Source organism: Artemia franciscana, chromosome 14, assembly GCF_032884065.1.
Source record: "Artemia franciscana chromosome 14, ASM3288406v1, whole genome shotgun sequence".
Lineage (NCBI taxonomy): Eukaryota > Metazoa > Arthropoda > Branchiopoda > Anostraca > Artemiidae > Artemia > Artemia franciscana.
Genome location: NC_088876.1, coordinates 28,981,701 through 29,053,789, shown reverse-complemented (window position 1 = coordinate 29,053,789; position 72,089 = coordinate 28,981,701). Strand labels below are relative to the sequence as shown.

At 34.0% G+C, this 72,089-nt stretch overlaps 3 protein-coding genes across 6 annotated transcripts in view; all 3 read left to right on the top strand.

Moving 5' to 3' along the window:
- Positions 1–9,477, top strand: part of LOC136035543 (electron transfer flavoprotein subunit alpha, mitochondrial-like) — a 30,178-nt gene extending 20,701 nt beyond the window's left edge. The window contains exons 5-7 of the mRNA XM_065717396.1: positions 2,860–3,075; positions 4,343–4,494; positions 9,193–9,477. Coding sequence (XP_065573468.1) covers positions 2,860–3,075; positions 4,343–4,494; positions 9,193–9,378 — 554 coding nt within the window. The 3' untranslated portion in view covers positions 9,379–9,477. The remainder of the gene's footprint in view (positions 1–2,859; positions 3,076–4,342; positions 4,495–9,192) is intronic.
- Positions 9,478–13,969: 4,492 nt separating this feature from the next.
- Positions 13,970–57,467, top strand: LOC136035539 (serine/threonine-protein phosphatase 6 regulatory ankyrin repeat subunit C-like). 4 transcript variants are annotated; one of them, XR_010619464.1, is made up of 4 exons: positions 13,970–14,083; positions 15,770–15,988; positions 48,911–49,030; positions 54,706–57,467. XR_010619464.1 is itself a non-coding variant. In XM_065717390.1 (3 exons), exon 3 carries the CDS (start codon positions 29,536–29,538, stop codon positions 32,179–32,181), a length of 2,646 nt encoding a protein of 881 aa, XP_065573462.1. In that variant the 5' UTR covers positions 13,970–14,083; positions 15,770–15,988; positions 29,417–29,535; the 3' UTR covers positions 32,182–32,789. The 4 variants fall into 4 exon arrangements, 1 of the variants encoding a protein (XP_065573462.1); XR_010619465.1 differs by lacking the exons at positions 48,911–49,030; positions 54,706–57,467 and adding an exon at positions 23,598–23,692; XR_010619466.1 differs by lacking the exons at positions 48,911–49,030; positions 54,706–57,467 and adding an exon at positions 20,401–20,420.
- A 427-nt stretch (positions 57,468–57,894) lies between these two features.
- On the top strand, positions 57,895–65,843 carry LOC136035541 (electron transfer flavoprotein subunit alpha, mitochondrial-like; the record flags this gene model as incomplete). Its single annotated transcript, XM_065717392.1, is given in 3 exon segments — positions 57,895–57,958; positions 63,005–63,156; positions 65,559–65,843. Coding segments are annotated over 3 exon segments (402 nt in total), but the record flags the coding sequence as incomplete, so codon positions are not given.
- Positions 65,844–72,089: the final 6,246 nt, after the last annotated feature.

Genomic DNA, 72,089 nt, shown 5'->3' with positions numbered 1-72,089 from the left:
ACCCTCGTTAATACCTCGCTCTTTACACTAAATCGTAAGTTTTGTCCCAATTCTTTAAGAATGACCCCTGAATCAAAAAGGCCGTAGAATAAATAGTTGAAATCACTAAAAATATTTTAGCATCAAGAGCGAGGTATCTATCTCCTCCTAAATACCTCGCTCTTTATGCTAAAGTATTTTTAGAACCCCTCATATGCGTAATAATCTCTGTTCGTTTTAAATTTCAATGCTATTCCTTACTTTCATTTGAAAAAACGTTTTCATGTTTATTTTTTCATTGTTTTTTTTTATAGTAATGCTAGAAAATCCTGCGCCCTTTTCATTGAATTTTTCTTCCCCCGTGACATATTCCTCAAAGGAAAGATCCTCCCACAAAGCCCTCTCCCATCAACCCCACCCCCCAAACCAAAAAATCCCCATGAAAACGTCTGTACACTTCCCAATAACCATTACTATATGTAAACACTGGTCAAAGTTTGTAACTTGCAGCCCCTCCCTCAGGGATTGTGGGGGAGTAAGTCATTCCCAAAGAAATAGTTATTATGGTTTTCGACTATGTTGAACAAAATGGCTATCTTAAAATTTTAATATGTTGACTTTTGGAAAAAAATGAGCATGGGAGGGGGCCTATTTGCCCTCCAATTTTTTGGTCACTTAAAAAGGGCACTAGAACTTTTCATTTCCGTTAGAATGAGCCCTCTCGCGACATCCTAGGACCACTTGGTCGATAAGATGACCCCTGGGAAAAAAAAAAATAAATAAATAAATAAACACGCACCCGTGATTTGTCTTCTGGCAAAAAATACAAAATTCCACATTTTTTAGATAGGAGCTTGAAATTTTTGCTATAGAGTTCTCTGATATACCGAATGCGATAGTGTGATTTTCGTTAAGATTCTGTGACTTTTAATGGATGTTTCCCCCTTTTTTCCAAAATAGGGCAAATTTTCTCAGGCTCGTAACTTTTGATGACAAAGACTAAATTAATTGAAACTTAATATTTAGAATCAGCGTAAAAATTCGAATCTTTTGATGTATCTTTTAGCATCAAAATTCCGTTTTTTAGAGTTTCGTTTACTATTGAGCCGGGTCGCCCCTTACTACAGTTCCTTACCACGAAGTGTTTGAAAAGAAAATAATTCGGTATTTCGGGGCTTCTGACATTATTACTCCTTTGCGGAAGTTAGGCTCAAAATTGAAAAAGGATTATATTTTTTCTCTGGGCCCCTTCCACCTCTTAGTTCGTTTATTTTCCCGTTAGTTTTCACCTGTTTTCGCTTTATAGTTGTGTTATCTCTTAGCAGTTCTTTCGTTAGTTGAGTTATGGTTGTGGTATACATGTTTTATCGCTCGTATAGTTGTGTTATTTTCAAATTATACTCCATAATAGAGAGGCTCCGAACACCTAGCATTGTATATTAAGCTCTTAATTTGACATTTTTTTCTAACGTGACCAGATTCGTCCTGCGCCCTTTTCATTGAATTTTTTTCCCCCATGGCATATTTCTCCAAGGAAAGATCCTCCCACATAGCCCCCTCCCTCAACCCTACCCCCAAAACCAAAAAAATCCCCCTGAAAACGTCTGTACACTTTCCAATAACCATTATTATATGTAAACACTGGTTGAAGCTTGTAACTTGCAACCCCTCCCCCAGGGGCTGTGGGGGAGCAAGTCATCCCCAAAAACATAGTTATTATGATTTTCGACTATGCTAAACAAAATGGCTATCTCAAAATTTTGATCCGTTGACTTTTGGAAAAAAATGAGCGTGGGAGGGGGCCTAGATGCCCTCCAATTTTTTTGGTCACTTAAAAAGGGCACTAGAACTTTTCATTTCCTTTAGAATGAGCCCTCTTGCGACATTCTAGGACCACTTGGTCGATACAGTGACCCCTGGGAAAAAAAAAACAAACAAACAAATAAACACGCACCCGTGATTTGTCTTCGGGCAAAAAATGCAAAATTTCACATTTTTGTAGATAGGAGCTTGAAACTTCTACAGTAGGGTTCTCTGATACGATGAATCTGATGGTGTCATTTTCGTTAAGATCCTACGACTTTTAGGGGGTGTTTCCCCCTATTTTCCTAAATAAGGCAAATTTTCTCAGGCTCGTAACTTTTGATAGCTAAGACTAAACTTGATGAAACTTATATATTTAAAATCAGCATTAAAATGCGATTCTTTTGATGTAGCTATTGATATCAAAATTAAATTTTTTAGAGTTTTGGTTACTATTGAGCCGGATCGCTCCTTACTACAGTTCGTTACCACGAACTGTTTGATGAAGAACTCAAGTGTTGTTGCTGTAACAGACAAGTACCGATAATGCTAATAATGAGATGAAAACACAAAAAAACATAATGTGCTATATGACTTAGCTCCCTTCGACCATGGTTAGAAATGTCCAGGGTGGCAGGGTCCTTTTCAGATTGAAGAACAATGCTCACTGCTTTCTGCAAGAAGCCGCTCAGTTTTCCGGTTTCTTACGTTGCCTGGAACAAAAGCCTTAATATTCGATTCAGGAGCCTTAAGCTTATTTCAACTCGTTATGAATATATTGTGTTGATTTACCTATTTTGTTTTTGCTTATGTTGTTTTTTGTGCAATAGGTTCAGTCTCCTTGATTAGGGTTTTGCACAATGTCCGTATCGTACAGAGTTTTTTGAGACTTAGACATTTTAAGGGCTCTATAAGGATAAGGCGGCTGAAAATCACCATTTCATATATATATATATATATATATATATATATATATATATATATATATATATATATATATATATATATATATATATATATATATATATATATATATATATATATATATATATATATATATATATAAACCTTTTTCAGGTAACGCTGTAATGACCTTAAAATCACTGGACAATCCTAAGATACTGACAGTTCGGGCAACTACTTTTCCAGCTGCTACACTCGATGGTGGAGACGCCCAGACTGAAGCATTGCAAAAGCCTGAGATCCCTACAGATATTTCAGAATTCCTTGGACAAGAGCTCACTAAGTCTGATAGGCCGGAGCTTGGCGGTGCAAAAGTTGTGGTCAGTGGAGGTATGTAATGTAGCCATCCTATAAAATATATTACTATTTATTATAAATATATTTCATATATTTATTAATGAAACAAGTAATGAGATTGAGAAAAAATTTATTAATGGTAATAATGAGAAAAGGAATTATTAGACTTCGAGATTAGAGATATTAATAGAGATATTGGATATTAATTTGTATATATTTATTATAAATATATTTTTATATATTTATTAATGAAATTGAAACAAAATTTATTAACGAAAATAATCAAGCAAGGAATCAGTATACTTCGAGATTTATAGATCGTTGAGGTAAAACTAGTGGTGCATTAATAATAAAATACTTATTTTAAGATGCCATTTTAACTGGTAAACTGGCTCGTAGCCAACAAAACTGGTTTCAAAACTACATTCTACATTCTACATTTCTTCATTATATTAACGCCATTGTATAAATGTCATTTCCTGAGGGTTGGTTCTTCTCCACATTTCTATGAATATAGTGAAAGTGTTGTAATTAAAATTTTGGAAATTTTTTTACTTCTATTTGATGTTTAATGTACGCCCTATCTTAACTCAATAGTGACTGGATTACTTTGAAGTATTATAAAATTCAACAACTAAATTATGATTTCATTGCCCTTGAGTTTTTTTTCATAGACGATGAGAGTCCAGTAAAAAAAAAAAATCTTGCCTGAAACTGCTTATAATTTTGTTTGACACCTTTGGGGAACGCTGATGTCTAAGGTTGGTTTCTTTGAATCGTCTCCTTAATGAAACAAATCGATCGATATAAAGAATTGAAATGCTCTGATTTATTAAGGTTTTAGATTTTCTCTTTTCTATGTTTCTTTCTATCTTATGATAGTAATATATTCTCTAAGGCCAGCCTGACTTTCATACATAATGATGATAGAAGGTAATAAGCTTACCTAAGCTATGGATGTCAGGTGATTGATTTTTCTTCTAACGATAATTTCGACAGGACTTGTGCCTGTCATCATCAGGTTAATTCCTGTCGGAGCACAGGTCCTGTCGAAATTATCGTTAGAAGAAAAATCAATCACCTGACATCCATAGCTTAGGTTAGCTTATTACCTTCTATCATCATTATCCTATGATAGTGAATTTAATTGTGATAAGTAAGTGTTATTTACTTGATTCACTCCACGTCAACCGTTTGGTTTTTGGTGAATTATATTGTTTTTGTATGTAAATTGTTGTTAAGGTTAAATAAATATATCATGTCATATTCTGTTTGTTTCATATTCATTATTCTGCTTAAGGTCGTGGATTGAAAAATGGGGAAAATTTTAAGATGCTCTACGACCTTGCTGATACTATGAACGCTGCCGTCGGGGCATCACGGGCTGCTGTCGATGCAGGCTTTGTTACAAATGATCTGCAAATTGGCCAGACAGGAAAAATTATCGCTCCCGTAAGTTTTTTGTCAATAATAATGATTTAACTAAATTACTAGCTAAAATAAATAATTTTAAATAAATAATTAAACTGTTCTATATTACTCTTTAAATCCTCCATTTGAGTACAGCTTTGTAAACAGTTTCGGTAATTTTGTCAGAATTGAAAATGTAAGATAGAACCTTTAGGCGTGATTGCGACTATAGGTAATTACGAAAGTAAAACAGTTTCAAAATAGGGATGAGACCTTTTTATTGACAGTGAACAGATATAAAATTTAACTGGATATTTCGAACACATATACAGTGTTCATCATCAGCAGTAAAACTGTTTTACTGCTGATGATGAACACTGTATATGTGTTCGAAATATCCTGTAAAATTTTATATCTGTTCACTGTTAATAAAAAGGTATCATCCCTATTTTGAACTGTTTTACTTTCGTCATGGAAAGGCAGTGTGGTCTTCGAAGTTATTGACTATAGGTAATATTGCATTAACTATTGCAATGTGGATATTGCAAATGAAAAAATTATCGCTCCCGAAACTGTTTTATTAATGACTAAATATCTAAAATAATGTAACATTTATTAATATTTCGCTGCTGTCAGGCCTAAAGATCGTAATTGACATGCTAACACTTACGAAATAATAAAAAAATACTGTTCTATATTACCATTGGATGCTACATTTGAGAAGAGCTTCGTAAACAGTTTCGGTAATTTTCTGAGTATGGGGGACTTCTAGGCGTGATAGCGAGTATGGGTATTACTGCATTAGCTATTGTAATGTGGATATTGCAGAAGGAAAAATTTTCGTTCCCGTAATTGTTTTAAGTTAGTTAGGTAGGTTAAGGTAGGAAATGAGATTAGAAGCTGTTTTACATTGAGTCAGGAGTTAAGTAGGGCGGTGTCCTATCCCTATTGTATGGGTCATTTGTATGTACTTTGTCTTAAGGAGCACAGAAAAAGCAATGGGAGGACACGGAATCAAATACGGAGGAAAAACTTTCCTGGACTTAGATTATGCTAATGATTTGAGCATCCTAGATGAAAGTATGAGCTAAATGAATGAACTTATAGAGGTTTTGCGAGTTTAGGGTGCTAGAATAGGTCTGAAAATTAATGTTAAGAAGACTAAGTCGCTAAGGCTAAAAATAAGTGAAGATGAAAAGAAAGAACTTAATGAAAAAAGGCAAACTACCGGAACGTTTCTCTTTTTCGGGGTATATCGACCTATCAATTTTTTTCCATAATGAAGGGGATGATTTTTTTCGTATCTGGAGGTAAAGCATAAAACGAGGGAAAGGGTAAAAACTGGCTCTCACACAACCTGACAACGGCGGAATCTGGGTGGGGTTGTCTTTTGGGAAAATATTTTCCGTGGGAGGGATTGTTACCGCATTTTTCTGAAAAACGGTACAGTATTGTTCAAATTGTGTTCCAAGTCTTTAGGAATGACCCCTGAATCACAAAGGCCGTTTAATTAGAATAAATATCTCTTTTGAAGTTACTAAAAATACTTTAGCGTAAAGAGCAAGGTATTGAGGAGGGGACGAACTCCTCCTAAATTCAGCGTAACTATCCTGCATGGAAGCGTTACTAACCTTGTTTATTTTTTGTTTTTGTTTTTTTTTTTTGAAGAAGAAGAAGAAGAAGAGGCTATGGAACCTCACCTTCTTTGAAATTATTGGCAGGGCTTTTTTGAATGGGGTTGATTTTATCTGATTCTTTTGATCGGGGTTGATTGGAAGATGCAGGGTTGCCAAACAGAACAAGGATGTACAAGATGAGGGCGGACGAAGAAAGTTCAAATCCTAAAAGAATGAGAGGTGAAGCTAAATTTATTTAAGAGGTTAAGGAGGGAGATAGACGCATTAGCTCTTGGATGATATTTATTATATTTGTATCCTATTTTAAATATAAAGAAATTTTGACGCCAAGCAACTTACAGGAGGACAAAGAAATTTTTTGAAGGGTTAGGATCAAAGAAATGGGGCGAGAATTTAAGGATAATTTAAGGAAAGAAGACCAGAATTTTGAAGAGTGTTCATAACCATTAACAATGGTTGTTAATGGTTAATTAATGGTTGTTAATGGTTGTTAATGGTGTTAATGGTAGCATGTGAAACAATGCTTATAAGTTTAAAGCAGTAACGGTTTTAGACTTCATAAAACGGGGGAGGGCAAGGTATGCAAAAATCACAATTGCGAGAATTTTTAATCAATTAAGTACCTTAATAGGAGTATACAAATATATAAAAAAAATATTGTAAGATGTCAGAAAACTAGGGAGGGGGAGCTGTCCTACCCCTTCCCAGGTTTAGAACCACCACTGGTTTGAAGAGGAGGGTAAAGGGGGGGGGACAAAGATGATAAATCTGACCCAATGTAGGCAAAGCTGAGAGGGACTGTGAAAATTATTCATATTAGTTACAATAATATAAAGTTAGGTAAAATATCCTCTAAATTCGAGGTTTCATATGCCCTTGAAGAATCTTTTTCTTTAAGGATTCCTTGAAATGCTACGCAATATGTATTATTGCATTGATTATTACGTGATGCATTAATATGTCATTAAATTATTAACTTTTCCTTAGAAAACTGATAATAATAAGTGGTATGAATGGTTTTATGTAATCTTAATAGTTTAGTGCCCTACGTATTCGTGGCTGCACTCAATTCGAGAATTGAGCCATGATTTCATTAAGGCTTTTCCAGGCGAAGCTGCTCAAGTTTTTTTTTTTTATTTTTGCTATCAGCTCCAATCTGTTGCTGTTTTTAAGGCTTATACAGCAAATTAGGGGTATTTAAGAGTTGTTGTTGTTGTTGTTTTTTCAGGAAATCTTAAATCCGCTGAGCGTGAATCTGTTTTCAAATAGGTGAAAATTCAATTCCTATAACGTCTTTTCTTGTGACAAATAATTTTATTTTGATTATAATATCACTTTGTAAACATTTATTAAGCAAACAAACTGATTGACATCATCGTCAGTCTTTTCTAAGCGGCTCTGTCCATGGCTAGGGATGGGGCCTCCTTTGAATTGATACTGTGGCTGAGGAGGTGTTGTTTTATTATATCAACCCATCTGATGCGTGGTCTCCCTCGAGATCGTTGCCAATCGTTGCCAATCATCTTAGAGCGGTTAGAATCCTAGATTATAATGCAGGACCATATAAGAAAACATTCTTAAGGTGAAAGTGTAAGTAAGCTGTTTTTATTCTATGAAAGAATAAAAAAGTAAGTAAAAAAAAAAATAAAAAGTGAGAATAAAACATTCTAGATGATATTGCAGGACCATATAAGAAAACATTCTTAATGTGAAAGTGTAAGTAAACTATAAACAAAAGAAAGTAAAAATAAAATAAATAAGAAAGAATAAAAAATTCTAGATGATAATGCAGGTACATATGAGAAAACATTCTTAATGTGAAAGTGTAAGTCAGCTATAAACAAAAGAATAAAAAAGAAAGTAAACCCAATTATTACTCCTTGTTACAAAAGGGAATTATCGTAGAGATGTCACCAACCTAATTGGGTTTATCATATTCATGATCACCTTTTATGATATTGACCTGGCAATCATCTTTTAATAAGGAATTGTGTTATCGTTATTCCACTAATAACAGAGGACGTTGGTGATTGTCTCATCAAAGTCGTTTTTCTAACCACAGAAGAAATAAGTTTAATTGCTACAGTTTTAAATGGCTAGTTCTCTGATAAGCCTGAAGTCCATTTTTTATTTTGAGAGGATTTGATCTTAGTAGTTTAAATACCAAAAATGTGGCTCATAATTATTTCAACCCCGGAAATTAAGTATAGCCTGTTTTTCTTTAAATTCACTGGTGAGTGTCTTTAGTCAATCGGGAAAACACTCAAGCTGAAGAGATGGTAATTATTGTAAATTTCGAAATTGTCTGTTTTTGTATGCAGTTTAGCTCAGTGGCATTTGTATGTGATGCGACTTTGAATATAGTTCCACACTTTGTCCGTACAAAAAAACAATGAAATTAAACTTTTGCTTAATTTCACGTCTTCTGGATTTGACGTGTGGTTTCAATTTGATCCAGTGGATGGCAGCTGTTGTATTTCAAAATTAAAAAACAGAAATATCATAAAAAGCTTGATAATTTTATTAGTAGGGGAAGAACCTTATGGAAAAACTGTTTTCCGATTAACATAGGAGTAAATTGTACATGAGCGAGAATTTTCCTGCTCATTCTGACCTAGTTTCAAGAAAAGAAAAGCAAATAAGCTCTGTATTAAATTGTTCGTCAATAAAGCCCACAAAAAATAAAAGAAGAGGGAAGTACACGAAGTATAGATGCAAATGTAGAGAAAACTTTAGACTCTATATTTTATGGTATAGGGAGACTGAATCCAGACGAACTTTTCTCTTTGAACTGGTTCCTAGTCTGCGAGTGAATTTCAGCCACACTACAAACAAAACAACAGGTAAATCGTATGAAAACTGGGTACTTTTTCATAATTCTGTCAGGCTAGGCTCCTAAATTCCCTCCTAGTCTTTTGGAAGGCTGCGAGTTTTTTTTCCGTAAAAACTAGCCATTTAATGAACGAATTTGCATTTGTTTTGTGCTTAGTTTGTTCTGAGAATAAAATAACCAATTTTAGCTTTTGCTTAACGAATAATGTGACTTGAGAATTTTGTATGTCCGTTTTTGAAAAAGAAAATAAATCTAGTTATTCTTTCACAGGAACTGTACATAGCTGTTGGTATATCTGGTGCTATCCAACATTTAGCTGGAATGAAAGACTCAAAAACAATTGTTGCAATCAACAAGGACCCGGAAGCGCCCATCTTCCAGGTTGCTGATCTTGGGCTGGTTGCCGACCTCTTCAAAGCCGTTCCAGAGATGACGGAGAAATTGTCTAAGAAATAAAGCTTTCATGTACTTTCTTATCATTATATTTCTGTCGTGTTGGCTCAGATTTGAGTCATTTGTTCATATATTATCGTAACTAATAAACCGTTGGTTTTATTTTTGTTTTTCGCTCAAGCTGTTTTGTTCTCTGAAAGAACTTACTTTCCATTAATTTTTTTTTTTTTTTTTTTTTTTTATGGTGAGAAATGACTTTGACATCGCGGGTGTAGCGAAGTATGAACACCAAAAATTAAGGTATTTGAATTTGAAGATATTTAGATACCTACGGATTTATATTTACTTTAAAACAACATACCTTCTCAAGCTTTTATACTAGATAACATGATAGCCGTTCATCAATAACTTAGTATTTTTGACTTCAACCTCTAGGCTATTTTTCTTCTTTTTTTTCTTTTTTTTGCAGGTTTATTTTTCAGCGGCCGAATTGAATATTTGAATATGGTTTATAAAACGTAATCAGGAATATTCATCGATTCTATAATCGAACAATTCCTCAGAAATGGAATTTATTTTTTCAGCTTCAACTTTCTAGTAGTATTTTTTTACTCTCTTTTAAAACTCAGTTGAAATATTTCAGTGTAGTTCATGGACTGTCATGGCTAAAGACTTTATGCTAATTAGACGAAAAGTCTGTTAACTTTTATTTTTAAAAAAATGAGAGACATTTGATCTCTACCGGGTGGTGCACCACCATCTAGGGTTGTGGTTAAGGAAACGTTACAAATGTCAGCCTATTTTCTTGCAGGGGACAGGCTGCCAAAAACTGTACGTTTGCCGACATCCGGGGCCAAATTAAGAGGTCGTAAATAAGGATTTAAAGGAAATAAAAACTTCTTTTGAGGGAGAAAACAGCGATATTTTGAACAGATAGTGGTACTAAACATTCGGCAGAAAAATAGGAGGTAACAATAGGGTATTAGGTCAGTGAAGCTCGCAGAAGAAAAATATACAGTGTAAAATTTGAATATTTTCGAAACAGTATATTGTATGTATAGTCTAACTGGATTTGTGCCTGAGATGCGCTCTAGATTAGCTTTAATTTAATTTACTCGTGATGTAAAACTGAACTTGTACCCCACCCCAAGTCTTAACTACTAAGAAAGCAGCGACATACCGAGTTCTATAAGCAAGACTGGAAGAATAGTTTAAAGGCAAATCAGTTTTGAGGTAAAAATCTTCGATGTTAAAAATCAATAATGCTCAGATCTCAAAGGACAACGGTCCAAAACTATGCAATTTGTTTATTGTTCATAGATTGGTTTTATATTAGAAATTTTGTATCCGATCCACCTTTTGCATCATAAATCCCTATTTGAGAATATATTCCCAGTGAAGTAGCGAGGTAAGTCAAAAGATAACATATGTTGCCGGGTTATCAAAACACCGTATCTCCAATATGTCAGGATCGAAAACTAAGTCGAAGCTCTCAGGCAGTATTCAGGGATCAAGCGGACCTCGAATTTTGAATTAGGTGGAAGGTACGGTCGTAAATTGAAAGACTTCTAAGTATGGAGACTATCAAAATGAGATATCAGCGTCTCGGGAATGACTTGGGGAGATCAAGTTGAAAGTTTTTGAGTGTTGGCGGAATATTATAATACTCTTTATCATTGCAATTAATAATTGTTTTGTTTCTTTACCATGTTCTATATAGACGTATCTATAGGAAAGGAGTAAAATTACCCCCTAGATGTAAAAAAATACCTTTAGATTAATGTTTTGTTTTTTCACAAGCGAAAATTAGCCTTGAAATTTTGAATAATGCCTTCTTAAATGTTTGTGTAGAAAATAAAACAAAATCCTTTTTTCCTCAATGTATTTTCCAGAATTGGTACCACTGGCCTATACTCTGATCACTAAAAATTGGTTATCTGTGATCTAATTGAAATATTTGCTTTTTCTTTTTAATTTCTTTTTCCTTGTAGATTCAACGCCTCAATTTTTTTTCCATAAAATATAGAAACTAGTTTCTTTTTACTCTAATTGAGCTAGTATAATTACTGCCCTAAAAAAACGGCCCCTTTTATATTTTCATGAAAAAAATTTATGCCACCCTTCAGAAATTCTGATATAAGCATCGGTCTTATTACTTTTTTAATAAGAAAAGAGGTATTTGTTAATTATACGGAAAACACCCAAGAATTAAAACTATGTTAATCCTAATGAATAGGCCAAAATATGATGAAAATATAGTACTTCACTTTATATAATAATATAATTTGGGATATATATTTGCACATTAAGGGGGGGGGGTGTAAAGTAACCTAACTTTACCCTATCCCCTAATTTACAAATATAACCTAAGTTGTGCAAGTTCAATGCATTCTGTCACCTATTATTTGTCTTTGTGGCTACGAAACTTGATTTTCATAGATCGTACATTATCCTTATTATCCCTAGCAAGTTATCCTTAGAATACTTTCATCCCCGGACCTATCATCAGGCCCTAGGTGGGTCATATTAAATCTAAGTGTATAGTTTTGGAACTATCAACTTTGCTAAACAAAATGGTTATTTCAAAATTTTGATCAAACAATTTTTGGCGTAAAAAGGGAGGTGGGAGGGTGGCTAGTATCTGCCTGCTCTTTTTTCAAATAAAAGAGACACTAGAAATTTTAATTTTCGTTAAAATGAGCCCTCTCCCGATGTTCTAGGACCGTTGGTTCGATACGATCGCCCCTAAAAAAAACTACAAATTAACCCGCATCCGTGATTTCTCTTCTGGCAGAAAGTACAAAATTCAACATTTTTGCAGATAGGGGCTTGAAACCGCTACAGTAGGTTTCTCTGATACGCAAATCAAATGATTTGATTTTTAATTAAAATTCTTTGACTTATAGTGGGTTTTTCCTCCCTCTTTCAGGTAAATTTTCACAGTTTCTTAGCCTTTTATGGGTAAAACTAAGCTTAATGAATCTTATATATTTGCAATAAACATAATAAGCTGATGATATAACAATTGATATCAAATTTCGTTTCTAGAGTTTCGGTTAATATCGTCGCTCCATTCCTACAGGTCTTTACCACAAACTGTTTGATATGATAGTATTTCTGGTTTTCAGCTCAGCGAAACAAGAGGCACTAGCACCAACTGTATCCGTAGATGGTTCTATTATTGCACCGTCTTCTTCGCTCAAATATTTAGGTCCTCCGTACGGCCGAGATAAGAAAACTGTAAGAACTCTTTGCCTTGATACCCTTGTGTCTAACCTGCGAGTGAGCTATGCTAAACTAGCCCGCTGAAGTATTCTTACAATCGACAAATTTTGGCGAGGATGTACAGAGCAGTGGCATTACCACATGTCCTTTACCTTTCCCCGCTTTGGGAATGGTTCACAGAAACAGAGAGACTAAAAGTTAGGTCCGCGTTCTGTAGGTATTTGAAGTTTTTGATGCGCATACCGCTATTCGAGAGAAACTCGTTTCTTTTGAATAAGCATCAAATTCCAAATCCCCATGAAGCTGTGGCAGAACAGGAAACTAATGCTAGAAAAGGTGCCCTTGAGCACCTTTATGATTTCCTGCCGTTGCACGTCATGTACGAGCTATGAATGTATATAGTGAATATAATCTAATTGTTTTTCGCCTTTTTCTCTTTCCTTTTATTTCTTTATACTCCGCCATGATGTTGTTCTGATGGTTGGCTAAAATAAACTATCTATCTATACATCCAAGAACTTAAAGAATAGAATGTTAACTGTGCTTGTTAAGCGTTTTAATTACAAATAAGAGAATTTTGAGAATTATTAGAGTATCAAGTAGATATTAGTAGTAAAGACTAAAACCATTAGACAATTCTCAAAGTAGTCCCACCCTTTTGCTCCCAACCGACATTAGTGATCAAACTACGATCAAATTAATCTATTTAGCTATGTTACAAATCCTAGTAAAAAAGCAGTAAGTTTTATTTTCTTTTTTTATGATTTCTTCTTTCATTAAAAAATTATATTTAATCTATGTATATCTTTTTATTTTTCAATGACTCCATTTCCGTTCTAATTGCAGATGTAGAGGGTGTAGTCAAATACACCATTCAATCCACTTTCAAAGATTTTAATAGAACAAATTTAATTTAGAACTGATAGATCATATAGAAAACCCCCCATAAATATGAAGACAAAATTCGACCTAAGCAAATGTTGTAAAATAGGAAGTATAGAAAATTTTCGTAGTTTAGCGATTTATTAAGTTTCCCTATTATCTTGATAATAACGCTCTGAGGTCTATATCTAATATGAGCATATGGTGGAAAATCAAAAGTTTCAAAGGCGGTATATTTGCATAAATGCTAATCTGGAACATAATAGGAACTGTTTTTGTTTTGTTTTTTTTGTTTGCTTCTTGTATGATTTACTCGATTGAATTATTTCTCTACGAGCTATATTTTGAAAAAAATCGCTAGATTTAGGAAAAATCACTAGTTTTAGAACAAAAATAACTATAAATCAGTAGCTAGAAGAAAATCACAAGGCACATAAAAATCACTATGAATAGTAATAAATCACTAGGGGGTGGCAACTCTAATGACAATGTATTTGTAACTAAGTTACAATAGATGGCGGCAATTTCAATAAGATAATACGTATAGAAAAAAGAGTATAAAAGAGTCTGTTGATACAGAGGCCAAAATCAAATTACAGGAGTAAATCAAGTTAAAGATCTTAAAAACAATTGCCATGACAAGGTTGGGTGTATGTGAAAGGTTAGAGCTGTTCTAGTGCTGTGAGATGGTTTGGGGTCTCTGCTCTGTCATAAGTTTCTTTCTCCCACCTTATCTCCAGCATGGAAATCCTGCTTACATGTCCTCATAATGACATCAGGGTCGACCTCTTACAAGTGTGGACAAGATAATATAAAAGGGTGGACAAGAAAATATAAAAGTTACCGTGTTTTCGTGAAAACTTAGTGCTATGAAGCTGATCTGTAAAATAAATTTTGCAGTTTTGACAATTCAAGTGTTCTTCACCTTTTGCAGCTTTTGTGAAGGGTATGTGTATTCAATCTGCATGCAAATTCTACTCAGCTTCTTTTTGCTTGTTACAAATCTTAATATGAAAAATATTGCCTGGTAAATTTTGGAAATATAATTTGTTTGCAGTAAAGGCCCTTATTGTATGTCACATAAGAGAGGTAGGTGCCCCCAAGATTTGTCTAACACATCCCAAAGGGTATATTGGAAAATTTTTGCATAATAACTCTCCACTTAAGTGTTTTTGACTCCCGTCCTGAAACATCAGTGAATTTTTCTGCAATGGCAATTTGCTACCTAAAATATTAATATACTGTTCCATTGCTATTCAGTACTCTTCAAATATAATGCTCGCCACTGTTGTAATTGAGTACTAGAATCTCTCCTTCAATGCCTGGATGTAGTCCTTGGCTGAAAAAGTTTTCTGATTTTTTGCCGATTTTGCTGATTTTTTGTTGTTGATTTTTCTTGTCTGATTTTTTTTTTCTGTGGCTGATTTTTTCTTTGAGTCTGTGTTATTTGGCATTTTGTACCCATTATGGAGGGAAAATAAGTACATTAAATGCAAATAAACATAATCAGCAAACTTTTGCTTAGCCTAGATTGTACCAAGGCATAAGAAGGGGGTGGGAAATAATTATTACAACCATAGTTATTATTTTGGAAAGAATGCTGAGGGAAAAATCGAATGGTATATTTATCTTTGAGCCAGAAAAATCATCTTTCTGAAAAAAATTACCAACTGATCATCTGATATCCCCGACTTTAACGCTATTAGCGATCTAAAATTTGCAGAAAGGATTTTGATGTGAAATATTTAAATTTCGTATGAAGCTCTTCTTTTTGGAAAATTTGAAAAAATTTTGTCAATTTTTATAAGTTTAAGTTTTCATGATTTTCAGAAAATGACAAAGATTTTGGCTTTCAGAATATGTAATATTCTATTATAATATTTATTACTTAGCAATTTTTCTGACTATTGTTCTAAATTTTGGTAATGAATTCCAATTTTCCAATGGAAATATTTCATAATGTCATTCATACAAAAATTTAATAATCTCCAACTATAGTCTTTGAGTGAAATATATTTTGCATTTAGGTTAACTTACTAATAACGTACTAATCTAATTATTTTCTTAATTGGATTTATAGATTTTTCTAATAAATTCTAATTTTTAATTTAAACCCTCTAAAATTCTTTCTAAATTTTTGTCTAATGTCAATTTTGATAATTTTCCCTGATAAGTGGAAGATATTTTGATCTTTTTTAATCGGTTTTCGGATTAGCTAATTTTTCTATTTAATTTTAAAGATTTTTATTTTCGTAATGGAATTCTCCATAATTTGTATGATGTCTAAATTTGAGATTTTTTTTTTGACAGTTAATCTTTAAGCAAAGTAAATTTTGGCTTATTTTAGGCTACATGGTAAAGCTTGCAAGTATCAAATCTCAAAGCGATCATAATGGTTGTAGAAGAAATTAGCAAAAGAAAACGATCAAGATCTTTTTCCATTGGATCATGTAAAAAAGATGATCTTCAAACAAAATATTGGTCACTCTTATTTGAAAATTTAAGAAGAAGTGTTGATGAAATTTACTCTGTTTGTGAGTCTGGAGAATGTGTTGTTGAATGCAAGGTATGTATTTTTATGCAAGTGACTTTCTTGAAGAAAACAATATTTTTCTTTTCAGGTAAAAGACTAGAAAGTCCTGTAACCAATAATTAGTCCCTAAAGTAGGAATAGGTAGGATATATGAAGGAAATAAATTCAGTCTTTAGGATCAGGTTGGAACAATGAGACTGCTAAGAAAATTTTCTAAGAGTAAGAATGATGGAAATAAAGTGAACCACCTTAAATGTATTTATAAGTAGTAATGTTTTCATTAGGGGGGGGGGGAGGAATCTTTTAAAGGGTTAAATTGTCTTCCAAAAAGTGAAAAGTTTAAGACTTTTCATCCTGTTTTGTATTGTTATTATTGTACTTACATTTTCTCATATTCAAGGATAGGGGTGGGACAATATGCGTCTAGGGCTCAAAATGAAATTTTTTATTGCTTTCCTTTTTTCTTGGGAGGGGGGGGGCGAATCTTTTAAAGGTTTAAATTGTCTTCTGAAATGTGGAAAGTTTAAGACTTGTCATCCTGTCTTGTATTATTATTATTATTATTGTACCTACATTTTCTCCATAAATACGAAAATTGTGTAGTAATTAATCTAAAAAAAATACTAACCATGTCAGCGTAAAATAAACTCAAAATGACAATTTTGACAAAACTATGTGCAAAATAAGAAAGTAAAAAAAAAAAAAAAATTATGCATGTGAATTCGGATTTTTTCAAAACTTCTATTTTTTATTCTATTATATGTATTTTTTCTATATTATTTTATTTCCTATTCTATATACTATACTACCCTACACTATTTTCTTTTATACTAATGTACTATTACCATCCTTTTCCTGTTCCAAAAGTTGTAGGGAAGTATATGGACTAACAACAAGTCCTTTCACCTTTTTGACTTCTTCTCCAGAAAAACTAGTCACTGGAAGCGCTATTCTCCTCCAGTCTGCAAACAATGAATATATGCAATTATGATTAATAATACATTGTTATCGATTGTGGGAAGTGCGAGTACCTGAGCTACCTGTCCCCATCAATTTATGGCTACTAGACCGTCCGGTACCAATACGGCTCTTCCTACTCATTTCCGCTCTCTTCTGCACAATCAAAAACTATGGATAAATCGTGTCCTTTTTATTTTAAAAATTGACTTCTTCAAGCTTTAATCATTATTAAACAATATTTCTGTTCTTTAAGGTATCAATTGTTGCCTTAAATATCTTGCGATCAATTTCCCATGGCAGGTTAGAATCCAGGATAGCTGTATAAGTTTTTGGAATCTTAGCCAAGGAGCAGAAACGCTTAAGAGCAACAGTCTCCTCACCCTGAGCCTGGCAATCAAATAATATATGCTGGATTGTTTCATCTGCTGAGAAGCAGACTCGGTATAAAGGGGAATGATGTAGCTTCCAATTAAATAACAAGCTATTTAGAAGTAGGGCACCTGATTTCAGCCGGTAATATAGCACTGTATTTAATCTTGTATGAAATGGAGATAAAATTAATTTACTGTGATTAACCTTGGATCTTTGCCTGATAATATCTCGTGAATTGAGGCCAGAGGAAGGACTAGGAAATAACATGGAAGCCTTTGCTGCTAGAGAATCAGCCATTTCATTATATTTAATGCCTTTATGACTAGGAACATGTTGAAAATAAACTTCATTTCCTTTGATCTTAAGATTAAGAAGCTGTCTTCTAATATTATATAAATCCTTGTCATTAGCAATGCTATTGCTAATGACAGAGTAAAGAGACAGAGTATATTTTCAGATTCCATGTTATAATTTATAAGTGCATCCAAGGCCAGGCGGATGGCACATAATTCAGCAGACAAGATAAAAGCTCCCAATGGGAGAGGAGAATAGATGTTCAAATTCATAGATGGGATACATGCTCCTGCTCCAGCTCTTTCCCTCTGGACAGATCCATCTGTATATATTTTTCTATAGTTGGGGTACGCCTTTGAGATCTGTTCAGTCAAAATAGTCTGGATCTCGTAATTAGGAATCAAATCTTTACTAATAGAGATAAGTTCTACTTGACAGCTTGGAGGACTCATTTCCCATGGGTGGGGGGACTCAGTAAAGGGATATGCATAAAGCGAATGTTGATTCCAGTTTGGGACCTCCAGTTGAAACTGATTCCATGATGAATGGGCATTGGGACAGGATAACTTCTCAGCAAAGGTATGTGCATATACAGCATGCTTGGCTCCATAAGCCTGGATTTGCGAGAAATATTTTATCCTTAGACTGGATGCTCTTTCACTTAGGGACACCAATCCCGACAATATTCTTAACTTTGACAGAGGAGTATGCTTATGCACACCCAAAGCTATTCGAATAGCAGAATTTTGTAAAGATTCAAGGATTTTGAATGAGGATGGAGGACGAGCTGAAAAAATTTGAATCCCATATTCTATATTTGAACGAATATATCAAACAGTTCGTGGTAACGAACTGTAGTAAGGGGCAACCCGGCTCAACAGTAAACGAAACTAAAACAAAAACAGAATATTGATGCTAAAAGATATATCAAAAGAATCGGATTTTTATGCTGATTTTAAATATATAAGTTTCATCAAATTTAGTCTTTGTCATCAAACGTTACGAGCCTGAGAAAATTTGCCTTATTTTGGATATAGGGGAAAACACCCCTAAAAGTCATAGAATCTTAACGAAAATCACACCATCGCATTCGGCATATCAGAGAACCCTATAGCAAAAATTTCAAGCTCCTATCTACAAAAATGTGGAATTTCGTATTTTTTGACAGAAGACAAATCATGTGTGCGTGTTTATTTGTTTTTTTTTTTGTTTTTTTTCTTTTCCCCAGGGGTCATCGTATCGAACAAGTGGTCCTAGGATGTCGTAAGAGGGCTCATTCTAACGGAAATGAAAAGTTCTAGTGCCCTTTTTAAGTGACCAAAAAATTGGAGGGCACCTAGATCCCCTCCCATGTTCATTTTTTTCCCGAAGTCAACAGATCAAAATTTTGAGATAGGCATTTTGTTCCGCATAGTCGTAAACCATAATAACTATGTCTTTAGGAATGACTTACTCCCCCACAGTCCCTGGGGGAGGGGCTGCAAGTTACAAACTTTGACCAGTGTTTACATACAGTAATGGTTATTGGGAAGTGTACAGACGTTTTCAGGGGGATTTTTTTGGTTCGGGGGTGGGGTTGAGGGGAGGGGGCTATGTGGGAGGATCTTTCCTTGGGGGAAGAGAAATTCAATGGAAAATTAAGATTTTCTAGCATTACTATAAAAAAAAAACAATGAAAAATAAACATGAAAAAGTGTTTTTTCAATTGAAAGTAAGGAGTAGCATTGAAACTTAAAACGAACAGAGATTATTACGCATATGAGGGGTTTTAAAAATACTTTAGCATAAAGAGCGAGATATTTAGGAGGAGACAAATACCTCGCCTTTATGCTAAAGTATTTTTAGTAATTTCAACTATTTTTTCTACGGCCTTTCTGATTCAGGGGTCATTCTTAAAGAATTGGGACAAAACTTACGATTTAGTGTAAAGAGCGAGGTATGAACGAGGATACAAACCCCCTCATATACATAATAAAAATCTAAGAATCAAAAAGTTTGTTACGTAAGTTAATTCTTAAGTTACGTATATTTTTTACTAATAAAAACGTTGGTTAAAAATTAAAAGTTCTAGTTGCCTTTTTAAGTAACCGAAAAATTGGAGGGCAACTAGGTCTCTTTAACCACCCCTTATTTCTCAAAATCGTCTGATCAAAATTAAGAGAAAGCCGTAGCCAAAAAAAGAATTAATATACAAATTTCATTTTAATAATTTATGTGTGGAGAGCCAAAATCAAACATGCATTAATTCAAAAACGTTCAGAAATTAAATAAAAAAAAACTAGTTTTTTTTAACTGAAAGTAAGGAGCGACATTAAAACTTAAAATGAACAGATATGAATCCGTATATGAAAAGGGTTGTCCCCTCCGTAATCCCTCGCTCATTACGCTGAAGTTTGACTTTTTGCCAATATCCCTTCCCAACTTCCAAATAATCAAATTATCTGCAAAAAGGCCAAATGATGCATGAGATACTTTAAATTCAGAAACATACAAGTTGAACAGAAGAGGGCTCAATATTGCACCTTGAGGAAATCCTCTCGTAATGGGACATTGCTCACCTCTAGACTGATTTACTTGAACGTAAGAATATCTATCAGTTAGAAAAGACTTTATAAAACTTATAAAAGAATAAGGGAAGTCAAGATTTATTAAGATTTCCAATAATTTATTGTGAACTACATTTCCATAGGCATCCAACCAGTCAAACAGAACAGCCATTGTGACATGTCTTATTTTAAGAGGGTTACAAACATCAATTTCTAGCCGGGTAACGTTATCTAAAGAGCTATGCCCTTTTCTGAAACCTGTTTGTTCTCTAGGAAAGAGATTATTGACTTCAGCAAACCACTCAATTCTTGACAAGACAAGCCTTTCCAGAACTTTACTGAAGGAAGGCAATACCGATATAGGACGGTAAGACTTAAGATCACTAGATGAATAAGAAGGTTTTAAAGCTAGAAATACCTGAGCAGTCTTCCAAGCATCTGGGAACTTTTGACTTGAACAAATAAGATTATAAAGACTTAAGAGGGCTGTTTGAACCACCTTTGGGGACTCAAGAATCCACTTCATATAAATACCATCATAGCCTGGGGAAGACTTGATGCTAAGAAAATCAAGTGCTACACAAAATTCATCTTGGGAGAAAGGTTTCATCAGAGTACCCTTATAAGAACAGGTAAGAGGGAGATTACAAAAAGGAAGTCAAATGGGATGAAAATCTGAGCAATCATTTTTAAAAATATCAGTAAACAGATCTACCTTCTTTTTATCTGAGACAATTGGATAACCATCCTGAATGATATCATATCTACGGTCATCATTAGGCTGCTTTCCACTATTTAGTTGGCTAATGAAATTGTGGACCTTTGAAATTATGGTTCTAAAACTGAAACTTGAGCTGAAATTCTGCCATGTACTCTGTTTAGCTCTCCTACAAAGTAGTTTCACCTTTGCACATGACTGCTTATAAGAGATTGCTGTTGACTAAGATGGGTGCTTTTGAAACATTTTACGAGCCTTTCTTTTTGCCAGAACTGTAACCCTACACTCATCATTCCACCAATTCTTGGGGCTTTTGGAGTCATTGTAAAAATGCAACCGTGTCATTGGAATTGCCAGTTTAACTGACTCCAGCAGGATTCATCTCGGATTAGACTCAATGGCATTAATATCAGAATTAGGAGAAACAAAGGACAAATTTACTTCATTTAACATCTCACGAAAAAGGGACCAATTACCTTTGGAGTTAATAAATGTAGAGACGTAGGGTTTGGGAGTATAGTATAAATCTTGAAATGATGTAAGAATTGCACAATGATCAGATTGAAGAGACGACACCTTTACCATCTGAACTAGATCATAATATGAAGAAGGACCTAGAAGCAAATCTATAGTTGAGAAAGAGTTAGAAGAAATATTATACCTGGTCTGAAAGTCAAATGGAGTGAAAATCAAGGTGTCTGGAAAATTGGACAATATGTACTCTATTCCTCTCCCTGCTTTGTTGCTACCAGCTGATTGTTCCCAGAGAGGACTATGGGCATTAAAATCACCAAAAATAAAGGTATTATTACCTGATAATTCTGCTTCCAAGATACTTCGGTTGTCCTTACTCCCACATGGATTATAAAAAGATTTTATGGCAAGATGGTTACCATTGGCTAAGGTAGATTTCTAATGTTATTCTTCATATGATGCTAAAAATTGCAAAATAAGGTCTGGGGAGGTTATTTTCAAATAATCTATGAATTAAAAATATAAAAATAAAATAAAAAACAAAATTTCGGTTTATTTTTTTCACATCTTGGAAAAAAATCAAACAAAAACTATCTGATTTTTTTTTTTAGTAAAAGTGTAGTACATGAAACAGCATAAAGAAGCACAAATTCAGTATAAAAAGCAGTATAAGGAAAAGCATAGTTCAGTCTATCAGCAGGGTAGTGTGCGAAAGTAAAAAAAAGGATGCTTGTGAATTTCGGATTTTTTGTTATCAATGAAATAGATTTCTAATGCTATTCTTCTCATGATAACCGAAATTGCAAAGTAAGTACTATGTTGTTATTTTCAAATAATTTTTGAATAAATGAAAAAAAAAAAAAAAAAAATGGTTTCATTTTTTTTTCACATCTTGAAAATAATTAAGCAAAAATATATTAGTTTTTGTTAATAAAAGCGCAGTAGATGGAAAATTAATTGATTTTTTTTTTGTCAATTTGACCAGTATTTAGAAAAAAAAAGTATTGTTCAATTTCCATTCTATAAATTCTTCTTGGTGTAAGGTACAAAGTCTGCTTTTGAGATTTTGTTTCACAAAACAGTAGCTTCTCATATCTAATACTAAGTTCTTCCAATGCCATTCTTTTATACTCTTCTATTTTTTATTCTATTATATTTATTTTTCTAAATTATTTTATTTCCTATTCTATATACTATACTACCCTACACTATTTTCTTTTATACTTATGTACTATTACCATACAATATCAATACTATTCTTCCAAAAACTGAGCTTAAGTTAAAATAGGGATTCACCTTAAGATTTTCCAAGTAGTTTCTAACATTTTACATATCATTTATTAAAAAAAACCCTGCTAACATGCAAATATTGTTCGTGGGAAGGAGAGAGCAGCTAAAAAAGGTATTTTTACCATTAAAGCGTAATGCTTTTTTTTTTTTAGCATAAAGCAGTTTCATACTTTTGTATGTGTTGGTTATTCTAAGGGGAAAAGAAAGGGACAGGCCTGTTCGACATGTTGTTGTTAAACAAAGCGTGTTTATTGTTAACAGAGCATCAAACTCAATCTTTTGGAGGGCTAATTAAAAAAAAAAATGCTTCTGTAGGTTAGTTTAGCAAAGACTAGAATCATAGTTTTCGATAAAAGCTTTGGAGTACCCTAAAAGTGACACATTTCAAATACTGTAAGTTCTTGCTTTGTTTACCATTTTGGTGCTGTTAACAAGAAACAGTGTATCAATATATCACCTCATATGAAATACTTATAGGTATACGCTCTCTGTATGAGAAATTGGAATTTTATTTTTGAATATTGCCCCATTTTTAAAAGCTTGGCTTTTTTTTTATTAAGTGTAAAATGTAGTTTGTTCAGGAAAGCTTTGTAATGCAACTTGTTATATCAAATTCATAAACATAATCATAATTTTAAGGCTAAGAGTCTGCTTTGTGAAGTTAGATTGCTTTTTTATTATTTTTTTGGTATTTGATAGCAAAAAAAAAACATATTATGTACGAGTTCTAATTGTGGCTGTTAGAATACAAATGAATGCACATTCATTTTATCCTACAAAGCGGCCTTTTTGGTAAATCCATATCAGAACAACACAGCCCACAACCCGGCATTTTTAAACTCACATGACATCCTGTGTGTATCCCCTATAAATTACCCTCCCCTTTGAAAAATCCCTTCCTCCTCCTGCACGTGGAAAGTTGCGGACGATTTCTCACCTCGGGAGTCATAAAGTTTTCCCGTCGATGTACGTTTTTTTTTTTTGTTAGGTTAATTTTAACACGGAGTCAAGCCACAAGTCAGAACCAAGAAAATATAAGATGGTCGTAACTCCTTATTTCAAATAAGCAAGCAAATTAGTTTTTTGAACCTTTATCTTATCCTGTTATGACAACTCAATCCCCAGCATCCCAAAACACAAAGAAAAGAATTAAAAAGAATAAAAAAAAAAAAAAATAAATATTATAGTATGCTCTGCACTATATATTCCACATTTATTTTTATAAGCATATTCCCCCTTTATATAGGTGAAACATAACATCCAAGAATCCGTTCTTTCCCAATGGGAAGAATATTCCGGTGGTACTTGTCTGCGGGGGGGGGGGGGCTGTTCTGGGGTGAATTTTCCACAGGGGAAAACTTTCCTAGGAAGAGATTGTTCGCGGACAGGAGAGAGGGGGGTGGGGTGGGAATAGCCCAACACCATTTCTAAAGCCAAAAATAAATTAGGATTCCGTCTATATGTGCCAAAAAATGCATAGCTGCATACGAGGTCTTTTTGAATAAAGTCCCTGTTTCAAATTTTTTGGAATAAGGGTATGAAGCTTATTTAGGGAATCAATCTTTTTGGGAGCTTTTCAAACAGTTCGTAGTAACGAGCTGTAAGTTAGGAGCAACTTAGCTCAATAGTAACCGAAACTCTAAAAAATGGACTTGTGATAATAATAGATATATCAAGAGATTCGAGTGTAATGCTGATTCCATTTATATAGGATCCATTAAGTTTAGTATTAACCTCTTAAAAGCAATGAGCCTGAGAAAATTTGCCTGATTTTGGAAAAAAGAGGCAAACACCCCTTAAAGTTGAAAAATTTTAATGAAAATCCTACCATCAAATTCAGAGTATCTGAGTTCCTTATTGTGGAAGTTCCAAGCTCTTATCTGCAAAAAATGTGGAATTTTTTTTTTGCCTGAAGAAAGATTGCGGATGCATGTTTATTTGTTTGTAAGTTTTTTTTTCTTAGGGGTGATCTCATTGAACCAATAGTCCTAGAATATAAGGAGAGGGTTGAGTCAAGCGGAAATCAAAAGCTCTAGTGCCTTTTTCAAGGAACCAAAAAGATTTAGGGGGGATTATCCACCCCCTTCTTCCTCAAAACTCAAAACTCTTCGATCAAAATTATCAAAATTTTTAGATTTTTTTCTGCATAGTTGAAAAATCCAGAAACCTTACCTTTGGAGTTAACCTAACCCCCAAAAGTGCCTGGGGAAAGGTATGTAAGTTAGGAGTTATGTAAGTTATGAATTTTGCCCATTATTTACACATAGCATTTGTTATTGGGAAATATAAGGCCAATTTAAGGGGTGGGTGGGATGAATTTTTTGCTCTTGGGATTTTCCCCAGGGTAAATGTTCTATGGGGAGGTAAGTTTCCAGGGGGTGAGCTTTCCAAAATAAGTTTTATACTCTTTGACTTTGCTGGATTTCTTATACAAAATTATTTTTACTCGTCTTACTTCATTTTTGCTGACTCAATTTTACGTTTAGTGATGTTAAGATAAAATCGTCCAGGGGAAACTTATACTAGATTGGAATCGTTTAAAATGTCTCTCCGTAGGGGAGGGGATTTCCTAAGGGAAACATTCTTCACAGGGGATTTTTCTACGGGACAAAATTTTATATGTGAATCCTTCAGCGGTAGCAACTTTCTACTTGAGGGTGGGGGGCTATTTTTCAGAAACAGCCTTCAAATGAAAGTGTGCTAAAAAAAAATTTGACTTGGAATCGTTCGCAGGAAATTGTCAGCTAGAATGGAATCGTTTGGCAGGAATTTTCCAGGGGGAGGAGTCATTTTATGTGGAACAAATTTCATGGAGAAGAGCCGGATTTCCTGGTATTGTTTAAAACTATCAGGAAGTAAAAAATTATTTTTTCAACTGAAAGCAAGGAGCAACATCAAAACCTAAAACGAACAGAAATTATTCCGTCTATGAAAAAGATTGCCCTCTCCTCAAGGCCCTTCTCTTTCCACCATAGTATGAATTTTTCGTCCTCTAGAACTATTTTATGATAATCAAAAGTATTGTCTGCATAAAACACCTTTTATACAATAGTCGATATTATCACAATACTATCACGTATTTGTCTTTGAAATTTAAAATTAGAAAATTATATTCTCAAAATTAAGGTTCTAAAGTATGGTCTGCCAAAGAGTGTTCCCACTCTCATTAGCCACCAAAATATTACCATGCTCCACTGGTGGGGCCTGCATGCACCCCGTTGGGAATCATGGGCTAAAGTGAAAATTAAATAAACGAATTTGTTTTAATAAACAAAAATGTTGTTAATATTTGTTTTAATTGGAACTGAAAATTTTATTAGAAATATGGGGACGGAAATACTAATTATAATTTTGCCCGTGGTGCAAGAGAGTCCAGAAACACCACTGATGGTAATCAAATCAAATAAATCAATTAATTGAATTATTATATATAAAACAAAAACAAAGTTCGTTTTTCTCTCATGAATAGTGAGGAAATTTCCTCGTTTAACCTTGATTCAAAATATGTCTACTTTCATAAGTCTGGCTGAGGATCAGAGACCAAATCTATTAAAAATGATACCGTAAGGGGAATCCACCTTTTTACATATTTCCTATTGCAAGTGATTTGTCATTGGCACCAACGAGTTAACATGAGTTTATCGACAATCACCAGATGAATTATATCTTTTCCCTTTAATTAAAATATTGATAATAAAAAGCATACAAAATTTTGTGAAGATTTGTTGTTGGTGAAGATTTTTCATTTCTAAGTCAACTTACTTACAAAAGCTAAAAAATTTGATTATTTTATTTCTAAATGGGACTTAAAAAAAAGTAAAGGGAAAATATATTTTACATTAGGAACTTTACCAAAAGAAGTTATTGATGAAAAAGTTATGACATTAGACAGTTTAAATAGTTCTAGAGAATGGCCGTGGGGAGATGATGAAAATATATTGCTGCAATTCCACCTTATTAGAGATATGTTCTTCAGTTCGTTCATGCGTTTCTTATTTACATTTGTGTGCTTTTTATTTTTATTTTTTACATGAGTAGTAATTAGTTGACTAATTGATCATTACCAAGAGTTTTGTTTTAGTGGAAAAGTAGACTGTTTCCAATAGATAGAGACTCTTGCTCTGTGAAGCATAGAGCAATGATAATGGTGGATAAAAGAAATGAGATCCCTTATTCGAAAACAGAGCGTGTTGATATTGGCATTTTTTTTCTTTTTTTTTAAAATACGAAAATCATGTTTAGCTATTCCATTTCAAATGAGCCCTTCAATAACTAACTAAATTTTTCTGGTGCCCCTCTAGTAGTGAAAAAAAGAAAAAAAGGACGTGTCAGCGCTACCCAAGCAAAAAGTTTATTCCTTGATGTTCAAGGGGAGGGAGAGTGCTGTATTTTTTTTGTTTGAAGTTTTTGATAAAGAAAATTTCAATTGCAGAGTTTTCATGTCGATCTGACGCTTTTTTGATAGTTTACGTATAGCTTTAGAAATTCCCATTAATTTTGTTTTAAAATTTTCAATGATATTTTGTGCCCACTTCGCTATTCATATCACTTCATCACAATGTTACCGCTACCGCTTCCGAATCAGCCATTTACCGCTATCGTTCCGAATTAGTGCACCATTTTATCGAATGCGCGCAAATCGACCTTCAAAATGGACAACAATCATTGAATGGAGTAAAACCGATTTGACTCAGGATCATTACTGGCTTGATAATCTACTTTCGAAGATAAAAATACCTTTTGACTTGCTCCAAACATCAGTACCTATTCCCACGTCTGAAATTCGTCTAAAACTAAATATGTACTCGTCACTTATTTTGCATGCGCTACTACAAGCAGAATCACACTTTGTCCCTCGATCCAGAGTCCGTACTGGGTCACAAGTTAAGGGCTGGTCTGGGAACCCATCCCTTGTTGAAGCCTGCCAGAAGGAAAAATTTTGGCTAGGCATATGGATAGAATGCGGGAGACCCAAGAACGGCATAGTGAACCAAATACGGATTTCCACAAAGCGCCATTTTTCCAAAGAACTGCAAAAACATAGAGCCGCTATTCGTTCTGATTTTTCAGAAAAGATAATGAGCAATCCGACGCTTCTGTGGCAAAGTTTGACCCGCAACCAAAGTGAAAGAAACGCTCCGTCAGCTCATATCTCTACTGAGGCCTGGCAACAGCATTTTTTGAAAGAGTTTTCAGAACCTGATTCCAAATTAGAATATCCCCTTAAATGTGATCTCAATCGGATACTGTCAAAAAAGACTGTACCCACGTTTATTGTTTCACTGTCTGATATTATGAATTCTGCGCAAAAAATTAAGAAACCTTTTTCGAGGGGTACAGATAATATTTGTGCTAAACACATTCTTCTTGGAAGTCCCCTACTACTTTGTCACCTTGATCTCATAATCCAAATGGTGTTCACAACTGGAATAGTTCCAACCTCGTTCTTTTCTGGTCGTCTTTCTCCTTCTCCAAAAAAAAAATAAATCGCTGAATGAGTGTTCTTCATATCGCCCTATTATAGTTGCTACTACTTTCTGCAAGATTTTTGAAACACTCGTAATGCCAGAACTTACAAATAAATGCTACATGCCGCCATATCAGTTTGACTTCCAAAAAGGCCTAGGGTGTGCCCACGCGCTTACTGCACTATCGTCAATACTTATAGATGTTGATAAGTCTGGTGATTCGCTCGTCCTAGGGAGTCATGATGTAAGCCATGCTTTTGACTCTCTGATTCACGCACAAATTCTCCTTGAGCTATATAAAAGGGGAGTTGACACGTCTGCCATTCGTGCTTTGTATGATATGTATAACCATCTTGCTGTTGTAATCAGGCTACCTGATGGGACCATAACACGTTTCATTATTCCAGTCCGTCGAGGTGTCAGACAGGGTGCCCTTACCTTTCCAGTTGCCTTTAATAACTGTATCCTGAACGCCCAATCCAGCGCAGTTCCTTCGTGTATTTTAAAAGGGATTGATGTGTCACTTATCGCTTATGCAGATGATATTTTTAACCCTAGTCGAACAGTACAGTCGTTCGAAAGAAATTTTGCTATTTTAAGTAAAGAATATGCTAAGATTAACCTTACATTCAATAGATAAAAATTGGACGTGGTTCTGTTCAACAGGGTTGAAACTCGAGCAGGATTTACTATTAATCTTGACGGCGCGCCAGTTTCCCCAAAATCACAAATGAAATATTTAGGGCTTCCTATCGGTGACACTCTTAAAGCAACAAGAAGGCTCTTGATCCTTCATTTCCAACGTCGAACAGCAGCTGCATACGGAAGCTTGGTAGCAAACAAACTTCGACTCAACCGTAAACTGCTAGCGAAACTCTACAATGCTTCTGCACTCCCGAATTTCTTATACCTTGCACCTTTTTGGCGTACGTTTACGATAACCGAGACGAAGGAGCTTCGGCGAATCTATTTCCGGTATGCCAAATACCTGCTTGCCCTTCCACCATGGTCAAGCATCATAGACCCGAATGCTTCTATCAGAAAAATCATAGAAGCTTATAATAGTAGAATTGGTCGGCACCCATGGAGAGCTATTTTGATTCAATGAATGTTTTGCTTTTGTATGTTTTAATTGTTTTTAAGTAAGGTGAAGTGTTGCAAAGTTTTTTGTGTAGTTTTTTAGGTCATTTTCTTTTTCCTCTTTTCTTTTATTCACATTTTACTCCGTTTTTCATGTGTATTATAATGGGTTAGAAATAAATTCAATTCAATTCAATGTTATGATGTAATTTTTTATATGATGTCATTACAACCTCCATGGAGCCTTTTATATTTGTAGGTGACTTCATTATGTGAGCATCAAAGCAGTGTGATAAACATGGCGTCATCTTTACCATATAAATCAGAATCTACAAGGTGTGGTTCAGTTATTGATTATATTTGATAAAGTTCAAATCAATGTTTAAGACAAATTTAAAACATAGAGGATATGAAATGGGAGCATGCTCAAAGATGGAAGAAAAAGACAAGAAACTGAATACTTCTGAAAAAATGAATATCAAGGGAACCAGCTTGAATGTGAAAGAGTGGGATAAGAAAACAGCTTCGCGTTATTCTGAAGATGAAAGAACACTGGGTAAATGTACACTGCCGCAGAGCAATGAAGTCGATCAATATTTAGAAGAGCAAGGATTGGAGGACAAGCAACAATTGGAAAAAAGAAGGGAAGTTGCCATGTTCGAAGTAGCTGATAGCTTTAGGCGTGCAGTTTATGAAGGGGACCTAGAAAGAGCAAAGGAGCTAATAAACTCTTTTGGGAATTCTAGCATCAAAAAATGGTCAGATGGATACGTGCTACTGCGTCAGGCTTTGATTAACAAAAATACAGCAATTGCTAAATTACTTTTAAATTATGATTGCAAAGTCAACATTGAAAACGAAAAGCTTACTGATACGCCACTTCATTTGGCAGTTATTAGTGGTGATTTCGAAGTTATTAAGATGGTTTTAGATAAAGGTGCTGATGTTAATGCAAGAGATATTTATGGCAAAAGTCCACTTCATTTAGCAGCTTCAAGTAAATGCTCACAGACTGTTGTTGAATGTCTATTAAAGTTTGGTGCAGACGTTAATATAAGAAATAATAATGGTGAAAGTCCACTTCATTTAGCAGCAATAAGTGGATGCTCACAGACTGTTGTTGAATGTCTTTTAAAGTTTGGTGCAGACGTTAATATAAGAAATGATAATGGTGAAAGTCCACTTCATTTAGCAGCAACAAGTGGATGCTCACAGACTGTTGTTGAATGTCTTTTCAAGTTTGGTGCGGATGTTAATGCAATGACAAAATATAACAAAAGTCCACTTCATTTAGCAGCTTTTCGTGGATACTCACAAATAGCTGAATGTCTTTTAAGGTCTGGTGCGGATGTTAATGCAAGAGACTTTTATAAACAAAGTCCACTTCATTTGGCAGCTATTACTGGTTACTGGGAAGTTAATAAGATGGTTTTAGGTAAAGGTGCTGATGTTAATGCAAGAAATATTAATAGTGAAAGAATAATTCATTTAGCAGCAACAAGTGGATGCTCACAGACTGTTGTTAAATGTCTTTTAAGGTTTGGTGCTGATGTTAATATAAAAAATATTTGGGATGAGAGTCCACTTCACTTAGCAGCTTTTTGTGGACACTCACAAATAGCTGAATGTCTTTTAAGGTCTGGTGCGGATGTTAATGCAAGAGACACTAATGGCAAAAGTCCACTTCATTTAGCTGCTTTTCATGAAAACTCACAAACAGCTGAATGTCTTTCAAGGTGTGGTGCGGATGTTAATGCAAGAGACATTAATGACAGAAGTCCACTTCATTTAGCAGCTCTTTGTGGACACACACAAACAGCTGAATGTCTTTCAAGGTGTGGTGCGGATGTTAATGCAAGAGACATTAATGACAGAAGTCCAATTCATTTAGCAGCTCTTTGTGGACACACACAAACAGCTGAATGTCTTTCAAGGTGTGGTGCGGATGTTAATGCAAGAGACATTAATGACAGAAGTCCACTTCATTTAGCAGCTGTTCTTGAATGCTCACAAACAGTTGAATGCCTTTTACGGTCTGGTGCAGATGTTAATGCAAGAAATATTAATGACCGAGGTCCAATTCATTTTAATCGATTTATTGGCGGTGGTTTTTGTAGAGTAATCAGTAAGGGTGAAAGTCCACTTCATGTAGCAGCTAAAAGTGGATGTTCACAGACTGTTGTTCAATGTCTTTTAAAGTTTGGTGCTGATGTTAATATAAAAAATAATAATGGTGAGAGTCCGCTTCATTTAGCAGCTTTATTTGGGCACCCAAAAACTGTTGAATGTCTTTTAAAGTCTAGCGCGGATGTTAATGTAAGAGATATTCATGGTGGAAATCCTCTTCATAAAGCAGTTTTAAATGTACAATTATCATGTATGCCGGGATCAGAAACCTTATACTATGAAAAGTATAGAGACAAGGATGACATGACAGCACTTCATGTTGTTGCAGCTCTTCTGAAGCATGGAGCTGACATAAATATTACGAATAAATATTACCAGACAGCGTTTGATCTTGCTTTATATCTTGTTGCTGATGATCTTGCTTTATATCTTGCATACCACGTATTAAAAATGATTGCGGCAAATTTATATGTAACTAAAAGAAACAAATCTCTTTTGGTCCAGGTTCTTTCCTGTTCAAAATGGGGTCAATGTAAAAGAGAGCTAGAGCAAATGAAGAGTGAAATAATATTTTGTAATATTTCGTTCTATGACATTTTCATTAAAGGAATAAGCTTAATAGAATTATACACAATGAATGAAAATTCTTTGAAAAGTTTACTGAAATCAGCCAACTGGGAGGCAAAATTTCCAATATGTAAAACCATAATAGCTAGCCATTTCAGAAAGAGTATAGAAAGGAAAGTGTTACTTGAACTAGCCAATAGAAGCTTACATTTTCTCTTTAATAGATTTGCTGAGTTACCACATGAATGTTCTGAACAAATACTGAGCTATCTGAACAATGAAAGCTTGAACAATTTGATCGATGCTTCTGAGCCTCATGACAACAGTTGAGAATGAGTGGTATCATTAACAGTTTCTGACATAAACTTATTGCTTTAATGATTGAAAGATATTCTAAGAGTGTAGTGGTTTAAGAATCTATCTATCTATCTATCTTCTATATATATATAAATAAGTTGTCTTTGTGTGTGTGTCGAGTGACGTCATGTTTGTGTGTCGACTGACGTCATTATAAGGATTGAGCTGTATGCGTCATGAAGTTGTTTGTCGACTGACGTCATGTTTGTGAACTGATGAAATTTCATACCGGAACACAAATGACGACCGGGACACAGGGAATATAAATGACGACCGGGAACCTCAAAGAGACCGGAACACAGGGATTTTTCGAATAGAAATTACAGACCGGGACACCGGGACACAAATGACGACCGGGACACAGGGAATATAAATGACGACCGGGACACTCAAAGAGAAATTACAAACCGGGACACAAATGACGACCGGGACACAGAGAATATAAATGACGACCGGGACACAGGGACACATCATTAGAATAATGAGGTATAAATCTGAATACGGATTGTTTTTCCCATGGACAGTTATATGTTGCTTGTTCAAGAGTCAGTAAGCCTGACAATCTATTTATATGCACAGACAATGGGACAGCGAAGAATGTTGTATATTTGCATGTTTTACGTAGTTAAAAACATATATATATATATATATATATATATATATATATATATATATATATATATATATATATATATATATATATATATATATATATATATATATAGATATATATATATATCTATCTCTATTCACAGGGACACAACTACAATGGTGCGTAACGACTTACTTGTGCGGGGGGGCTTGGGGGTGAGAAGCGCCCCACCAACTAGGTGTTGGGGTGGCGCGAAGCGCCACCCCAACAGCTACTATAATATATATATATATCGATAAATATATCAATAATATATCAATATATCAATAAATGATATAAATATCTATATCAAGGGCAATCATTAGAATAATGAGGTATAGATCTGAATACGGATTGTTTTTCCCATGGACAATTATATGTTGCATGTTTAAGAGTCGGTAAACCTGACAATCGATTTATGTGCACAGACAATGGGAGAACGAAGAATGTTGTATATTCCCAAGTTTAACGTAGTTAAAAACACACACACACACACACATATATATATATATATATATATATATATATATATATATATATATATATATATATATATCTATATATATAAAAATAAGTTGTCTGTCCGTTACGCCAGATCATATCTTCTATATATATAAACGAAAACAAACTAAAATGTAAAAACTGGGAATTGCATAAATATTTCGAAATATTTTAACAATAGATTAGAGTAATTCGGAAACCTTAAAACAGATACCTAAAATTTGAGGTTTATTATAAATTTTTGAGCTTTAGCAAGCTTGGCATAAGAGGAATGTTTAGTATAGATCTTAAAATGACAGAAGAAACAGCCGAGGAAGCTGCTCAAATAGTTAATTCAAAGAGAAATTTTAGTATAAATCCTACAATGGCAGAAGAAACAGCCAAGGAATCTGCTCAAAGGGTTTATGCCAAAAAGCTTGCGGCTAAAGAACGAAAAACCGCGCAGTTAGATGAAAATCCACCTGGACAGCGAGAGTCAAAACGTATCAAAACTGAAAATGATAGCGATGATGATTGGGTTTGGGATTTTGACTTGGATAAGGTCATCAATGCCTACCAGATTTTAGTAAAATACAAAGGTTGGGCGATATGTATTTACGTCTGAAAAATAAAGAAACCTCAAAAAAAAATTAAAGACTGGGACATCCGGACACAAATCACGACCGGGAATATAAATGACGACCGGGACACAGGGACACAACTACAACGGGGACGCCGGGGGCACAGGCAGGATATATAATTGACGACTGAGACACAGGGATTGTTTGAATAGAAATTACAGACCGGGACACCGAGACACAAATCACTCCTTTATTTTTCAGTTTTTTTCCTTTTTTTAGTTTTTTTTTGTTTTTCAGTTTTTAGTTTTTTTTTTATGTTGCATGTTCAAGAGTCGGTAAACCTGACAATCTATTTATATGTCCCCCAACGGTAGTTTTTATGTATATAGATAGATTCGGTCGTTATTTGTGTCCCGGTGTCACGGTCTGTAATTTCTCTTTGAGTGTCCCGGTCGTCATTTATATTCCCTGTTTCCTGTTGTCCTGGTCGTCATTTGTGTCCCGGTGTTCCGATCTGTAATTTCATCAGTTGACAAACATGTCGTCGTCATAACAAACATGACGACAACTAACTTCATGACGACATACAGCTCAATCCTAATGACGTCAGTCGACAGACAGACAAACAACTTATTTTTATATATATAGAAGATAGATATAATATATATATATATATATATATATATATATATATATATATATATATATATATATATATATATATATATATATATATCTTCTATATATATAAAAATAAGTTGTATGTCCGTTACGCCAGATTATATCTTCTATCTATCTATCTATATATATAAAAATAAGTTGTCTGTCTGTCTGTGGATGGATCAGGTGACGTCATGTTTGTTCGCATATGACGTCTGAATTATTTCACACTAATACAAAAGAAGAAAAAAACTAAAAAAGGTAAAAACTACAAAAAAAACTAAAAAGAAAAAAAAAATAAAAAAGCTAAAAAACTAAAAAAAACTAAAAAAAGGTAAAAATCTAATAACTAAAAAAAAACTGAAAAAAATAAAAAAAGGCAAAAACTACAAAAAAAATAAAAACTAATAAAAAAACTAAAAAAGCTAAAAAACTAAAAAAACTAAAAAAAACTAAAAAAGGTAAAAAACTAAAAAAAACTAAAAAAGAAAAAAACTAAAAAAAAGGAAAAAACTGAAAAATAAAAGAGAAAAAGAAAACTAAAAAAATATGAATAAATATATATAAAAATAAGTTGTTTGTGGGTTATGTCTGTCTGTCTGTCTGTCGAGTGACGTCGTGTTTGTCCGCATATGACGTCTGAATTATTTCACACTAATACAAAAGAAGAAAAAAAACTAAAAAAGGTAAAAAACTACAAAAAAAAACTAAAAATAAAAAAACTAAAAAAGCTAAAAAACTAAAAAAAAACTAAAAAAAAGGTAAAAAACTAAAAACTAAAAAAACTGAAAAAACTAAAAAAAGGCAAAAACTAAAAAAAAACTAAAAACTAATAAAAAAACTAAAAAAGCTAAAAAACTAAAAAAACTAAAAAAAGGTAAAAAACAAAAAAAACTAAAAACTAAAAAAGAAAAAACTAAAAAAAAAGGAAAAAACTGAAAAATAAGAGAAAAAGAAAACTAAAAAAATATTAATAAATATAAAAAATATAAATATAAATATAATATAAATTAGCAATCAACCAAAGCACCGAGACACAAATGACGACCGGGACACAGGGAGTATAAATGAAGACCAGGACATAAGTAAAAAAAAAAACTAAAAAAACTAAAAAAATGGTAAAAACTACAAAAAAACTAAAAACTAATAAAAAAACTAAAAAATCTAAAAATCTAAATAAACTAAAAAAGAAAAAAAGAAAAAGGGAAAAAAATAAAGGAGAAAAACAAAACTAAAAAACGAATGTATATACAGACCGGGACACCGGATACAAATGACGACCGGGACACAGGGAATATAAATGACGACCGGGACACAGGGACACAACTACAATGGGGGACGCCGGGGGGCACAGGGGGATATAAATGACGACCGGGACACAAGGAATATAAATGACGCCCGGGACACTCAAAGAGAAATCACAGACTGGAACACCGGGACACAAATGACGACCGGGACACAGAGAATATAAATGACGACCGGGACACAGGGACATAACTACAAAGGGACGCCGGGGTGCACAGGGGGATATATAAATGACGATGGCGACTCAGGGAATGGTCGATTAGCAATCACCATCAACAAAGCTCAAGGGCAATCATTAGAATCATGAGGTATAGGTCTGAATACGGATTGTTTTCCCATGGACCATTATATGTTGCATGTTCAAGAGTCGGTAAACCTGACAATCTATTTATATGCACAGACAATGGGACAGCAAAGAATGTTGTATATTCGCAAGTTTTACGTAGTTAAAAACATATATATATATATATATATATACTAGCTGTTGGGGTGGCGCTTCGCGCCACCCCAACACCTAGTTGGTTGGGGCGCTTCGCGCCCCCCCAAGCCCCCCCGCGCGCGTAAGTCGTTACGCGCCATAATAGTTACGCGCCATTGTAGTTGTGTCCCTATGTCCCACTTGTGAATATAGATAGATATATATATATATATATATATATATATATATATATATATATATATATATATATATATATATATATGGTTTTAACTACGTAAAACTTGCGAATATACAACATTCTTTGCTGTCCCATTGTCTTTGCATATAAATAGATTGTCAGGTTTACCGACTCTTGAACATGCAACATATAATGGTCCATGGGAAAACAATCTGTATTCAGATCTATACCTCATGATTCTAATGATTGCCCTTGAGCTTTGTTGATGGTGATTGCTAATCGACCATTCCTGTCCCGGTGTCCCGGTCGTCATTTACATCCCCCTGTTTCCCCCGGTGTCCCCGTTGTAGTTGTGTCCCTGTGTCCCGGTCGTCATTTATATTCCCTGTGTCCCGGTCGTCATTGTATCCCGGTGTCCCGGTCTGTATATACATTCGTTTTTTAGTTTTGTTTTTCTCCTTTATTTTTTTCCTTTTTTTTCTTTTTTAGCTTATTTAGATTTTTAGATTTTTTAGTTTTTTTATTAGTTTTTAGTTTTTTTTTCTTTTTAGTTTTTTTGTCCCGGTCGTCATTTATATCCCCCTGTTTCCCCCGGTGTCCCCGTTGTAGTTGTGTCCCTGTGTCCCGGTCGTCATTTATATTCCCTGTGTCCCGGTCGTCATTTGTATCCCGGTGTACCGGTCTGTATATACATTCGTTTTTTAGTTTTGTTTTTCTCCTTTATTTTTTTCCTTTTTTTTTCTTTTTTAGTTTATTTAGATTTTTAGATTTTTAGTTTTTTTATTAGTTTTTAGTTTTTTTTTCTTTTTAGTTTTTTGTAGTTTTTACCTTCTTTTTAGTTTTGTTAATTTTTTTTTTTACTTATGTCCTGGTCGTCATTTATACTCCCTGTGTCCCGGTGCTTTGTTGATTGCTAATCGAACATTCCTTTTGTCCTGGTCGCTTTCTCTTTGAGTGTCGTCATTTATTTTTTTCTTTTTTAGTTCTTTTAGTTTTTACCTTTTTTAGTTTTTTTTAGTTTTTTAGATGAAAATTTTTTTTAGTTTTTTCCTTTTTTTCTTTTTAGTTTTTTATTGGTTTTTACCTTTATGTTAGCTTATTTTTCAGTTTTTTCCTTTTTTTTTATTTTTTTTTTATTTTTTATTTTTTTAGTTTTTTACCTTTTTTAGTTTTTTTAGTTTTTTTAGTTTTTTTAGTTTTTTAGCTTTTTTACTTTTTTTATTAGTTTTTAGTTTTTTTGTAGTTTTTGCCTTTTTTTAGTTTTTTCAGTTTTTTTTTAGTTTTTTATTGGTTTTTACCTTTATTTTAGCTTATTTTCAGTTTTTTCCTTTTTTTTAGTTTTTTTTAGTTTTTAGTTTTTTTAGTTTTTTACCTTTTTTTAGTTTTTTTAGTTTTTTTAGTTTTTTAGCTTTTTTATTTTTTTTATTAGTTTTTAGTTTTTTTTGTAGTTTTTGCCGTTTTTTTAGTTTTTTAGCTTTTTTATTAGTTTTTAGTTTTTTTGTAGTTTTTGCCTTTTTTAGTTTTTTAGTTTTTTAGCTTTTTTATTTTTTTTTATTAGTTTTTAGTTTTTTTTTGTAGTTTTTGCCTTTTTTTAGTTTTTTCAGTTTTGACGTCACCTGATCCAGTTTTTTCAGGTGACGTCACCTGATCCACGATCCACAGATCCACAGACAACTTATTTTTATATATGTAGATAGTTTTTTTTTTTTACTTATGTCCTGGTCGTCATTTATACTCCCTGTGTCCCGGTGCTTTGTTGATTGCTAATCGAACATTCCTTTTGTCCTGGTCGCTTTCTCTTTGAGTTTCGTCATTTATTTTTTTCTTTTTTAGTTCTTTTAGTTTTTACCTTTTTTAGTTTTTTTAATTTTTTAGATGAAAATTTTTTTAGTTTTTTCCTTTTTTTCTTTTTAGTTTTTTATTGGTTTTTACCTTTATTTTAGCTTATTTTTCAGTTTTTTCCTTTTTTTTATTTTATTTTTATTTTTTATGTTTTTTAGTTTTTTACCTTTTTTTAGTTTTTTTAGTTTTTTTAGTTTTTTAGCTTTTTTACTTTTTTTATTAGTTTTTAGTTTTTTTTGTAGTTTTTGCCTTTTTTTAGTTTTTTTCAGTTTTTTTTTTAGTTTTTTATTGGTTTTTACCTTTATTTTAGCTTATTTTTCAGTTTTTTCCTTTTTTTTTAGTTTTTTTTAGTTTTTAGTTTTTTTCGTTTTTTACCTTTTTTTTAGTTTTTTTAGTTTTTTTAGTTTTTTAGCTTTTTTATTTTTTTTTATTAGTTTTTAGTTTTTTTTGTAGTTTTTGCCTTTTTTTAGTTTTTTTAGTTTTTTAGCTTTTTATTAGTTTTTAGTTTTTTTTGTAGTTTTTGCCTTTTTTTAGTTTTTTTAGTTTTTTAGCTTTTTTATTTTTTTTATTAGTTTTTAGTTTTTTTTGTAGTTTTTGCCTTTTTTAGTTTTTTCAGTTTTGACGTCACCTGATCCAGTTTTTTCAGGTGACGTCACCTGACACATCCATCCACACATCCACAGACAGACAACTTATTTTTATATATATAGAAGATATATATATATATATATCTATCTATATTCACAGGTGGGACATAGGGACACAACTACAATGGCGCGTAACTAATATGGCGCGTAACGACTTACGCGCGCGGGGGGGCTTGGGGGGGGGCGCGAAGCGCCCCCACCAACTAGGTGTTGGGGTGGCGCGAAGCGCCACCCCAACAGCTAGTATATATATAAAAGAAAACAAACTAGAATGTAAAAACTGGAAATTGCATAAATATTTCGAAATATTTCGACAATAGATTAAAGTAATTCGAAAAAAGCAAAATGGTAAAAAACTGAAAAAAAAACTAAAAAAAAAAAAATAAAAAAAAATAAAAAAGAAAAAACCTAAAAAGAAAAAAACGTAAAAAAATAAAAAAGATAAAAAACTAAAAAAAACTAAAAAAAGCTAAAAAACGAAAAAAAGAAAAAACTAAAAAAAAACCTGAGAATTGCACAAATATTTCAATATATTTTGACAATAGATTAGAGTAATTCGAAAACCTTAAAACAGATACTCCAAATTTGAGGTTTAATATAAATTGTTGGAGCTTTAGAATACTTGGCACGTAAAGATTTTTCCAAGTGTCAATGTTAGAATGAACATTGACAAACTGAAGAAAAAAAATCAATAAAAAGAAGAAACTAAAAAAAAAGAAAAAAAGAAAAAAAACTAAAGAAGAAACTGTATCTATATATATAAAAATCTATATATATATAAATAAGTTGTCTGTCTTTTATGTCTGTTACACTATGTCTGTTACGCCAGATTATATCTTATCTAAATATAAAAATAAGTTGTATGTATTTTTGTATTGATGGTTTGCATATGACGTCTGAAAAATAAAGAAGAAAAAGAAAACTGAAAAAAGAAAAATGGTAAAAAACTAAAAAAAAACTAAAAAGAAAAAACAAAAAAAACTAAAAATAAAAAAAAAAGAAAAAACTTAAAAAGAAAAAATGTAAAAAAAAATAAAAAATAAAAAGGTAAAAAACTAAAAAGAAAAAAAAACTAAAAAAAGCTAAACAACTAAAAAAAGAAAAAACTAATAAAACTGGGAATTGCACAAATATTTCAATATATTTTGACAAAAGATTAAGGTAATTCGAAAACCTTAAAACAGATAACCAAAATTTGAGGTTTATTATAAATTGTTGGAGCTTTAGCTTGCTTGGCACGTAAAGATTTTTCCAAGTGTCAATGTTAGAATGAACATTGACAAATTGAAGAAAACAAATCAATAAAAAGAAGAAACTTAAAAAAGAAAAACTAAAAAAGAAAAAAACTAAGAAAAGAAAAAACTAAAAAAGAAAGAAAAACTGAAATGAAACTGTATCTATCTATATATATAAAAATAAGTTGTCTGTGTGTGGATCTGTGGATCAGGTGACGTCATGTTTGTCCGCATATGACGTCTGAATTATTTCACACTAATACAAAAGAAGAAAAAAATTAAAAAAGGTAAAAACTACAAAAAAAACTAAAAAGAAAAAAAAACTAAAAAAGCTAAAAAACTAAAAAAAACTAAAAAAGGTAAAAATCTAATAACTAAAAAAAAACTGAAAAAAATAAAAAAAGGCAAAAACTACAAAAAAAATAAAAACTAATAAAAAAACTAAAAAACTAAAAAAAACTAAAAAAAGGTAAAAAACTAAAAAAAACTAAAAACTAAAAAAGAAAAAAACTAAAAAAAAGGAAAAAACTGAAAAATAAAAGAGAAAAAGAAAACTAAAAAAATATGAATAAATATATATAAAAATAAGTTGTTTGTGGGTTATGTCTGTCGAGTGACGTCGTGTTTGTCCGCATATGACGTCTGAATTATTTCACACTAATACAAAAGAAGAAAAAAAACTAAAAAAGGTAAAAACTACAAAAAAAACTAAAAAGAAAAAAAACTAAAAAAGCTAAAAAACTAAAAAAAACTAAAAAAAGGTAAAAAACTAAAAACTGAAAAAACTAAAAAAAGGCAAAAACTAAAAAAAAAAACTAAGAACTAATAAAAAAACTAAAAAAGCTAAAAAACTAAAAAAACTAAAAAAAACTAAAAAAAGGTAAAAAACAAAAAAAAACTAAAAACTAAAAAAGAAAAAACTAAAAAAAGGAAAAAACTGAAAAATAAGAGAAAAAGAAAACTAAAAAAATATTAATAAATATAAAAAATATAAATATAAATATAATATAAATTAGCAATCAACAAAGCACCGAGACACAAATGACGACCGGGACACAGGGAGTATAAATGACGACCAGGACATAAGTAAAAAAAAAAACTAAAAAAATGGTAAAAACTACAAAAAAACTAAAAACTAATAAAAAAACTAAAAAATCTAAAAATCTAAATAAACTAAAAAAGAAAAAAGGAAAAAAATAAAGGAGAAAAACAAAACTAAAAAACGAATGTATATACAGACCGGGACACCGGGATACAAATGACGACCGGGACACAGGGAATATAAATGACGACCGGGACACAGGGACACAACTACAATGGGGACGCCGGGGGGCACAGGGGGATATAAATGACGACCGGGACACAAGGAATATAAATGACGCCCGGGACACTCAAAGAGAAATCACAGACTGGAACACCGGGACACAAATGACGACCGGGACACAGGGAATATAAATGACGACCGGGACACAGGGACATAACTACAAAGGGGACGCCGGGGTGCACAGGGGGATATATAAATGACGATGGCGACTCAGGGAATGGTCGATTAGCAATCACCATCAACAAAGCTCAAGGGCAATCATTAGAATCATGAGGTATAGATCTGAATACGGATTGTTTTCCCATGGACCATTATATGTTGCATGTTCAAGAGTCGGTAAACCTGACAATCTATTTATATGCACAGACAATGGGACAGCAAAGAATGTTGTATATTCGCAAGTTTTACGTAGTTAAAAACATATATATATATATATATATATATATATATATATATATATATATATATATATATATTATATATATATATCTATCTATATTCACAGGTGGGACATAGGGACACAACTACAATGGCGCGTAACTAATATGGCGCGTAACGACTTACGCGCGCGGGGGGGCTTGGGGGGGGCGCGAAGCGCCCCACCAACTAGGTGTTGGGGTGGTGCGAAGCGCCACCCCAACAGCTAGTATATATATATATATATATATATATATATATATATATATATATATATATATATATATATATATATATATTTACAGGTGGGACACAGGGACACAACTACAATGGCGCGTAACTAATATGGCGCGTAACGACTTACGCGCGCGGGGGGGCTTGGGGGGCGCGAAGTGCCCTCACCAACTAGGTGTTGGGGTGGCGCGAAGCGCCACCCCAACAGCTAGTGTAATAAATAAATCTGGACGACCATAGAGACGAACATAGACAATAGCATCTTCAGCATACTCATGCATATGACGCGGATTACCAGCGTATGACGAAGGTAAAATCGTTACTCTTCCAATGTTAGCAGTATTACCGTTATTTACAACTGCATCTCGCAAATGAATGCATCATTCAGAGCGGAGCTTGGTCTGACTCAGAGAGAAGAATAGCAATCGTTCTGATTCAATCTTTGCATAAATATCAACGATGTATTGGTGAAACAATTGACGGCATTTTAAAATATAATTATCTTCATTATGACGAATCATTATTCTGTAGCCATAATATTTCAATGCGCTGCATTTCTTATCCATTTCTTTGTTTGTGGCTGGATTTATCAATTTAATATTAAAGTGATATAGGTCGGCTCCATCCCCATAAATGATTGGTTATTGCAAGGCATCGTCGCATCGATGAGTTTCAGCAATTCTTGTCAACTGATTGTTTCACCAATACAGATTGATTTCTCGAGGTAAGAAACAATAACAATTTCATGCATATCAGTAGGCTTCGAGTCGATTGCTGTTTTAAAATGACGCACTAAATTATTATTATTGTGGAAAAATGTTGCAACTGGAAAACGATTATCCTTTCAACACCAGGAGAAATTCTGCAACGTGCATCCAATTCAGCATTGCTATCACTGATGAAGTACAGTTTCAAAAATTTGTGATGCTCGCCTGCGAATGGTAGAAGAGAGCCTCGTCTACGATAAATTTGCCCTTTTACTTTGAAAGTAGGCATAAAATGACCTTGATCTTCAATTTTGGCACCAAACGACGTCATTTGGAAACACGAGTTATATTTCCTGATGTTTGATAAAAAAAAAAAAAAAACGATTCAATTCAGACGTATACCCAGTAAGCAATTATTTCAATGGCTCTGGTGGTGCAGCCTGCTGAGGAAGCTTAACTTTTCCTGAGGCACAACACATTCCCATTGTTTCACCATTAAATTTCAATGCCATACAATAGGGACAAATTTCAGACATAGTCCCGATTTTAACATCTTGTCTCAAGCTGATACACGCGTTGCTTTTATAATGCATCGACACGCATTATTTTTTCACTTTCTCTGTCAGATGGAAGCCTGGTTCCGCGTTGCTCTGGTGACTCCTCAACACACCTTCTTTTTTACTATCTCTGTTAGCTGCAAGCCTGGTTTCGTGGTGCTCTGGTGGTTCCTTGACACACCTTCTTGTTTCATTATATTTGTCAGCTGCAAGCGTATATAGAAGATAAGACGTCTTTATATATTGAAGATAAGACGTCATATTGAATGTGACGTCATGTATTAAAATGTAGGCTTTCTTATATACATATTGATGTCATACTTAGTGACAGACAGACAGAAAACAGAAGGTACATTTATATATAGATACTAGCTGTTGGGGTGGCGCTTCACGCCACCCCAACACCTAGTTGGTGGGGGCGCTTCGCCCCCCCCCCCCCCGCGCGCGTAAGTCGTTACGCGCCATTGTAGTTGATTCCCTGTGTCCCACCTGTGAATATAGAAAGATATATATATATATATATGTATATATATATATATATATATATATATATATATATATATATATATATATATATATATAAATGTTTTTAACTACGTAAAACTTGTGAATATAGAACATTCTTCGATGTCCCATTGTCTGCATATAAATAGATTGTCAGGTTTACCAACTCTTGAACATGCAATATAAAATTGTCCATGGGAAAAACAATCCGTATTCAGATCTATACCTGATTATTCTAATGATTGCCCTTGAGCTTTGTTGATGGTGATTGCTAATCAGACATTCCCTGTGTCCCCGTCGTCATTTATATATCACCCTGTGCCCCCAGCATCCCCCTTGCAGTTGTGTCCCTGTGTCCCGTTCGTCATTTATATTCCCAGTATCCTGGTCGTCATTTGTGTCCCAGTCTGTAATTTCTCTTTGAACGTCCCGGTCGTCATTTATATTCCCTGTGTCCTGGTGTCCCGGTCGTCATTTGTGTCCCGGTCTGTAATTTATCTTTGAGTGTCTCGGTCGTCATTTATATCTCCCGGTCGTTATTTGTGTCCCAGTGTCCCAGTCTGTAATTTCTCTTTGAGTGTCCCGGTCGTCATTTATATTCCCTGTGTCCCGGTTTTTAGTTTTCTCCTTTATTTTTCAGTTTTTTTCCTTTTTTTTAGTTTTTTTTTCTTTTTCAGTTTTTAGTTTTTTTTATTAGTTTTTTTTCTTTTTATTTTTTTTGTAGTTTTTAATTTTTTTTAGTTTTTTTCTTTTTTAGTTTTTTACCGTTTTTTTAGTTTTTTAGCTTTTTTAGTTTTTTAGTATTTTCTTTTTAGTTTTTTTTTTGTAGATTTTACTTTTTTTAGTTTTTTCTCTTCTTTTGTATTAATTCTAAAACCAAGGTTCGAACCTGGAACCTGGAACATAACGCTTTACCAACTCAGCTACTTCGGCTTGAATACATTTGTTTTTGAATTGGTATATGATGAAATAATTCAGACGTCATATAATGTCGTCACTCGACAGACAGACATACAACTTATTCTTATATATATAGACTAGCTGTTGGGGTGGCGCCAACCCAACACCTAGTTGGTGGGGGCGCTTCGCACCCCCCCCCCCCCCTCCCCCAAGCCCCCCGCGCGCTTAAGTCGTTACGCGACATATTAGTTACGCGCCATTGTAGTTGTGTCCCTGTGTCCCACCAGTGAATATAGATAGATGTATATGTGTTTTTAACTACGTTTGCCCTTGAGCTTTATTGATGGTGATTGCTAATTGAACATTCCCTGTGTCCCTGTCGTCATTTATATATCCCCCCTGTGCCCCCGGCGTCCCCGTTGCAGTTGTGTCCCTGTGTCCTGGTAGTCATTTATATTCCCTGTGTCCCGGTCGTTATTTGTGTCCCGGTGTCCCAGTCTGTAATTTCTCTTTGAGTGTCCCGGTCGTCATTTATATTCCCTGTGTCCCGGTTGTCATTTGTGTCCCGGTCTGTAATTTCGTCAGTCGACAAACATGACGTCAGTCGACAAACAACTTCATGACGGAATAATGCTCAATCCTTATAATAACGTCAGTCGACAAACATGACGTCAGTCGACACACAAACATGACGTCAGTCAACAGACAAACAAACAACTTATTTTTATATATATAGATTTACATGTAATCCATCTTGGGACGAGATACAGCAAATTTTACTTCCAGGACAATCACCGGTTCACAGACATGACATTTCGGCCCGTGTGTTCCGGCAAAAGTTGAAATCACTGATGAATTTCATACTAAAACTTAAAGTGTTTGGACCAATGCGATGCTAGTTGTACTCAGTGGAATAGCAAAAGCGAGGATTGCCATACGCACATATACTACTTTGGTCATTTAATAAAATTGCTTCTAATGAAATTGACGATGTGATTTCCGCTGAAATATCAGATGTAGATGTCGATAGGGGCTTACATGACACTGTGGTAAAAAATATGAAATATGAACCTTGCAGTGAACTGAAGGAAAATTCACCATGCGTGGACAGAGGAAGGTGCACAAAGCAATATCCTTGAATTTTAGTGCTTAACACAAATACAAGCAATGATGCATACCCTTTATATAGAAGAAGGTCTACCGAAGATGGCGTAAAATCAGCAATCATAAAGTCGCGTAACCCTTACATCAAAGTAGATAACCAGTGGGTTGTTCCATATTCACCTTTATTATCGAAAACTTACAATGTGCATATAAACGTGGAATATTGTAATTCTGAAAAGGCAATCAAATACATATGTAAATACGTCAACAAAGGCAGCGACATGGCAGGTTTTGGCTTGCAGTCCGAAATCAGTTATACGGATGAAGTCGTACAATATCAGGGTATGAGATACATAAGCAGTAATGAAGCTGTGTAGCTTATTCTTTTATATTCGATACATGAACGAAATCATGCTGTTGTTCATTTAGCGGTACATTTACAGAATGGTCAACGTGTTTATTTTTCGGAATCCAACGTGCAACAAAGGGCCCTGAATCCACCGGATACAACGTTAACTGCCTTCTTCGCGATATGTCAAAATGATTCTTTTGTAAAAAAACTGCTGTATTCTGAAGTGCCTACGTATTACACGTGGAATGCTAATAAAAAAATCATTTGAACGTCGAAAATGGGGTGAGTCAGTCGACGGCCAACCTAACATCTTCAAAGAAACCAAGATAGGAAAAATCTACACCATTCATTCCAATCAAGATGAATGCTTCTTTCTCCGCCTGCTTTTGGTTAACGTACCCGGGCCAACGTCCTTTGAGCATTTGAGAACTGTAAACGGGAGTATACATGACGCTTATCGTAGTGCACGCCAAGCTCTGAATTTATTGGAAAACGACCAACACTGGGATATTTGCATCAATGACGCATTCAAAACGTCATTTCCAAGTCAAATTCGTGTATTGTTTGGAATCATATTGACAACTTGCCCTCCTTCATCTCCTACAGAGTTATGGGGGAAATACAAATTGCAAATGGCCGAGGATATACTCCACCGATTACGGCTAGAGAGGTTAGATATGACCTTGGACTTTACAACAAAATTCATAACTGCACTTGAGTTATGATTGAAGATTTGTGCTTATCTATGGCTAACAAGCTTCCCAAGCATTTGGGAATGCTTTCACCTAATCTTACTGCGGTTATTTCTACATTTGTAGAATTGGGTCATGAACAAAGTTACAACACGATTGGTCTATTGTCGTGTGTAAAATTAACTATAAATATGCGTGCCCGATTACAAAACGATCACTCTGGTGAAACATTTTCAGTTCATTTGCTGGGAAATGGAAACGGAATGTTCCCAGTTGACTCTATTTCAGGACGTATACAATTGCCTCCTGAATTCTGTAATTTAGTGACGTTAAAAAATGATTTGGTTGAAAAAGTATTTTATCATCCATAAACCTTAATAACTGAACTCCCATGTCACAGACAACAGAAGAATCCGTGCTTGTCTCAACATCATCAATGTCGAAAGTAAAAAAAGGTCATCAGAATTGATCAACGTCACTTTACTCTGCTTGGCATCACAATCAGTCAACTGATGCTCAGCTTTGGCTAGCAATGTGTAGCAGTGTGTGCAATGTGTAGCAGTTCGTCACAAAACACATCAATGATTCAGTCCAGGATAACTCCTGGTATCCATCTTTTCTTAAAGCAAGGTGGTTTCCACTGGCTATTGCTAGCTAATTGCAAGATATATATGGGAGTGTAAGTTTCCACTTAACTAATTTAAAGAGTCTAATTTTGTTTTTGCCTTCCTTCGCGCTTTTAGTGACAGGAAGATCTAAGTGACGTGTAGAAATATGTGTAGAAAAACTGCAAGAAAGTTGTATTAATATCACTTCTGAAACTTAAAATTTTACTTTCTAGGTATTCTAATTTCGATAAATAAGCAGTTTCATAAACTACAAATGATGAAAAAATATTAGTTGGATTCCCAAATTCAACTAAAAATTTTTGAATTTTAAACTGTAGTTCATGTAGCAAGTGAAGTTCCCAGTTTTGCTGGAAAGCTTTGAATTTTGTTTGAAAAATCGAATTTGAAAATTGTAAAAAAATTATACTTATTTTTTTAGGCTGGCCAAAATCCCATGTTTCGTGAAAGGGTAAAACTTAAGTTTTATAATCTATCTATAATTTCTAGGAGGTCGGATGGAGATTCTGCTTATAAATTCCCAGTTTTGCTAAAAGCTTCGAATTTTGGTTGAAAATTTGCGATGAAAAATTGTTAAAAAAATTGAAGTTAGTTTTTAGGCTGACCTAATCCCATGTTTTGCGAAAGAGTAAACTTAAAAAAATTATTGTGCCTATTGGTGGTAAAAAAAATAATTAAATAAGAATCATGTTTCCAACTTTAGCACAAAAATTTCTGTTTTTTCGTGTTTTCATACATTGTTTTCTGTTTGTTCTTGAGCGAGTTGTATGTATATTATCTTAACTTTATTTATATTCTGTTGTGGCAGATCGAACAATTATTTTTCTGGCAAATTCTCAGTTCTGCTACAAGGTTTCCAATTTGACTTGGAAATTTACACCAGGAAACTGTTAGAATTTAGGCCCAATTTTTAGAGTGGTAAAAACTCTATATTTTGTTGAAGAGCAGAAAATAAGCTGAATTGTATCTTTGGCTTTAGCATAAAAGCTACTTTTTTTTCCTTTTTTTAATGAGGCACTAAGCTTGTTCGAAAGAAGTTTGTGCCTCTTTAGAATCCAAAAATCCAAAATCTTGCAAAAAAGCAAAATAATTATTATAATAAAAAAAGATTTTGAATAAAATACGGGCCATGTAAAAATTGTGATTATATTTTAAAACTCATCATAAAAAGTTAAATTAAAATTGTATATTTTAATTCTATAGCCAATGCTATATTTTTCAGTATTTTAGAATAAGTTTTTTTTTTAAATATGTTTTCTTATATTTATGAGATAGTGGCCCTTTTAGAAACCTACACAAACGATTTCAAGTCTGATAAAACATTTACAGTCAAAGAAAGATTTCGACAGCTGTCATATTTTGAAGAGACATAATCGACCCGCTTGGGATTTCAAAAAGTCTGCCCCTGTAAGTATCTTTCTCTCCTCCCTTTCGTCAATTGATTTTGTGCATACTATGAATTATCTATTATAGATATTATTATCTATTATAATTTCTATAGATTATAAAAATTCTTATAGATGGCACTGAGAGCACTTTTTTGTAATTTCAAATAAAAGGTACCAACTTGCTATAGTTTAATCAGTTTTAATGTAGTTTTTAAAATAAACTTTTAGAAACGTAAAATTGATATCTACTCTCGTATAATTTCCGGGAATACTTATGGTTTACGCTGGTATTATGAAAGTAAAGGGTAACGTTAAACCCAAAAATGAGGAGAATTTATTCCGTATAGGAGGGGGACTGTCCCTTTTTATCCTCACCTCCACCCCATGGTCGCAGCAACTTCGGAGGTTCATATTGAGGCTATATCACAAATTGAGATTTCAAGTTTATAATAGATAATATAGGTGTGCCGATCTCGTTAGATTTAAAATGTATTTGTGCTGCCCTTCTTGTGTATTTTAATTCGAAGATAAGAAGAGCTTTTGAAACGCTTGTAAGAGTGAAGGCTCTATAAACATTCTCTGTTGGTTCGCCTTTATTGCGCATTTGTGATCCCAAATGTACTTTGTGTTATCAAAGTTTGTTGATTTCGCTAGATTTAAAATGTATTCGTGCTGCGCTTCTTGAGTGTTTTAATTCGAAGATTAGAAGTGCTTGTGAAATGCTTATAAGAGCGAAGGCTCTATAATTGTGTTCTATTGCGCCGTCTTAATAGCACTTTTGTAATCCCACATGTCAGTAGTGTCTTTACAAGTACGCAAAGTTTTTGCTTGTAACTACAATTTGGGCTTGTAATCGAATGATTGCTGGTAGATTTAGGGTATTTTACCCGAGTTTTGCTGGATTGGTACGGTTTATAGCTTTTTGTAACTCACTGAATTCAAATAACAGTTTTTTTTTTCAATGCGATTTTGTGAATCGTTGTTATATAGGCTATCGTTATAGCTATGGTAATCGTTATCTGGGCTAGCGTAATCGTTGTGTTTCTTTTTGTACTCCACACTGTACCATTTTTATGTTTCAAGTGGGTAATAAAAGATATTATTATTATTAGTGGGTAAATTTGTAATTTGTAGGGTAGTATCATCAATAGAGTTGCTTGAAGTGGTGTTTATTGGCCTGTTATTTTTGGGGGTGTGGAAGAAGCAATTCAGTTTTTAAGTTGCAAATGATATTGACAATTAATTCGATCTTTCCGCCATTCAGGAAAGGTATTCTGATCTAAACCTAAATTTTGATTAAGATCGCCTATGTGTCGGTCTATAACCAAACACTTTCATGCTTATCTCAAAGTTAATCATGTTCTGAGAATGAACTGTTGAGCCTACTTGAGTCGACTAAAGCCCCTTATTAATTGGTATAATGGTTTCTCTGTATCGGAAGATAATGGCAATAAGGATCTTTTGTTTTTTAGTATTAACGTAAATGAGGCAAATAATGCTAAATTAGGAAACTATTCTATATTTCTTATTCATGTTAGCATTGAAGCAATACCTGATTAAGGACTTGGAACGGCTAGGGGCTTGGAAGGAGAGAAAAGCTTGGCCTTTTCTAATAGTATTTAATTAGAAATATATATACTAATTTTTTGTTATGTAATCAGATTAGCCTTTGAGTAATACTAGGCATAACATTTTCAAGTAATTACTCATTTAAGCTGCATCTTGATCACAAAGGTCACGACTCAATCCATAATTTAACAATTATGCATTGGATGGGCTTCTACAATCGTCAATTCCCACTTGCATACACAACCTATATCAGGCCTATCATTGAGTATTGCTGTCGCATTTGGGGTCCCCAAACTTAGAACACTGCTTATTCGTCAGCAGAAACAGAAGATGTTTAAAACTTTCCACTAAGTTAATACTGGGACCCCCTCGTAGCAACTGTAAAGTACCCTTGAGCTCCATGAGTTGCCCATTTTGTTCGATCGAAAACATGACTTAATCAAGGAATCCGGAAAGCTACATTAGTAAACTATAAACAGCAATCTGTTTTTCTGATTGAGGAAAATTCAGGAGACTTACCTGGTATCGGAACAAACTACAATCCTTTAAGTGCCATGCGAAAAGATTTGCTAACTTCTTCTTGCCCTATCTCGTCAGTGTATTAGCAAGTTACCCTTTTTCGGGTTTTCTTCTTAATTGTAAAAGCAGTATATTTTAGCGTTTTAAGTGCTACAGTAGCTGTTTTGATATACGAATCTGAAAGTAAAAATGCTACTGCTCTCAATAGTTTATGCATAAGCTTCCTAAGAGCTATAATCCTTACAACCGTTATTATACAAATTAATATGAGGCTTGAGACTTATGTATCCAATGATTGTTTGGTGACATTGTGATGAAATTTTCAATTGGGTTTGGAAGGGTTTATGACTGCGCTTTGATTTGTGTTGCCCTTACGTAGATCCTTATAACTCAATTTACAATGTACATATAAGCTAAAATTACATATAAGCTTAAATATTACCGCTGAGGAAACCCAACTTGCTTATTACCAGGAATTTTGTGCATTGTTAGCAAAGGTGCTAGGGAAAAAATGGTAAAGAATTAGAATCAAACAGTTCGTGGTAACGAACTGTAGTAAGGAGCGACCCGGCTCAATAGTAACCGAAACTCTAAAAAATGGAATTTTGATACCAACAGTTGCATCAAAAGAATCGCATTTTAATACTGATTTTAAGTATATAAGTTTCATCAAGATCAGTTATACCCATCAAAAGTTACGAGCCTGAGAAAATTTGCCTCATTTCAGAAAATAGGGGGAAACACCCCCTAAAAGTCATACAATCTTAACTAAAATCACACCATCAGATTCAGCGTATCAGAGAACCTTATTGTAGAAGTTTCAAGCTCCTATCTACAAAAATGTGAAGTTTTGCATTTTTTGGAAGAAGACAGATCACGGATGCGTGTTTATTTGTTGTTTTTTTTTTTTTTTTTTATTCCCAGGGTTGATCGTATCGACTGAGTGGTCCTAGAATGTCACGAGAGGGCTCATTTTAACAGAAATTAAAAGTTCTAGTGCCCTTTTTAAGTGACCGAAAAAATTGGAGGGCACCTAGGCCCCCTCCCACGCTAATTATTTTACCAAAGTCAACGGATCAAAATTCTGAGATAGCCATTTTATTCAGCGTAGTCGAAAAACCTTTTAACTATGTCTTTGGGGACGACTTACTCCCCCACAGTCCCCATGGGAGGGGCAACAAGTTACAAACTTTGACCAATGCTTACATATAGTAATGGTTATTGGGAAGTGTACAGGCGTTTTCAGGAGGATTTTTTTGGTTGGGGGAGGGGTTGAGAAGAGGGGGATATGCTGGGGGAACTTTCCATCGATAATTTGTCATGGGGGAAGAAAATTTCCATGAAGGGAGCGCAGGATTTACTAGCATTATTTAAAAACACAATGAAATAATAAATATGAAAAAGTTCTTTCAGCTGGAAGTAAGGAAGAGCACTAAAACTTAAAACAAACAGAAATTATTACCCATTTGAGGGGCTCACCTCCTCCTAATACCTCGCTCTTTACGTTAAAGTATTTTTAGTAATTTCAACTATTTATTCTACGGCTTTTGTGATTCCGGGGTCATTCTTAATGAATTGGGACAAAATTTAAGCTTTAGTGTAAAGAGCGAGGATCTGACAAGGGGGCGAACCCCCTCATATATGTAATAAAAATATGAGAATACAAAAGTTCTTTACGTAAGCTAATTTATAAGTTACGTAAATCTTTTACTAATAAAAATATTCGTAAAAAATTAAAAGTTCTTTTAATTAACCAAAAAATCGGAGGGAAGCTAGGCATCCTCCCCCGCTCTTTTTTTCTCAAAATCATTCGATCAAAATTATGAGAAAGCCATATAGCCAAAAAAAAAAAAATGCAAATTTCGTTTTAATTATTCCTCTGCGGAGAGCCAAAATCAAAACATGCATTGATTCAAAAACGTTCAGAAATTAAATAAAAAAACAAGTTTTTTTAACTGAAAGTAAAGAGCGACATTAAAACTTAAAACGAACAGAAATTACTTCGCATATGAAAGAGGCTGCTTCCTCATCAACGCCCCGCTCTTTACGCTAAAATTTTTTACTGTTTTAAAAAGAAGAATTGAGAGACAGAGTCAAACTTTAGCGTAAAGAGCGGGGCGTTGATGAGGAAGCAGCCTCTTTCATATACGAAGTAATTTCTGTTCGTTTTAAGTTTTAATGTCGCTCTTTACTTTCAGTAAAAAAAACTTGTGTTTTTTATTTAATCTCTCATAAAAGTCCTTGAAAGCGGTGTTAAAATACATTTTTCGCGCACCTTACTGTGTGAGATATGGCCAGTCAATCGGGAACCCAAAACAATCTGTAGACAATTTCTCTGAAAAAAAATCTAGTAAGTTCTCTGTCTTTCGAAGCGCTCACGCTTTAGAACCATACTCAACCACTTTCACCACTGTAGCTTCCAATATCCTAAACTTGGTTTACATGCTTTCCTCGCAGTGTAAGCCTCTACAGTCTAGATATTATAGTAATCCGTAACCTTGGGTTTACACAACCACACTTCTACGCAAAATAGGAGGTTTTGTGGTTTGTTTTTCAGGTTTTATCCCATTTTTATCTAAAATTTATCCATCGTCGCAGTTGGTTTTATGGTATTTCACCTGAGCCGTTGAAAAAAAGGCATTTAATTTAATCTAAGCCGTTCACTGTAAACATGACGCCAGAAGGAAATCCAAAGAATTGCATTGGGTGATAAAGCCAAAAAGAAGAAGAGAAACGGAATTTTCAGAACCATTAATTTCATTTGTTATGAGCTATCCTGTCATCTTAAGCCGAAGATCCATAGTTAACTTTTCATGTTAAAGTCACGACGTAGGTAATAATGCTCCTAAACCAATGAAACTTTTCATGTTAAGTAAAGATGAACATTTTCCCTTGTTTCAGCTTGATCCTATGCTGTTGCTGTTTGACGGATCGATTTAATAAAATGATAGTGGATTTTATATGATTAGTAATATGATTTAATTTAATAGTCATGGTATTTTACTTGTAACTAATAGTGATAGTAATTCAATATGATCAGTAATAATAATTATTTCACTTCATTCTTTAGTTGGAAGCTGGTTAAAGCAAAAAAAAAAAAATGGAAACCAAATTGATCGAAATCCTATGTGATTTTTAAGGCTAGCTTTTCCATTGTTTGCCTTTGAATTTCCACTATTATAAGTTATCAAGGGTGACATAGTAATACTAAGGAAATATTGTTTTTTATTATTGTGAGGTTAGGTACTATCCAGAGGAATTGTCAACGGATAGTTTGAGTTTCTCGTTTGACTGGCCTTATATCAAACAACAAGCTCTGCGAAAAATGTTATTCTACCTCACTGTCGACGGCTATAATGAGAGAAAGGTTGAAATGGATAGAAAACGTTTTGCAGGTGAAGGTTGACAAATTGCCAAAAATCGCTTTTGTTGGCCATCCCTTTAGGTCCAAACGAAAAGCAGGTCGTCCCTCTTTTCGTTTCTCCGACGCCTGGCTATCGACTGTTGCTTCTGTATTTTGAGTCAGTCATTCTCATCTGTTCCCTTCTTGCTTATGCTTTATTCTAATTCTTTTCTAATTGTCATATTTTTTGGTCAAATAATCAGCATCTAGATTAACAATTGACAATGGATCAACATTAGCCAATGCGGCTATTAATAGAGCTCGAAAATTTTGATAGTCACAACGTTAACGTTAAGATGAATGATCCTAAGTTAAGGTAATTTTATTCACAAATGCATATAACAATGAAAAGACAATCCTTTTTCGTAGTAGTCGCCAAACAATTATTTCTACAAAATTAATATTCAATCAAAATCCACAAAGACAGAGAAAGAATTATTCCGAAAACTAGAAGAAAATAATTACCAAGAACTTAGGTGACACCTGGCCAAGGTATTACCTCCTTTATATTTCCTTGGTATTTGATATAAGTATAAGCTCAGATAAAATATATTTTTCTTAATTCATAAGTCGAAACATTCCATTTTATTTCCATTATTCATAGTTTCTCCGTAATTTTCGCAAATTTCTTGCATGAAATCGACATAGTATGTTAGAATTTTGTTTCCTTTTGTTTATAATAACTAATATTTCTTTTCTTCGCTATTAAGTCATGTTCTCGTTTGGATTTTTAAGAAAATAATAAAAGTTTATCAGACAATGCAACAAACAGTTTTCTCACGTTTCCATAGATTGTAACGAAAATATGATTTTTGGTCATGTTGATGTTTTTTGTGTATTATTTAAATTCAGAGTCAATATGTAAAACCAAGTTAACGCTTCAGATATATTTTTCTCCGCAAGTTAATTTATTTTATGTCAAAGTGTAAAGGTTGTCTATCATTTGATGTGACTATACATTAGACGTGGCATCAAACGTTGTACTAGATTTCAAGTCATTTTTTTAGCTTATTGTTTCACTTTGGTGACTTTGCTTTGCAAAATTATTTCCCTAAATATCTGCATTGTCTTTTTTCGTTTTATTGACTGGGTGAAAATCACCCCTTTTTGGCTCTTATCAATGGATCGTATTTGCAGAGATGTCTTTACCTCGCAGGGGGAACAGGCAAAGAGTTATGATAGACCCAAAAAATTTTCGCCCCCTTCTAGTTCAAAGAATACATAACATATTTTTATACAATATAGACAATGAAGCCAAATTTATGGTGAGGAGGCAAAGTTCTGTCAGTTTAGCCAGGTATATAGAGTTAAAGATTCATCACGTAATCTTTACAATCTTTCGTGGGAAGTCTTGATTTTATTTATTAAGAGTGATTCTGTCCGAAAGGCCCACTACTATTTTGCTAAGTGTGAAAGATGTATCTCTGTTTTTTTTTTATAAAGACTTGGTTCATCGATCTTATTCCTTTGTACATATTGTACAAGATTCATAATCACAATTTGCTAGGAAAGCTTTTAAGTTTGCTGGATCACCTAAAATACTTGTAAAAAAGAAAAATAGGCCTATTGAATACTGAATCTGTATATGTGTGAACTTGGTCAGGTCCTTTCAATGTTGTACGAATTCTTGTCTTATATTCATCCAAGTTTTTTTTTAATATTAAAGTGATAATAATGTACTTATCTGTTATAGCCACAACACTTAGTTCTTAGTTCTTCCTCTAAGTAGAACCGGTTTTTCTGAGCATGTATGAAATTCATTTAGTTTGCGATCTGTATTAATAGAGGATAGTTTCTGACCATGGATACTAAAATGAAAATTTGTTTGTTTAGCTTCCATAATTTTGTTAATAAAGTATTATATTTTCACCATATTTTGGTATATTTCATTGAGATTGAGCGTCAGAGAAACCGGTTCTACTTAGATGAAGAACTCAAGTGTTGTTGCTGTAACAGACAAGTACCGATAATGCTAATAATGAGATGAAAACACAACAACATAATATGCTATTTGACTTAGCTCCCTTCGATCATGGTTAGAAATGTCCAGGGTGGCAGGGTCCTTTTCAGATTGAAGAACAATTCTTACTGTTTTCCGCAAGAAGCCGTTTTCCGGTTTTCAGTTTTCCGCTTTCTTACGTTGCCTGGAACACTGTTTTCTGCAAGAAGCCGTTTTCCGGTTTTCAGTTTTCCGGTTTCTCACGTTGCCTGGGACACTGTTTTCTGCAAGAAACCGTTTTCCGGTTTTCAGTTTTCCGGTTTCTTACGTTGCCTGGAACACTGTTTTCTGCAAGAAGCCGTTTTCAGTTTTCCGGTTTCTTACGTTGCCTGGAACACTGTTTTCCGCAAGAAGCCGTTTTCCGGTTTTCAGTTTTCCGGTTTCTTACGTTGCCTGGAACACTGTTTTGCCGCAAGAAGCCGTTGTCTGGTTTTCAGTTTTCCGGTTTCTTACGTTGCCTGGGACACTGTTTTCTGCAAGAAACCGTTTTCCGGTTTTCAGTTTTCCGGTTTCTTACGTTGCCTGGAACACTGTTTTCTGCAAGAAGCCGTTTTCAGTTTTCCGGTTTCTTACGTTGCCTGGAACACTGTTTTCCGCAAGAAGCCGTTTTCCGGTTTTCAGTTTTCCGGTTTCTTACGTTGCCTGGAACACTGTTTTCCGCAAGAAGCCGTTTTCCGGTTTCTTACGTTGCCTGGAACAAAAGCCTTAATATTCGATACAGGAGCCTTAAGCTTGTTTCAACTCGTTATGAATATATTGTGTTGATTTACCTATGTTGTTTTTGCTTATGTTGTTTTTTCTGCAATTGGTTCAGTCTCCTTGATTTGGGTTTTGCACAGTGTCCCTATTGCACAGGGTTTTACGAGACTTAGAAATTTTAAGGACTCTATTAGGATAAGGCGGCTGAAAATCACCATTTCATATACCAAAATGATCACCATTTCATATACCAAAATCACCATATATACATATACATATATATATATATATATATATATATATATATATATATATAATATATATATATATATATATATACATATATATATATATATATATATATATATATATATATATATATATATATATATATATATATATATATATATATATATATATATATATATATATATATATTTATATATATATATATATATATATATATATATATATATATATATATATATATATATATATATATATATATATATATATATATATATATATATATATATATATATATATATATATATATATATATATATATATATATATATATATATATATATATATATATATATATATATATATATATATATATATATATATATATATATATATATATATTATATATATATATATATATATATATATATAATTTATATTATATATATGACAAGAGCTCACTAAGTCTGATAGACTGGAGCTTGGTGGTGCAAGAGTTGTGGTCAGTGGAGGTATGTAATGTAGCCATCCTAGAAAATATGTTTCAGTTTTGATTCATGTACATGTATACAAGAATGAAACCGTCGGGTACTCGAATTTCTATTAGTAAAAGTTCAATACTCTATAGCTCCTGAGCTTAACAGAAAAGACAACGTTTGTGGTAAGGACAAGTGACTCTAGGTGTAGTCATCGTCACTTGGGATTTAGTTCTGACGCCCTGTTTTTCGCCATCATTAATGATTGCAGAAAATAATGAAATAAAAATTAGAAAATTTCCGACAGATAATGAACTTTTTGGCAAAGAAATACTACTTTTTTGGATTTTCTACAATTAATTATCTCTAGTTGTATGAATCAATAATGAAAGACGCGTAACCAGTGATGATGGGGAGGAAAAAGGTGGGCTTACAGGAGCTTTTACGCATGACAATGCAGAACCATGCAGGGACTGAAAAAAAACTTTCTATGTCTGAAATGCAGTGTGAGCCGAATCTTATAATATTAAAAAAGTTTTTTTTTTTTTTACTTGTTGTAACCTGTTTTAAAATAATAATGTCTTTGGCAACGTGGTACTAACAAATAACGGCAGTCACATCGCTATGTGTTCTCGTGCTTTTTTTAATAGTAAAAACATCATAGATTTGAAAGAGAGTCTCTTTTTACAGTTACTATATGGTTTAGACAATATATGTACAAAGGACAGCGGGGGATTCAGGGAGGTTTGCTATCCTTTGCCCTCCCTTGGTTTGTGAGCAGTTTTTTATGTGTAATTTTCAATGACGTTTATGTGTACCTGTTGATCTTCAAGAGGATAGCTGTACTCCCCCCACCCCTATAATGGTTTGGGTGTAGCCCTACTTAAGTTCATATAAAACTGGTTGGTATAATGGTATCGACTGAAAAAAAACCTGGGAGGCCATTGATAAGGGAGACAGGGGCTTTTTCGGACGGGGGCATGATCAGACAAATGATATTGCTCGTTCAGATATCGATACAAAAATTTGACAAAAATGTCAGTAGATGGCGAGCATGTAACGCACGTTCGATCAAATTCTGACTAGAATTCAGTAATAAATGTTCCTTTGAGAGGGTCAGATGCAAATTTGGAGGTAAATTTAAATTTCTAGCTGTATGTTCCTTGTCAATTTTCAGGCGTTCTGCAAGCTTTAGGGGAAAGCAGTTTCGGCAGGTAAGAGAGTGATCTATTGGCTACTTTCTAATTATAAAGTAATGTATATAATTTCATATTTTTTTTTTGGCAGCCATCTTTTTATTAAAGGTCACTGTGGGGCATTTCCGGACACAGATTACGGGGCATGTACGGACATTATTTCTTGCCTGTCCGAAAATGCCCCCATCATGTGAAGTTCAAAGTGAAGTGTTAAAACTCTTGCCAGAGTTTGAAATAAAGCTGCACAGACCTGCACAAGTTTCACTATTATTCTTATCAGTTCTAATACTTTATTTCTTTTCAGAAAATGGTACGAACGTATCCATTAGATCCATCTATTTCGCTAGTTTTAGAACCATCTATTCATGGAGGTAGAATTGTGCTATTTAGGATTTGTTTTTAGAATTGTTTTAAAATGGTAAGGTGTACCTAAATTTGAAAGTTCGTAATTTTTTAAACCTAAAAGAAATTGCACTATTATTTAATAGTGGAAAAAGATAGACTGTAAGCTATTCTGATATTAAATTAAACACAAGTTATCTGTATTTAATGAAGTAAAAATTTAATGCACATAATAAAGCTCTTCTATTCTTGAGATAACGTTAAAAATACTTTGCATTCTAATCTAATCGCCCCTGTGCAGTTGTTCTTAAAGCTAAAATTCTGACTAACATCAAAATCCTAACATCAATGCAGTTAGATAATTCTTGGAAGAACGACTGGCAGGACTTTATAGAGGGAGAGGGGGGAATAACATAAAAAATAAAATATATTTGATAATTTGATAGTTTCACTATTATTCTTATCAGTTCTAATACTTTATTTCTTTTCAGAAAATGGTACGAACGATTCAGCGAAAACGAGACAAACCACCCCCTGATCTAGCAACGTTACAAAGAGCAGTCGCTTCGATCGTCAAAGATGGTAGCTCTATCAGAGCAGCTGCGGAGAACTTTGGACTCAAAAGGTCAACAGTTAATGATGCCCTTAGACGATACCGTGCTGAACTGGATGCCCAGCCCGATATTCTGGAAACTGATAAATCTCCGGCTAAGGTCCTGCCATCTGAGAGACGTGGATTTTGGCAAGTTTTTACTAGAGAGCAAGAAAAGCAACTCACCGAATATTTAAAAGCAGCATCGCTGATGAATCATGGGCTGACAGGGCTTTCAACTCGTAAGCTTGCCTATGAGTTTGCAGTAAAGCTTAATGTGAAGATGCCCTTAACGTGGACGGAAAAGGGAAGGGCAGGCCTAGACTGGTTCTCTTTGTTTATGAAGAGAGGAAATGAGCTATCAATCCGGTCTCCAGAAAATACTAGGCAAGCACGTGCTTCCGGGTTTAATGCTCCAGTGGTCAGCAAGTTCTATGACAACCTAGCAGAAGTTTACAGCAGGCATAAGTTTCCACCTAGCAAAATCTGGAACTGTGATGAAACAGGTATCCCTACTGTTTTGGATCCCCCCAAGGTTGTAGCCAGGAAGGGGGCTAAGCAAGTCTCACAAATTGCTTCAGCAGAGCGGGGAGAGAACACGACTATGCTAGCTTTCATCAATGCAGCCGGACGGGTTATCCCTCCTGTTTTTGTCTTCCCTAGAGTTCATATGAATTGCCGGATGTATAACCTGGGCCCACCTGGAAGTTTAGGTCTGTCTAACAAAAGCGACTGGATGACGGATGACAATTTCCTCCTCTCTATCAAGCATTTTCAAAGTGAAACAAAATCGACGAAGGAAGATCCTCACTTGCTTTTGATGGATAACCACGGCAGCCATATCTCCGTTGAAATTGTTCACTTTTGCAGAGAAAACGGAATTGTTGTGCTGACGTTCCCCCCACACTGTACACATAAACTGCAACCCCTTGATATCAGTGTTTATGGACCTTTTAAAAACGGGCTACGTAATAGTTTCAACGAATGGCTTATAGCACATCCAGGTAGCAGAATATCGATCCACGAAGTAGCCGAGCTATCCCGACAACCGTTCCTAGATAAGTTCTGCCCCAGCAACATTGTTGCTGGGTTTCAAAGGCCCGGTATTTTCCCATTCAATCGTCATGCTTATGGCGAATCAGATTTTCTCCCTGCTCTCGTTACTGACGTTCCACTAGCTGCAACTACTAACTCTACTACAGAGGCAGCAGATCACGGTGAAGTTATCCAGGACTCTGAACCTGAAGGTCCCGCTCCCGGTACATCCGGGACAGCTCCTATCACCCCCGAGTCTGTAAGGCCGCACCCAAGGATTGACCCAACAAAAAGAAATCCTTCGAACGGAAGAAAAAGAGGAAAAACCCGCATACTGACAGATACCCCTGAAAAAGAACAGCTGGAAAAAGAAAAGCACAACAGAGAAGCGAAGAAAGCCAAGAAAAAAACGCCACAAAAGAAAATCACTAAAACCAAGAAAATGGTCGGTCGTCGACAGACCAAGGTGGGAAATAAGCGAAAACCATCAGCTTTCATCAGGCTTTCAGTTTCGGAGACCAGTTCATCAGAACCCGAACTGCCAGATGACATTTGTGATGATGAGTCGGACATGCACTTGATTTGGGAGAGGATGATGTTGTGGCGAGCGACAGACCGGTTTCTCCCATCCAAATCGGAAAGTTCGTTCTCGTCAAGTTTGAATTAGGAAAAAGCAAGTCTTCGTGTGTGTATTACGTTGGGCTAGTCGAGTCCATCGATAACGATGTTGCTGACGTCAAGTTTTTGAGAAAGATTGGCCCGAAGTTCGTATTCCCAGAGATTGAGGACAAAGCAACGGTCGACAAAAAGGATATTGTCCTAGTCTTACCAGATCCTAGTTCCTCAGGTGGGACAGCAAGATCCATTGCTGGACATGTGTTTTCACGTGATTTCTCAGCCTTTAATATAAAGTGATGGTTAAGTACCAGTACTTTTAATTACTTTTCTTACTTTTACACAAATATACGAAGTTTGTTAACACTTGTGCAGTACTTTTCTTTGAGAGGTGGGGCATGTCCGATCATGCCCCGGGGGTGTCCGAAAATGCCCCATGGCGGGGCATTTTCGGACAGCATGACCAAACTTGGGAAAATCTCATTTCTGAAAATGTGGTTGTAGATAGGACAATGAGGTTGTTGGTGTGGATTGCCAAATAGTTTACCTTCCAAAAGGAAGTATAAACACAGTGATCGGTCCAGTACGGAAAATGACACAACCGAAAATCTGAAAAACGTCCGGAATAGCCCCGGTCTCCCCTACCACTGATGGGCATTCCGCTGATGGTGGTTCCTTTTTTTGCACAGGAGCAAAGAATTTGTTTTATAAAACAATCTAATATACGAATATGCTCATTTTTGCTGGAAATTCTATTTGATGTTTAATGTACGCCCAATCACGACTCAATAGTGAATGGATTACTTTGAAATATTATTAAATTCAACCACTAAATTATGATTTCATTGCCCATGAGCTGTTGTTTTTTTTTTATAGACATCTAGAATAAACGATGAGAGTCCAGTAAAAAAAAAAAAAAAAAAAAAAAAAAAAAAAAAAAAAAAAAAAAAAAATCTAGTCTGAAACTGCTTGTAATTTTGTTTGACACCTTTGGGGAACGCTGATTTCTCAGGGTGGTTTCTTTGAATCGTCTCCTTAATGTAAAACAAATCGATCGATATAAAGCAATTGAAATGCTGTGATTTATTAAGATTTTATATGTTTCTTTTTTCTGTGTTTCTTTCTGTCATATGATAGTGAATTTAAACGTGATAAGTATGTGTTATATACCTGATTCACTCCACGTCAACCCGTTTGGTTTTGGGTGAATTATATTGTTTTTTTGTATGTAAATTGATGTTAAGGTTAAATAAATATATCATGTCATATTCTGTTTGTTTCATATTCATTAGTCTGCTTTAGGTCGTGGATTGAAAAATGGGGAAAATTTTAAGATGCTCTACGACCTTGCTGATACTATGAACGCTGCCGTCGGGGCATCACGGGCTGCTGTCGATGCAGGCTTTGTTACTAATGATCTGCAAATCGGCCAGACAGGAAAAATTATCGCTCCCGTAAGTTTTTTGTCAATAATAATGATTTAACTAAATTACTAGCTAAAATAAATAATTTTAAATAAATAATTAAACTGTTCTATATTACTCTGTAAATCCTCCATTTCAGAACACCTTTGTAAACAGTTTCGGTAATTTTGTCAGAATTGAAAATGTAAGATAGAACCTTTAGGCGTGATTGCGACTGTAGGTAATTACGAAAGTAAAACAGTTCAAAATATGGATGAAACCTTTTTATTGACAGTGAACAGATATAAAATTTAACTGGATATTTCGAACACATATACAGTGTTCATCATCAGCAGTAAAACAGTTTTACATGTCATTTAGCTTTTTGTGGTAAATAGCAATTATTTCATCAAAATTGCGTAAATTGTTAATATCGGACCAATCTTCAATATACAGCCACATAATAAGATTTGAAGCAGTAACGGTTTTAGGCTTCATAAAATCGGGGGGAGGGGAAGGTATGCAAAAATTATAGTTGTGAGAATTTTTAATTTATTAAGTACCTTAATAGGAGAATAAAAATATATAAAAAAAATAATGTAAGATGTCAGAAAACCTGGGAGGGGAGCTGTCCTTCCCCTTCCCAGGTTTAGAACCACCACTGGTTTGAAGACGAGGGCAAAGGGGGGGGGGGAGAGATCAAAGATGATAAATCTTACCCAATGGAGGCAAAGCTGAGGGGGACTGTGAAAATTATTCATAATAGTTAGAATAACATAAAGAGAGGCAATATATCCTTTAAATTCGAGGTTTCATATGCCCTTAAGAATCTTTTTCTTTAAGGATTCCTTAAAATGCTACGTAATATGTATTATTGCAGTGATTATTATATGATGCATTAATACGTCATTAAATAATTAATTTTTCCTTAGAAAACTGATAATAATAAGTGATATGGATGGTTTTTATGTAATCCTAATAGTTTAGTGCCTTACGTATTCGCAGCTGCACTTAGTTTGAGAATTGAGCCATGACTTCATTATGGCTTTTCCAGGCGAAGTTGTTCAAGTTTTTTTTTTTTTTTACTTTTCCTATCAGCTCCAATCTATTACTATTTTTAAGGCTAGTACAGCAAATTAGGGGTATTTAAGAGTTTTTTTTTTTTTTTTTTTTTTTTTTTTTTTTTTTTTTTTTTTTTTTTTTTTTTTTTCAGGAAATCTCAAATCTGCTGAGCGTAAAGCTGTTTTCTAATAGGTGGAAATTCAATTCCTATAACGTTTTTTCTTGTGACAAATAATTCTATCTTGATTATAATGTCACTTTGTAAACATTTATTAAGCAAACAATCTGATTGACATCATCGTCAGTCTTTTCTAAGCGGCTCTGTCCATGGCTAGGGATGGGGCCTCCTTTGAATTGATACTGTGGCTGAGGAGGTGTTGTTTTATTATATCAACCCATCTGATGCGTGGTCTCCCTCGAGATCGTTGCCAATCATTTTAGAACGGTTGGAATCCTAGAGTATAATACAGGACTATATAAAAAAAAACATTCTTAAGGTGAAAGTGTAAGTAAGCTATAAACAAAAGAATAAAAAAGAAAGTAAAAAGAAAAAAGAAAGAATAAGAAATTCTAGCTGATAATGCAGGGCCATATAAGAAAACATTCTTAATGTGATAGTGTAAGTAAGCTATAAACAAAAGAATAAAAAAGAAAGGATAACAGCTGCCATCCACTCAAAAAAAACAAAATTAAACTTTTGCTCAATTTCACGTCTTCTGGGTTTGACTTGTGGTTTCAATTTGATCCAGTGGATAGCAGCTGTTGTATTTCAAAATTAAAAAACAGAAATATCATAAAAAGCTTGATAATTTTATTAGTAGGTGAAGAATCTTATGGAAAAACTGTTTTCCGTTATCGTCGGAGTAAATTTTACTTGAGCGAGAATTTTCCTGCTCATTCTGACCCAGTTTCAATAAAAAGAAAGCAAATAAGCTCTGTATTAAATTTTTCGTCAATAAAGCCCACAAAAAAGAAAAGAAGAGGGAAGTACACGAAGTATAGATGCAAATGTAGAGAAAACTTTAGACTCTATATTTTATGGTATGGGGAGACTGAATCCAGACGAACTTTTCTCTTTGAACTGGTTCCTGGTCTGCGAGTGAATTTCAGCCACACTACAAAAAAACAACAGGTAAATCGTATGAAAACTGGATACTTTTTCATAATTCTGTCAGGCTAGGCTCCTAAATTCCCCCCTAGTCTTTTGAAGGGCTGCGAGTTTTTTCCGTAAAAACTAGCCATTTAATGAACGAATTTGACATTTGTTTTGTATTTTTTTTTGTCTGAGAATAAAATAATCAATTTTAGCTTTTGCTTAACGAATAATGTGACTTGAGAATTTCGTATGTCCATTTTTGAAAAAGAAAATAAATCTAGTTATTCTTTCACAGGAACTGTACATAGCTGTTGGTATATCTGGTGCTATCCAACATTTAGCTGGAATGAAAGACTCAAAAACAATTGTTGCAATCAACAAGGACCCAGAAGCGCCCATCTTCCCGGTTGCTGATCTTGGGCTGGTTGCCGACCTCTTCAAAGCCGTTTCAGAGATGACGGAGAAATTGTCTAAGAAATAAAGCTTTCATATACTTTCTTATCATTATATTTCTGTCGTGTTGGCTCAGATTTGAGTCATTTGTTCATATATTATCGTAACTAATAAAACGTTGGTTTTATTTTTGTTTATCGCTCAAGCTGTTTTGTTTTCTGAAAGGACCTACTTTCCATTTTTTTTTTTTTTTTTTTTTTTTTTTTTTTTTATGGTGAGAAATGACTGACATCGCGGGTGTAGCGAAGTATAAACACCACAAATTAAAGTCTTTGAATTTGAAGAAATTTAAATACCTACGGATTTATATTTACTTTACAAACAACATACCTTCTCAAGCTTTTATACTAGATAACATGATAGCCATTCATCAATAACTTAGTATTTTTGACTTCAACCTCTAGGCTATTTTTCTTCTTTTTTTCTTTTTTTGTGGGTTTATTTTTCAACGGCCGAATTGAATATTTGAATACGGTTTATAAAACGTAATCAGGAATATTCATCAATTCTATAATCGAATAATTTCTCAGAAACGGAATTCATTTTTTCAGCTTCAACTTTCTAGTAGAATTTTTTTATTCTTTTTAAAACTCAGTTGAAATATTTCAGTGTAGTTCATGGACTGTCATGGCTAAAGACTTTATGTTAATTAGACGAAAAGTCCGTTAACTTTTATTTTTAAAAAATGAGAGACATTTCATCTCTACCGGGTGGTAAGCCTATAATTTCAGTAAAGCATCCACTCCAAATTGCACCACCATCTAGGGTTGTGGTTAAGGAAAAGTTACAAATGTCAGCCTATTTTCTTGCAGGGGACAGGCTGCCAAAAACTACGTTTGCCGACATCCGGGGCCAAATTAAGAGTTCGTAAATAAGGATTTAAAGGAAATAAAAACTTCTTGTGAGGGAGAAAACAGCGATATTTTGAACAGATAGTGGTATTAAACATTCGGAAGAAAAATAGGAGCTAACAATAGGGTATTAGGTCAGTGGAGCTCGCAGAAGAAAAATATACAGTGTAAAATTTGAATATTTTCGAAACAGTATATTGTATGTATAGTCTAACGGGATTTGTCCCTGAGATGCGCTCTAGATTAGCTTTAATATAATTTACTCGTGATGTAAAACTGCACTTATACCCCACCCTAAGTCTTAACTACTAAGAAAGTAGCGACATACCGAGTTCTGTAAGCACGACTGGAAGAATAGTTTAAAGGCAAATCAGTTTTGAGGTAAAAATCTTCGATGTTAAAAATCAATAATGCTCAGATGTCAAAGGACAACGGTTCAAAACTATGCAATTTGTTTATTGTTCATAGATAGGTTTTATATGAGAAATTTTGCATCCGTTCCACCATTTGCATCATAAATCCCTATTTGAGAATATATTCCCAGTGAAGTAGCGAGGTAAGTCAAAAGATAACATATATTGCCGGGTTATCAAAACACCGTATCTGCAATATTATAGGATCGAAAACTAAGTCGAAGCTCTCAGGGAGTATTCGGGGATCAAGTGGACCTCGAATTTTGAATTAGGTGGAAGGTGCGGTCGTAAATTGAAAGAGTTTTAAGTATGGAGACTATCAAAATGAGATATCAGCATCTCGGGAATGACTTGGGGAGATCAAGTTGAAAGTTTTTGAGTGTTGGCGGAATATTCAATGAGACTTCAAAATTTTGTGCTAAGAGGGAGAAAATGGAGACCGAAAATGTATCTTTGATCCGACTAAAAGTTCTTGCACCATTAGCTCCAGTGAAGTAAATTTAAAGACAGCATGTGTACCCAGGTTATCAAAATAGCATATCATTAATGTCTTGGGAATAACTTGAAGGATCAATTAGAAACTTTCAGGGAATGCTGAGCGGCTAAGTAGGTCTTGAGTTGTGACTTCAGAAGAGAGAACTGAGGTAAATCAAAAGGAACTATGTATATCTAGTTAATCAGAATAGCATATCTGCATAGTAAAAAAAAAATAATAATGCACAAGATTACAGTATGTTGAACATTTTGAAGTTTATAAACTAAATTCTGACGATTTAGTTCTTAAGAAGAAAAAACAAAAATCATTACAAATGGCGATTCTTTTTTTTTTTGCACTTGTACCAGTTCCCACTCTTGCAAGATACCCATACTCTTTGGCTGCAAATGCAATTATGCTAAGAATTTAATTCTTCTTTCCCAGAGACCTATTTATTATCAAGACTTTCTTCTTCTGTTGGTATTTTGCAAATAAAAACAACATTGTTTGAAATATTGGTTGGCCAAAGATTGTCCTTTATGGCCAATCGTCTAGAGCTAAACGCAAAGCAGGTTTTCCGCTGTTGGGGGTGGAAAGATGTCATAAAGAAAGATTTAAGGAAAATGGGAACTTCATGGGATGGTGTAAAGAGAGAGGCTTTGAATAGATTAGGATGGAGAGGGCGTGCGTAGCTGTGTTGGCCTCAGGTGGTTAGGCGCTGCTGTGAGTTGCTGATAGTAGTAGTTGTTTGAAATACGCTACGTTTTTGGTAAAGTGCAATTAGTATCCAAGCTCTTCTAAGGATTTGAGGAGAGGGGGGCGAGGTAGCTGAATTCTTATTTGAGATAGCTCGTATTTGTAAATTATATTTAGCCTTGTGACACTATTTTGTTGTTGTGATAGTGTTATTACAAATGGTCAACACACTTCTCAAAATGTAAATTCTTTTTAGCAAAAAGGACCTTTTATTTCAAAGGTCTTCTTTCTTATCACCTTTGTGTAATGGTATTATCTTAGGGACCTTAAAAAATTCCTGGAAAATCCCCTTTCCCATTTATTTATTAAATAAATGACATAGAATAGGTGTTATGACGGACAGAACCCATTTTGCAATCTTCTGGGAAATCCTATCTACACCACTTGAATTCGAATGCACACTATTGATAATTTATTTCTACTTCATTTACATCACAAAGACTAAAAGTCATTTGAGTATTTACTAGAACTTCAGATTGAACTATTTTGGGAACCTGTTCATTTTTTTCCGAGCATATTCACATATTTCTGCAACATTACTTTAAATATATTTACATAAATAGTTTTCTATGTCATTCGGAGTAGTCGAATTTCCCCTTTCAGTTTGTAGTTTAGTGATAACCTCTATTTTACACTTTTAACCCAAGAGTCGATTTACTGTTTTCCAGGTTTCTTTTCATCTCACATTTATGTTTCATAAATACACTTTGCAAATACGTTTTTTTCAGCTTTTCGTTTCAATCCATTTAAAATATTTGTATAGGTTTTAAATTGCTGAAAATTAATATAAGATGATTCAGCTAGATATGCTTTATAAAGTTCATCTTTTCGGTTTATACAATTTAGAATTGCCTGAGTAATCCAAGGTTTTTTAGGGAATTTTGCCATAGCTATTTTAGGTTTACTAAGAGAATATTTCTTGTTTAATACTTTTGTAATACTTCCAATAAAATATCACACGCAGCCGATGGGTAACGAACTGTAGTAAGGAGCGACCCGGCTCAATAGTAACCGAAACTCTAAAAAAAACGGAATTTTTATAACAATAGCTACATCAAAAGAATCACATTTTAATGCTGATTTTGAATATATAAGTTTCATTAAGCTTAGATTTACCCATCAATAGTTGCGAGCCTGAGAAAATGTGCCTTATTTTAGAAAATAGGGGGAAATACCCCTTAAAAGTCATAGAATCTTAACGAAAATGACACAATCAGATTCAGCATATCGCAGAACGCTACAGTAGAAGTTCCAAACTCCTATCTACAAAAGTGTGGAGTTTTGTATTTTATGCCAGAAGACAGATCGCGGATACGTGTTTATTTGTTTTTCTTGTTTTTTTTTTTTTTTTTTTTTTTGATTTTTCAACATAATATAATATTTCAAACTTGTGACTAGTATGTAAAATCGTAAAAAAAACAAATATGTTAATTTCAGAACTATGAGTAAATTTGGCAGGTTTAAGTTTCAAGTTCTTAGTCGTGGAATTACAGAAGAAACTTAATCAAAATGAAGATTTGGCGCGGAAGAAGGAGAAGGGGGAGATTACACAATGCATAGAGTAGAAAAAGTATGATTCATTACCTAAGCTCTCTTACATAAATATTTTATAGGTAATCAGGAGAAAGAACCCAAATGCTTTCAATTTACTTTTGTCCTAATTACTTTAGCAACAGAAAGGTTGAGCTAAAACATATGTGTTTTTGTTTGACCTTGTAAATCGAATTGTTCTTGGTAAAGAACTGTGAGTACGGAGCGATGCGGCTCAATAGTAACCAAAACTGTATGAATCAGAGTCTTGATAATAGTAGATACATCAAAAGAATGGAATCTTAATGTTTAAGTTACGAGCCTGAGAAAATTCACATAAATTTTTAAAAAAGGGGGAAACACCCGTAAAAATGAAGTGATTTTACTGAAAATCATACCATGAGATTCAGCTTATCAGAGAACCCTACTTTAGAGGTTTCAATCTCTTATATACGAAAATGTAGAATTTTGAATTTTTTGCCCAAAGCAATGTCACGGACGTGTGTTGATTTGTTTGTTTTCCCCAGGGATGATTGTTTTGAACCATTGATCCTAGAGTATTGCGAGATCATCTAGCTCATTTAATAGGAAATAGAAAGCTGTAGTCTCCTTTTTAAGTGACATTATTGGAGGGTAGCTAAGCTCCCTTCCATCCCCTTTTTCCCCAAAAGTTCTCTAAAATCAAAATTTTGAGACAGCCATTTTGTTCAGCATGGTCTTAAGATCTAATAACTATAGTTTTGAGGATGATTGACCCCTCACAGCTTCTGGGGGAAGGGCTGCAAGAAATGCAGGTGTTTCTTAAATTTTTTAAAAAGCTTCTATTCTTATTAGACGGTCTTTATGAATCAATAGTCATTCATAAATAATTGGAATAAAAAGTCAAACTTTAGTGTAAGAGCGAGGTATTGAGGAGGGGGCTATCCCCTCATATTCGTAATAATTTCTGTTCGTTTTAAGTTTTGATATTGCTCCTTATTTTCAGTTTTGAAAACTGCTTTTTTATATAATTTCATCTAGCAGGACCAAAAGTTCACTCCTTACATATAAACCTTATTTGTCCCAGAACTTAACTTCAAACACTTACCTATGGGCTCCGGGGGGTAGTGTCGACTCTGATTTTTTTTGACTACTTTTAACGAAATCGCTATCTCAAAATTTGTGTTAAATGGGTTTGGGGAGAAACGCCTGGGGGATGGGGCCAGTGCCCTGAGATCTCTTTTGACTCTCAAAAGTGCTCTACAAAATTTCAATTTCCAATCATATGAGCTCCTTCTGAAGTTTCTAGGAGCAATCCTTCCATAAGAGCTTTATATACCTCCAGGGCATAACTTAAAACGCCTGCCCCAAGGCCCTTGGTGGTTTTGTCGACTACGGAGTTTTGTTATCTGATCTTTGAACTGTTTTCAGCACAATGGTCATCTCAAAAGTTTTATCAGATGCATTTGGGGAAAAAGTTCGTGAAGTTGCCCTCTGTATAGTTGCCCTCTTATCTATTTTGACTCTTTAAAAGGGTACTAGAACTTCCAATCGCATTAAAAAATCGAATTTTATACCACCACCCCTTCTATATGAAGTACCTCTGCAAAAAAATTATAATAATAAAACCTTAACGCCTCATGGCCTTTTCAAACAGTTCGTGGTAACGAACTTTAGTAAGGAACGACCCGGCTCAATAGTAACCGAAGCTCTAAAAATGGAATTTTGATACCAATAGTTACATCAAAAGAATCACATTTTAATCCTGATTTTAAATATATAGGTTCTTATCAAGTTTAGTCTTACCCATCAAAAGATACGAGCCTGAGAAAATTTGCCTTATTTTAGAAAATGGGGGAAATACCCATTAAAAATCATAGAATCTGAACGAAAATCACGCCGTCAGATTCAACACATTAGAGAACCGTACAGTAGAAGTTTTAAGCTCCTATCTACAAAAATGTGGAATTTTATATTTTTTGCCACAAGACAGATCACGGAAGCGTGTTTATTTGTTTGTTTATTTTTTTTTCCAAGGGTGATCGTATCGACCCAGTAGTCCCAGAATGTCACGAGAGGGCTCATTCTAATAGAAAATAAAAGTTCTAGTTCCATTTTTAAATGACCGAAAATTGGAGGGCACCTAGGCCCCCTCCCGCGCTCATTTTTCCCAAAGCAGAAGGATCAAAATTCTGAGAAAGCCATTTTATTCAACATAGTCAAAAAATCTAATAGCTATGTCTTTGGGGACGACTTACTCCCCAACAGTCCCTGTGGGAGGGGCTACAAGTTACAAACTTTGACCAGTGTTTACATATAGTAATGGATACTGGGAAGTGTATATATGATTTCAGGGAAATTTTTTGTGA

Excerpts from the sequence above, each read along its gene's own strand:
- LOC136035539 (XM_065717390.1), top strand. The coding sequence starts at position 29,536 with ATGTTTAAGACAAATTTAAAACATAGAGGATATGAAATGGGAGCATGC.